Genomic DNA, 57,211 nt, shown 5'->3' with positions numbered 1-57,211 from the left:
GGCGACCATTGGAGGGTGAACCAACGGCAAAAGGAAGACCTTTCTCTCTGTCTCTCTCTCACTGTCCACTCTGCCTGTCAAAAATAAAAAAATAAAAAAAAAAAGAAAGTGGAATAATTAGCGCCCATATGGGATGCTGGTGCCACAGGGGGTGGCTTTACCCGCTACACCACAATGCCAGCCCCCAAGTTTTTTCTTTAACATTACTAAATTTATTGAAAACACATAATATTCTCCTTCTTACTTGTATTCACCAGAAAATTGACTCCAGGCCATCAGCAAACAAGGAGACAATAAATAGTTCCACATGGAATAGGACTTACAATATGGAAAGTTTGTCTACAACCTAAGTCCAATTTCTGTTCCTATTACACAATACCTGATACTGGGTAATTTGTAACAAAAGGAGGCTAGTTGGCTCCCGGTTCTGGAGGCTGAAGTCCAAGATTAGCAGTGCATCTTGGGAGGGCCTTGTGCTGTGTCCAAATAGGGCAGATGGCATCACACGGCACAAGTACATGCAAGAGTGCCGAGCAAGCATTTTTAGAAGACAAGCAGATGTATCAGAGAGAGGGGAGGTGCCAGGTTTACTGTGAAACAAGCCAGTTGTCTCAGTAACCAATTCAGCCAGCAAGAGGAGGAAGTTACTATTGTGATAACAGCGTTCATCCTATTTACTCACTCTTAGAGGTCCCCATACCTCTCAACACAGTTGCATCGAGTACCAAGTCTCAACATGAGCTTTAGTGGAGACAAACCATACTTAAACCACAGGAACCAGTAATATTAAAAGTAGGCCAATCACTTACTCTTTTTTTAAAATTTATTTTGAATTTATTTGAAAGGCAGAGTTAGAGAGAGAGAGGAGAGAGGTCTTCCATCTGCTGGTTCACTCTCCAAATGGCCACAAGGGCCGTGACTGGGCCAGGCTGAAGCCAGGAGCCTGGAACCCAATTCAGGTTTTCCATGTGGATGATAGGGGCCCAAGGACTTGGGCCATCTTCTCCTGCCTTCCCAGGTGCATTTGCTGGGAGCTGGATCAGAAATGGAGCAGCCAGGACTGGAATCTGTGCTCATATAGGATGCTGGCATCACAGGCAGTGGTTTAACCTGATCCACACCACCAGACCCAGCTAATCACTTATTTTTAAAAGCATATATATTTGGAAATAATCTTAGACCTACATTAGAGTTGTTAGCAGATATGGTAAGTCTCCCTCTTGGCATCACCAAACATCAGCTTCCAGTTAAGTTGATCGGCAGAAAGCTTACTGTGACAAGTAAGGGAGATGGTGGGACGGTGAACCTCTTAAAAGGAAACTGCCTCGGGCTGGCGCCGCAGCCCAATAGGCTAATCCTCCACCTGCAGCGCCAGCACCCCAGGTTCTAGTCCTGCTCGGGGTGCCGGATTCTGTCCCAGTTGTTCCTCTTCCAGTCCAGCTCTCTGGTGTGGCCCTGGAGTGCAGTGGAAGATGGCCCAAGTGCTTGGGCCCTGCACACACATGGGAGACCAGGAGGAAGCACCTGGCTCCTGGCTTCAGATCGGCGTGGTGCACCAGCCGCAGCGGCCATTGGGGAGTGAACCAACGGAAAAAGGAAGACCTTTCTCTCTGTTTCTCTCTCTCACTGTCCACTCTGCCTGTCAAAAAAAAAAAAAAAAAAGGAGGCCGGCGCCGCGGCTCACTGGGCTAATCCTCCGCCTTGCGGCACCGGCACTCCGGGTTCTAGTCCCGGTAGGAGCGCCGGATTCTGTCCTGGTTGCCCCTCTTCCAGGCCAGCTCTCTGCTGTGGCCCGGGAGTGCAATGGAGGATGGCCCAAGTGCTTGGGCCCTGCACCCACATGGGAGACCAGGAGAAGCACCTGGCTCCTGCCATCGGATCAGCACGGTGCGCCGGCCGCAGCGGCCATTGGAGGGTGAACCAACGGCAAAGGAAGACCTTTCTGTCTCTCTCTCTCTCACTGTCCACTCTGCCTGTCAAAAAAAAAAAAAAAAAAAAAAAAAAAGGAAACTGCCTCTCGAGAAGAGGTTTGCTAAGCCTTTTACAGCGAGGCTTTGGGGCTTGTCCAGGATGTAGAAAGGGGAGACAAGAGGGCCCTGCGTGCTTGCAGTGTGCATCTTTGTATGTTGTATGTTCAAAATTCTGACTCCAAGTAGTTTCTGAAGCTTGTGTGTGTGTGATGGTCTGATGCTTCATGAGAACAGTGTTGAAAAGTAAGCTTTTCCTGGAACATCTTTTGAAAAACAAGCTCAAGCTTGTTGATTGATTCTCTCTGCTCCTGCTCCTGTGCTTCCACACTCCCCCTGCCTAAATCCTACATCTTGGTCACATGGTAAAGGTATTACAGAGTTTCTGATTACCTCTCACTCAGCTCCCCCTAATGTGAATGTGTTACATAAATGTGGTGTAAAGATGAAACCTGAGAAATTAACATCGGTCCATTACTATTAACTAAATTACAGACTTTATTCAGGCTTCACTGGCTTATTCTGTTAATGTTCCTTTTCTGGTCCAGGTCTCAATCCAGGATACCACATAGCATTTACTTGACATTTTTTAATCTTCTCCTACCTATGAAGCTTTCTTGATTTTTCTTTTCTTTTTTATTCACAAATGATTTTATAACATATTTATTCATTTGAAGGCAGAGACAGAGAGAAAGAGAGAGAGCGAGCGAGCTCCCATTGGCTGGTTCACTCCCCATGTGCCCTCAAGTGGAGAAGCCAGGAGCCAGGCACGCTGATACGGAATATGGAATTGTGTCTTACCTGGTGTCTAACTGACCTTCCACTTTTTCTTGTTGACACCTGACCAACATTTTGAAAAGTATTGGTCAGCTGTTCCATAGGATTGGGGTGGAGTTATGGCTTTTTTTCATAAAGATTTATTTTATTTATTTGAAAGACAGAGTTAGAGAGAGAGGTAGAGACAGAGAGGGATCTTCCATCTGCTGGTTCATTCCCCAAATGAGCTGAGCAGATCCGAAGTCAGGAGCTTCTTCCAGGTCTCCCACACAAGTGCAGACTTAGGCCGTCTTCTACTGCTTTCCCAGGCCATAGCAGAGAGCTGGATCTGAAGTGGAGCAGCTGGGACTCGAACCAGTGCCCATATGGGATGCCAGCGCTGCAGGCCGGGGCTTTAATCCTCTGCGCCACAGCGCTGGCCCCTGGAGTTATGGCTTTTTAGGAAGAGTATCCCAGAGGTGGAATGAGCTTCTCCTCGCATCATATCAAAGGGCAGTCGCTGGTGATGTTAACTTGATCCCTTGGTTCAGGTGGAGGAACGACTGTCAAGTTTCTCCACTGTCAACTTGTGGTGGGGTTGCTGGGTCAAGATGTCATCCGATGGCTGGATCCAGGTTTTGTTCTCCTTCACAACAAGGAATTCAAGGATGAGACTTTGGCAAAGGTTAGCAGAGAAACAATGTTTATTTGTATGCAAAGCGTAAGTACCCATTCCAGAGAAAGTATGGGCATGCTAGAGGGTAAGCTCTACTCAAAAATGTTCCAGGTCGTCTCCGTGTAAGATCTGTAGATATTGGGGGTGCTGTCGGGGCTGAGTTTAATTGCATATTCATAGGAGCCAGGGTTTGGGGATGGAATGTGAGTATCACCTATTTCTTTGCCCGCCCCCTTTTGCCAATCTCAGAAGCATCATGGTATCAGGTGCATTATGGGAGTAGGAGTGTCAGCTATGGTAATTTTATCATAATGATATTGTTATTAACTAAAGGTCATCTCAGGGATGCAGTCAGCAGCCATGCTGGTTATTTTTGGCTGTTGCTGGTTCTGAGTGATGGTTTTTCCAAAACTGTGATTTTATGCTGCATGCCAGGGGAGGGAGGAATGAAGTCGAGTTGGGGATGGGGAGGGGAGAATTTGAGTAGCACAAGTGGGGCTTCAAGGAGGGTGTGGGGACCTCAGCTCCTCCTTGCTGACTACCTCCTTGTCTACACCAAAGTCACCATTTCTCCCTTTCCACACTCTATTCTTCGGGGTCATTCAGTGCAGGGTGAGGATGGACAGAACATGAAAGGGCTGGTCATGTGTTAAAACCACCACAGCAATTAAGAGATGTTTATAGCTTTGCAAATAATCCACGGTTTCAACATTCACCAACAATTATAGCATCCATCAGTGGATCTTGCCTTCAGCCATTGTGACTGTGAGGTTCAAGTGGTTTTCTATTTCTTTTTTTTTTTAAGATTTATTTTATTTATTTGAAAGACAGAGTTACAGAGAGAGGTAGAGACAGAGAGAGGTCTTCCATCCGCTGGTTCACTCCCCAGATGGCCGCAATGGCCGGAGCTATGCTGATCCGAAGCTAGGAGCCAGGAGCTTTTTCCAGGTCTCCCACATGGGTGCAGGGGCCCAAGGACTTGGGCCATCTTCTTCTGCTATCCCAGGCCATAGCAGAGAGTTGGATGAGAAGAGGAGCAGCGGGGACTAGAACCGGCACCCATATGGGATGCCGGCGCTTCATGCCAGGGTTTTAACCCGTTACGCCACAGCTCCAGCCCCGATTTTCTATTTCTTTCATTTCTTCTACATTTAATTGTTGGTACTCTTGGGGCTGGCATTGTATCATAGCGGGTTAAGCCACTGCCTGCAACATCTGTATCCCATATGGGTGCTGGTTCGAGTCTTGGCTGCTTCACTTCTAATCCAGCTCCCCATTAATATGCCTGAGAAAGCAGCTGAGGATGGTCCAGGTTCTTGGGCCTCAGCACCCATATGGGAGACCCTGTTGAATCTCTTGGCTCCTGGCTTTGGCCTGGTCCAGCCCTGGCTTTTGCAACCATCTGAGAAGGAAGATCTCTCTCTCTCTCTCTCTCTCTCTCTCTCCCTTTCTCTGTAATTCTGCCTTTCAAATAAATAATAAATCTTTTTAAAAAGATAATTGGAATTATTATGAAAGGAGAATTATCCTTTCTTCTCATTTATTTACTTACTCAGTCTGTTATTTATATCAGTGTGGAATCAGGGACATTTTACCTATCATAGGACATTGGTCTAAGTCTGTATACCCTACCTCCATATGGCATTATTATTACTATTATTATTAAGTTGGGTGCTTTGTGGATAATATAGAGTGGGAACAACTACGAAAATATATACACTTCTATGTGTGATTAAATTCATATTGATGAGGGGATATCTAGTGGTTTTTTTTGTTTTTTGTTTTTTGTTTTTTTTTTTGACAGGCAGAGTGGATAGTGAGAGAGACAGACAGAGAGAAAGGTCTTCCTTTTTGCCGTTGGTTCACCCTCCAATGGCCGCTGCATCTCGCTGATCCAAAGCCAGGAGCCAGGTGCTTCTCCTGGTCTCCCATGGGGTGCAGGGCCCAAGGACTTGGGCCATCCTCCACTGCCTTCCCGGGCCATAGCAGAGAGCTGGCCTGGAAGAGGGGCAACCGGGATAGAATCCGGCGCCCCAACCGGGACTAGAACCCGGTGTGCTGGCGCCGCAAGGCGGAGGATTAGCCTGTTAAGCCACGGCGCCGGCCAATATCTAGTGTTTAAAGAAAATCTGTATAGACAAATTAAATTGAATATTTCATTGGAGCAAAGAATGATGCAAAGCTGAGAAGCACTCCTCACCGAGAAAGTTCACAAAGCTCCTCCACAAAGTGGGCACTGAGTATTTATAGACAGAACAGGGAAGTTAAATACAGAAACAGCTTGGCTGACAATAGGTGGTGTCTACCTGATTTAGAGATGGGCTCATCAGTGGAACATCTGTGGTTGGCTGAAGTCTGCCTCCTTGTAATTGACACCTGGCTCTTTTAGGAAAAAGAGACTCCTAAGTTAAAATTCAGTTTTTTCATACACTAAGTTAGATTGCAGCTCATTTTGCAAGAACTGAACATACTGAGACAATCTCAGGCCAATAGCTCCTGCTTGTTTAATTTAACCCTAAATATTGATTAGAACAGTTGAACCAAGAAACAATGGAGCAAGTAAATTATTTAAAGCAGCTAAAGGACTCAACAGAGGAACTCAACATGACAGGATTGGAGGAGGGAGAGAAAGAGTGGTGAATGTAAGCCAAATATGAGCCAGTCATATCATCTGCATGTGAAACCTCAACAAGTAGAAATTTAATCATGCAACTTGGAGTTAATGATTGACAAGTGATTAAATAAATGATCACTTAGAACTCATTTAAAAATGAATTGCATTTTGGGGCTGACATGGTGGCACAGTGGCTTAAGCCGTCATCTACAACACTTGCATCCCATATGAGCTCCAGTTAGAGTCCTGGCTCCTCTGCTTCCAATCCAGCTCCCCGCTAACGTGCCTGGGAAAGCAGCAGAAGATGGCCCAAGTGCTTGGGCCCCTGCCACCCATGTGGGAAAACACAAAGGGAGGTCCAGGTTTTGCCTGGCCCAGCCCTGCCTTGTGGCCATTGGGGAGTGATCTCCCTCTCTCTCTCTCTCTCTCTCTCTCTCTGTGCCTCTAACGATGTGTGACTCTGCCTTTCAAACAAACAAGTCTTTAAAAATGAATTGCATTTCAAACCAGTACGGGATGGTATTGAGAGAACTGGGAGATTCCAACAAAATGTAGTTGGACCCATACCTTAGATTTTGCATTTGGAACAACTTTAAATGGGCCAAATATTCAAATGTTCTTAAAAAGAAACCAGTAAAGTACTTGAGGGACTTATGGAAAAACTGTAAATCTAGGAGTACAGACGTTCCTGCTACCTGTAATACCAATTAGAAAAACTTTAAGAGAGCGATACTATTAGGAAAAGAGTGTAGATTGGTGCCTCCTCGCACAGGGCACCAAAATGTTAGGGAAAAGAGTGCAGAACAGAGAGGAGACAGAATGCAAACTCGCAGCCAGACCAAATTTATTCAGAGAAAGTAAATCCACAGAGGTTGACCAACTGCCATCATACTCACAGACCAAACACATGGCAGAGGCCTCGACCCCAGCAGGCTGGGCCCTTTTATATCTTAGGTGGGCTGGAGTACAGGTCGGGGGCAGTAGGAAGAGATGAGCTTCTCCGTAATGGTTCTTTATTATTTTTTAAAGATTTATTTTATTTATTTGGAATACAGAGTTACAGAGAGAGGTAGAGACGTCTGGTTCACTCCCCAGATGGCTGCAATGGCCGGAGCTGCGCCAATCTGGGCCAGGAACCAGGGACTTCTCCAGGTCTCCCACGAGGGTGCAGGGGCCCAAGCCCTTAGGCCATCTTCTACTGATTTCCCAGGCCACAGCAGAGAGCTGGACAGGAAGTGGAGCAGCCGGGACTAGAAGTGGTGCCCATATGGGATGCTGGCGCTTCAGGCCAGGGCTTTAACCCACTGTGCCACAGTGCCGGGCCCCATAATGGTTCTTCAGGTTTGGCCCACAGGCTTCCAAACCTGGGGAAGAATACAGGAGGTGGGGTGGGGAACAACACAGGGTGTGAGATGGAACTGATCTCTTGAAAGAAGGCAGAGGTAGGGGCTGGCGCTGTGGCACAGCGGGTTAAAGCCCTGGTGAAGCGCCAGCATTCCCTATGGGCGCTGGTTCGAGATTGGCGCGGCTCTGGCCGATAACAAGAAACCTTAACTACAATAAAGAAATTGATAGTTAAAATTACACTGTGGGTCTTTTTTTTTTTTTTTCTGTCTGTTACCATGGCAAAGATCAAAAATTTCGATGACTCAGCATTGGCAGAGAATCTTGGTAAGTCATTCTCTTAGATAATCAATGGGAGTGTATATTGATACAACCTCCAGAGAGGGCAGTTTAGTGACATCTTTGTTTTGCAGACGCACAAACCATTTGACTCAGCATTTTAAAGAATTTATACTGTGGAGTACTGTACTTCTCAACTGTAAAAAAAAAATGAAATGTGTCTTTTGCAACAAACTAGACACAACTGAAAACCATTATACTTACTAAAATAAGTCAGTCCCCAAATACAGATACCATAAGTGTCCCCTGATCTAACTAATTGAATACCTAAAATGTAATGTATTGGAGTAAAGTGGACATTTTGAAATTCAATGATTGCTTACAGCCCTAGTATCTTCCTCCATTGAGAAACAGTGTTTTTTTCTTCATACTATTTGTTGAACTCTTTTACTTAGTGTAGGGTTAATTATACGATCATTAAGTGAACTGAAAGTAGATCTTTGTAAAAATTAAGAGTGGGAATGGGAGAGGGAAGAGGAAGAAGGATTGGAGCGTGGGTGGGAGGGAGTGTAGGGTGGGAAGTATCACTACATTCATAAACCTGCATATATGAAATACATGAAATTTGTATAACCTAAATAAAATTTTAAAAATTAAAAAAAAATTTATAGTATAAATATGGCTCCTTATAAGTAATGTGATATACTATGGAGATATATTCAAACATTTGTGTATATATTCCTTATTTTTAATTGACAAATCATAATTACATATATTTATGGGATACAGTGTGATGCTTGGCATATGTATGCAATGTGGCATGATTACGCCAACCTAACTAACTTATCACCTTATTTACTTATCAATTTCAGTAATGAGACCTGAAATTTTTTCTCTTAGCAATTTTAAAATATAGAGTATTATTCACTGTCGTCATCACACTGTGCAATAGTTGTCAAATACTGATTCATCATATCTACCTGAATTTCTGTATAGATTTTACAATATCCCTTATTGCTGCCCCCACCCCATTCAGCCTCTGGTACCCACCATACTATGGCTATGAGTTTGACTTTTTTGGATTCCAAATATAAATTTGATAATGAGGTATTTGTCTTTCTGTGCCTGGTTTATTACAGTTAGTATCATGCTCTCCAGGATTATCCATGTTGTTGCAAATGACAGAATTTCCTTCTTTTTAAAGGATGAATAGTATTCATTGTACATATGTACTACAACTGCTTTATCCATCCATCCACATTGAGAAATTAAGTTTCGAGGTGACTTTTGCTGGGGACAACACATAGCAGAACTTTTTTGTGCATAGCCATGTTGCTATGAACACACTTAATGAAATTTACTAATTCTTTTAGCTCATGCAAAATTTCCCTTGCTGTCTCCTTTTATGATCCAGCTCCCCACTAATATGCCTGAGAAGCAGTGGATGACAGCCCAAGTTCTTGGGCTTCTGTTATCCAAGTGGGACACCCTGATGGGGTTTCTGGCTCCTGGCTTCTTGCCTGATCTAGCCCAGGCTATTGTGCTCACTTGGGGAGTGAACCTGTGGATGGAAAGTTGTCTCTCTCCCCCAACTTTACCTTTTAAATCAATCTGTCAATCAATCAAACACAGTAAGCTGTCACTACACATTCATTATAATCCCTAAAATAGAAAATAAGAACACCAAATGCTGGTGAGGATGAAGAGAAGATGGGTCTCTCTCTCTCTCTCCCTCTCAAGATTTATTTATTTATTTGAATGGCAGACCCATAGAGAGGCAGAGACAGAGAGAGAGGTCTTCCATCTGCTGGGCCGATCTGAAGCCAGGAGCCAAGTGCTTCCTCCTGGTCTCCCACATGGATGCAGGTGCCCAAGGACTTGGGCCACCTTCCACGGCCTTCCCAGGCCACAGCAGAGAGCTGGAGGGGAAGTGGAGCAGCCAGGTCTCCAATCAGCATCCATATGGGATACCAGCACTGCAGGCTTTGGCACAATGCCCATCTCAATATGGCATTTTTAAAATGACATTTTATGAAGAGCAGATTAGTGAGTGCCAACGGTAGGGAGGAGGGGAGGGCGGGACAGAGGTGTCTGTCACTATAACAAGGTAACATGAAGGATCCTTATGCTGGAAATGTGTTTTGTCTTTTTATGTATTGATTGATTTGATTTGATTAGCAGAGAAATAGAGAGAGATTGTCCATCCACCTGTTCACTCCCTAGATGCCTGTCAGAGCCAGGGCTGGGTCAGACAGGAGCCCAAAACTCAGTTCAGTTCTTTACCATGGGTCATGGGGACTTAAGTACTAGAGCCAACACCTGATACCTCCCTGGGTGTACATTAGTAGCAAACTGGAATTGGAAGTGGAGCAAGGACACTTACCCAGACTGGAATCTCAAAGAGTATTTTAACCACTGTACCAATGCCTGCCTTGAAATGTGCTACATCTTAGCTGTGTGGTGGTTACAGCACACTACATGTAATAAAGTTACATAGAACTAGATATAAACACACCAGTTAATGCATGTAAAATGGGAAATCTGACTAATGTTAAGGAATTCTAGCAATGTCAATTTGCTGCCTGTGTTATTGAACTACAGTTTTGCAGTAGGCAACCATTGGGGGAACTTGGATGAAGAGAGTATGTGGAACCTGTAGCATGTCTTATAAAGGATACATAAAAATCTAGAGTAGGCATGGCAGTGATAAGGGAGGACTCTACTTTTCGCTTGATATCTTGATTTCATTGTTATGTTTTTATCACATGCATTACTATTTTTTTTTAATTACTACTTGTGTTTGACCTTGTTAAAAGAAATCACCTCCAGGAATTTTAATTGAGAAATACATATATAAAAGCTTGCTTTGGAAGCATAGAACAAGTTAGTAAACTTGGAATTTGTATTGCAATGCAAGAATGGTTCAGTATTGAATCCTGAGCATTGATATAATTATAAATGTCATACAGAATGAATATCACTTATACTCATTGCTTTGGATTTTAGATTTTAGAGTATTTTCTCACTTGTGTTTCATATCTATCTTCTAAGCACATCTTGAAAGTAATTTTATGCAGTATTTTCAGTGTGTCTATGTTTTGACTGTGATCTTTCATGTGAAGTCATTGTGGCATTTTCCACTTGTGTCATGTCACCACTCAAATCATAAAATGTTTTTAAATAAATGAAATAAAATCCAACCTTTCCTGCTCCCTTACCACCTACTTTTCCCTGCAAGTTTCAGATTTTGGATTAGTGATGGTCAACCAGCATCACACTGTAACTACTGTTGAGATGGTGAGGTGGGAAGAGACCAAGAACAAGTGTGAAATTCTTTGGATTAGAAGAGAGTGTTCCTTTATTAACAAAAGTACAGCTATATTTGGGGGCTTTCTCCTTTGTTGTTTCAATTCTATTTGGAAGGAGGAATTCAGAAATTACAATCTGGATCATGAGTGTAATGATTAATCAAAGAATTGTCTAGTTTCTCCAATGAAGGTTAAGTTGGCCATGCAGTTAGGAAAAGGGGATGCTAAAGCTTTTGAAGGAAGACTGGATTTAGCTGGGACATATGCATGTACCATAGAGATTAAACTTGGGAGAACAAGGATGAAGTTAAGCAATTGATACTTTTAGAGAAAATGGGAAAGTGGCACAATTATATTCGAATGTCAATCTATAATTTTTTTCATTAAATATCTATTTTTGCTCACCATAATGTGATCATTAAAAAAGCAAAAATTTACAAGTAAAAATGGAAAGTATATAGATAAAATGTAAAGATTTCGATACATTTTAAGAATGCATCAATTCTCTTTGTAATAATTTTTATACATTAAGACATACTGAGATCACACTATATAGTTTCATCTTTCCCCAGTAATTTTACATCTTAATAATTTCCAATACTCTTAAAAATTCTTCACAGATATAATTCCTGATGTTTATGTAACATTACCACCTTGATGTACCATAATTTATTCAAGCAGACCACTATTAGATGTTTAAGTTGTTCGCAATTTTGGATATCAGCTAGGAACATCTTTCCTCATACACTTGTCTCTACTTATGCTTTGGGCAGCTTTGATCTATGAGAAGCTATATATATACATATTCATTTATTTATTTTTATTATTTTATTTATTTGAAAGACCAAGTTATGGAAAGAAGTAAAGATGGAGAGAGAGAAGTCTTCCATCTGCTTATTCACTCCCCAGATGGCCGCAATGACCGGAGCTGAGCTGATCTAAAGACAGGAGCCAGGAGCTTCTTCCGGGTCTCCCACATGGGTGCAGGGGCCCAAGGACTTGGGCCATTTCTACTGCTTTCCCAGGCCATAGCAGAGAGCTGGATCGGAAGAGGAGCAGCTGGGACTAGAACCGGCATCCAAATGGGATACTGGTGCTGCAGGCCAGGGCTTTAACCCGCTGTGCCACAGCGCCAACCCCTATATTTTGTTTTAATTTGCCTTTTTTGTTTTTTGAAGACTAGACAACTTCCCATATTTTTATTTATATTAGCAATACAGGCGACTTCAACATGCTGTTGCACCAAAAGAAACTTCTCTTTATTTCCATTTTCCACAGACTTTTTGTACTACCTTCATACATGTCACAAAACTTTGAATAAAGGGAAGTTTTGGCAGGTAAAGGTGATTCAACATCGTGGAAGATGCTGAAATCATGGAAAAGGGGAGTACAGATGAAGACAGGCAGTCATGGGGGACTAAGGGGAAAACGGGGCATGAGATGAGAAAAGCCAAGGAAAAGGAGCAAGGGAAGAGGCCAGCCACTCCTCAGCTTCACAGCAAACCAAGGCTCTGCACCTGCCTCCCAACAGGTGTCCAGGTGCGGTTTCAGTTTCTGATCAAGGAGTATTCCCAAAGTGTCCTGAAACTCTGGGGGTTCTTATTGCTGCACAGTGGACACGGACGGAGGCAGTGACTTGGGACAAAGAACTGAGGGAATGGGAAGGCTATAGTTATTTGAAAGGAGAGGCAGGTTATACCAGGCCAGGGAGAGAAGCACTGGGCTTTTATTCCCAGGAGGTGAGTTGTGGGTCAGGGGAGGAAACTCTGAAAGGGTAAGCAGCTCCCCCAGGTCAAGGCACAGCCTTGCTCTCGTTCTGCTGGTCCGCGTGGCTGGACCCGTGTTAAACATCTGAGCACACGCCTGATCATACTGTGGTTCTGCTATCCCCTCTCGCTGAACCTCCGGGTCCCTGCCCACCTCTATCCGAGAGACAATAAATGGCAACCTGTTCAGTTACAAAGTACACTGGACTTGGTCTCCTGTCCTTGAACAGAGACCAAGGGAGCTCATGGGTGAGAGAAAGGGCTGTTTCCTGCTCCCTCCCACAGGCTGTTCAAGACAGGCAGGGGTTGGGCTGTCTGGGAGAACAGAAAGAGCTTTTCTCTCTCACCCTTAGAGCGGCCAGGACATCATGCAAGAGGAAGAACACTCCAACAACACGGAGGCACACATGGACTTGGCAATGGTTTTCCTAACAGCATAGGTTTATTCTGAGGCGAAACAGAATCTGGGGCTCTCCAAAAGGCACTTGTGAGGCACAGAAGGCAGCCACAGGACGAACGGTAGACAACTTCTCTGGCATCCCCGGGGTGGCGAGAAGACAAAGCCCAGAGGGCCACAGGGGCTACCTCTATTAGACAGAGAAGCCACGGCGGAAGAGTGGTCAGCCGAGGGCCTGCTCCTCTGAACAGTGAGCTTCCCCAGAGCAGTCTCAAAGTCTGGCACTCAGGACTGGAGGCACAGGGCCCATCCACTTCTCTCCTGGATGAAGAAATTCACAGACGATCACACACTGTTCTCAGGTGAGCTGGGTTTTCTAGAAGCCCTGTTTGGCATCAAGGACCAGAAGGGCTCCTTTGTTTCACAGGGACTTGAGGGCTATGGTTGGTGGGGAGGGCACTCCTCCCCATTCAGCTTTTATTAAAAAATGGATCTATTATTACACACACACACATACACACACACATATATATATTTCTCTCTCTGATTTTATTTATTTATTTGAAAGGCAGAGTTATACAGAGAGAAACGGAGAGAGAGAGAGAAAAACAGATCCTCCATCCATTGGTTCATTCCTCAAATGGCTACAAAGACCAGGGTTGGACCTAGCCAAAGCCAGGAGCCAGGAACTTCCTTTGGCTCTCCCACATAGCTGCAGGGTCCCAAGGACCTGAGCCATGCTCTGCTGCTTCCCGGGTGCATCAGCTGGAGTTGGATCAGAAGTGGAGCAGTTGGGACTTGAACTTGCGCCCATATGGGATGCTGGCACTGCAGATGGTGGCTTAGCCTGCTGCACCACAGCACCAGAAACCCAATTCAGCTTTGAGCAGCATGCCTGAACAAGGTCATGTTGTTGGAATAGCCAAAGACACTTTTTTTTTTTTTTGCTCTGAACCTCTTCTTCTGATCACATGGAATAGCAGGGGTGGGACTGGGATCACAGTTAGTTAGGTGTGGAACTTTTAACTTACCCAGCAGGTGTGCCAGTAACTCCATGCGGTCAGAGCCAAATAACATGTGGGTCTGGCCATCCACGTGAGCCACGGTGGTAGGTAGCCCAAAGGCCTGGAGAAAACAGTTACAGTGCAGGGAGGAAGATGATGGAGCAGGTGCTATAGGATTGGGGCTGAAGCCTTCCAGACAAGTATTGTCTGGGCTCCCAGAAGCAAAGCAGCCAGAGGTGACAGATAAAGAGGCTCCATGGCCGCAGGTGCAACTTCTGTGTCTAAGTCTCAGGTGCTTTATGCCTTCCCTCACCATCTATCCCTTTCCCTTCCTCCCTCTAGGCTCAGGCAGAAGATGAGGAAGGGGAGGGGTGTCTGGGGACACAGGGAGACACAGGCTGGGAAGGGGCCTTTTGGACAGCAAAGCGGGACACAGCCACGAGAGTCTGTCTCTATCTTCAGGGTGCGGGTTGGGAACACACACAGCTGCTCACCCCGTATCTGCAGGCTGCCTCCGTGGTCTCCCTGAGCTGGTTCTTCACCTGCGGTGTGGATATCTTCTCTAGCAGTGCTCGGGCGTCTTCTGCAGACAGACCAGCCCTCTCTGCAGCCTGAGGGGAGGCAGCGGGAAGACAGCTATGTCAGCGTTTGGGGCCTGGGAGCTCTGGAGAAAACTCTGGGGTTCCCATCTCCAAACTAAAGTATTTCTGGCATTGCCTTCATCTGCCACAAGGGTGGATCTCTTCCTTCAGCCCAAACCTTCAATGAGTGGATGTAGCAGAGGGTAGAGTCACTCACAGAAACTGGATGTGGGGTCTTGGGGAACAGCTAGCCTGACTGCTTCCTTTCACAAATGACTACAGTGGGAGGGGACACATTTCTTGTTCAGAGGTACAGAGCCTGTCTTTAGCAGAGCCCATGCTAGAAGCCAGGTTCCTAGAATTCAAGTCCAGGGCACTTTCTTTCCTATTTTAGAATTCTGTAGTCCCTCATGCTGTTCTGAACCAAGGGCCGGGCCCTAATCCCAGGAAATATCCTGGGGCCTCACAAGGATCCACAAGGCTGCAGCCACCTGCCTGGCTTCCAGGGAATGACAAGGCTTCAGTTAGGGCTTGTTGCTAACTCGGGGCTCAATGGTTCTCCGCCTTGGCTGGCCATGAGGATCTCCTGGGGCAATTTGGAAATCCCGCCATGCATTCTTCCCTAGCATTTCTGCATCAGATTTTATGAGGGGGTGATGCTAACACACAGCCTCTGCAACCTGACATCCTAGACCTGCAGGGGGATGCACACAGCCATGCAGTCCATGCCAGTGAGGCTACATGACCCGGCTAAATGAGGATCGTGTCCCAGACCACGTGTTCAACAATGGATAAAGGGATTGGTCAGGGACACAAAAAGAAGGCCAGAATGAAAGGCCGTGCAGAATGGAGAACTATACCTTCAAAGAATGAAAAGTGGCATGGCAAATGATTATTATGTAAAAAGCAGATTAAAATTTACATATACAGTCAATGCAGGAAATGACACTGGAAGATGTATCAGCCAGTTTTTGTACATGTAACTTTCATGTGATATGACATTTTATATATTGAAATTGAATGTGTGCCACTGTTTTTTATAAACTGGAGGAAGAATATTGTAATGCATTGCCTGACTTAATCCCAAAGAAAAACTCAGTTTTTATGCTTCTGTCTTTGGCTGGTGGACAGTCAGTGTTCAGAGCTCATTCCAAGTGTTCTCACTCAGCTTCTGCACTGTTCTCTCATGGTCAGTTATCTGTTTTGGTTTTAGCCTATTTTTAGTCTCCTGCTTTCTTTTTGCCTGTGTTAGTGATGTTTTTGTTGGAGGGCTTGGACACTCGTGAATCCATCTCTTCCCATCTGGGGCTTCTATAATCATGTCTCTCACTGACTTCTTGTATAAAATAAATGCAACTCCTATATTCCCCCCTTTTTTCTACCTCCCTTTCCAACCGTGAACTAGTCTTTTGAGAATTCTCTTCGTTCCAAATTTTCAGTAATTTCTAAATTAAACAGAGATATGCTTTCTTCCCAAATAACTGTGACCTCTGCCATGACACATTAAATATATTTGAGGGTTTCCTTTCCCCCAAACAACTCTGTATAGCAGCATTGGTTTATGGACAAGACACTCACCGCCAGGATGCTCTGGGGCTCCGTGATGTCTTCATCCTGGGAAGAAGAGAACAGTCAGCAGGAAAGGGGTGGAGCAGAAGGCTGAGAACAGGGGAGGGAGGGTCATGATTTTCAGAAATGGTCTGGCGAGGGTCAGGGATTCCCCAGTCTCCCTCCCCCAGGTGGATCCCAGAGCCCGGCCCTCACCCGTGACCAGACGCGCATCCACAGCTCTCTGGACACCTTCTCCAGCATCTCTGGGCGTTGCATGCTCAAGGCAGTGAGGAATCGCATGGCAGACACACTTCCTGTGGGCAGAGACACCCCAGGAGTGCTGATGGGGGAACACCTCCCTTGTCTTCATGTCCCCCCAGGCTCAGCTGCCAAGGCCTCTCACCCAGGCTTATCAGGATTGCTTTGTCCTGCTGCTCCTCCCTGCTGCGTCCCTACAACCTGCATCTCCCCCAGCTGAGCTGTCCCGACCACGCTCCATCTAACGTAGTCTCCCAGGCCCCCGCTTCCTCCCTTCTCCCAGTGCTCTGCCTTCGACTCGATTCCCGCGTGCATCCCGCCCTCTTCACCTTTTTCAAGAATCACAGAGAAGAAATCCTTTGGGAATCGGACGGGGACTTGGAAATGCTCTCCCTGGAGCCTCAGGTCACTTCTCAAGTATTTTCCTTTTCGAGGCACCATCGCTGGAGGCTTGTTTCCTGCCATTGGAGTTAAGACAGCTTGGTGAGAAGACCTGAGCGCCCCGGGCGCCGAGGAACCCCCCCCTGGGTCTCAGGCAGGGGACACCCAGCTAGCCGCAGGCCAGCCGAGGACGGCTCCCTGGGCCACTGGGCCACTGCCCCCAGCCCCGCTGCCCAGAGGCCTCTTCCTACCGCTGTCTCTCATGATCCCTGCAATGAGGGCGGGCCGCAGCTGCAGCTGCACGTTCCAGAGCTTCTGATACCGGCACAGCACCTGCGGGCAGGGAGGGCCAGTGTGTCGGACAGGCCGGCGGGGGCAGCCGATCCGCTCAGGCCCCGCGCGGAGCCCGCTTCCCGGGGCGCCCTGCAACCCTCCTCCCACTCCTGGAGACGCACTCCAGGACCCAGGCGCGGGGGGCGCTTCCCACTGCTCCTGACCCCAACGTTGACGGGGGACAGGGGCTGGCGTGGCCTCTCCATCCGCTGGAGCTGCACGTGGGGAGCTACATCCTCTCAGGATGTAAAGGCTCATCTTGGCACCGGGCTGTACCCTGCACGACAGCGCACTGCGACCGGGACCCTCCCTGTGCCCTCGCCCCCGCGGGTCACCTCGAAGCCCAGCCAGGAGTAGGGGGACAGCACATCGTAGAAGAGCTCCACGGTGCGCGGCGGGGGCCCCATGCTGCAGCTCCAGGCCGGTCAAGGCCAGAGCCAAGACCACGGTGACGCGATTACAGGTCGGAAAGATGGACCGTGAGTCCAGTCTTTGGAGCCTGGCGGGCCCCGCCCCGCTTCCCGGCCTGCCCGGGCGCACCGCCCCCGGCGCTGGCTGCGCAGCCGCAGTCGCGAGAAACTGCCCAGGGCCCAGCCTGGAGGCGGGGCGGGGGCCGAGGGTGAACTGGGCGTGAGGCGGGTCCCGAGGGTGGGTGGGCCGTGAAGTGGGGCCCTAGGGTGGGCGGGGCGTGAGGTGGGCCGAGGGCGGGGCCGAGCGGGAGGTGGGGCCGGGGACGGGGCCGGGGGCGGGGCGAGCCGCAGGTGTCCCGCCGGGGCGCGGAAGGAGCTCACCCGGCCCTGGAGCAGGTGTGGCTAGCGGGACTCCAGGCACCTGGCTGGCCGCCCTGTTCTGGGGTGGATGCAGGGTCGCAGACGGGGTCTGAGCGTCGTGCAGCGCAGCCCAGGTCGCTGTGCCCCTTGGGCAGGCCCCTGGCCCCCTGTGCACCTCATAGCGTCCATCTGGCCTGCACATGGGGCTGCACACCACCCAGGTCAGGTGCAGTTCTGAGGATCAGAGGGGCTGCAGTAACCGTCGCCTACTAGGACTGCGCCTTGGTAGCTGCGTGAAGGGCTTGGGAGGGGCAGAGTAAGACGTTCCCAAGTTACAGATTTCTTGGGGTTCCTGTCTCAGAGCTTGGCGCAGTGCCGGTGACGATACAGTTGTCCCCACTTAACCCGGGGTTTGCATTCTGAGGCCACAGGACAGACCTGAAATCCCAGAGTCCTAACCGTGTATGAGTACAAAATACCTTTTCTCCTAAAGGTCCGTGCCTTTAGGAGAGATCACCAACAATAACTAGTAGAGTACTTAAAACAGTATACCAGGGCCCGGTGCTGTGGTGTAGCGGGTAAAGTTGCCGCCTGCAGTGCCAGCATCCCATATGGGCACTGGTTCAAGTCCCGGCTGCTCACTTCTGATCCAGCTCTCTGCTATGGTGTGGGAAAGCAGTGGAAGATGGCCCAAGTCCTTGGGCCTCTGCACCCGTGTAGGAGACCCAGAAGAAGCTCCTGGCTGCAGATTGGCCCAGCTCCTGGCCGTTGAGGCCATTTAGGGAGTGAACCAGAAGATGAAAGACCTCTCTGTCTTTCTCTCTCTGCTCTTTGTAACTTTGTCTTTCAAATAAATAAATATATCCTTAAAAAAATAGTTTCAGAAGCTCCAGACATTACAAGGCATAGACAAATCAATTTTTTGAATTTTCATTTTTTGCTGCTCATTTAATGCACATGCCAATGATATCATTAGAGACATTGCTTGACAGAGCAGGTTGCAGCACTGGAACATATTTTTTAAGCTTGCTGTGGATTTCTGGAAGCTCCACCTCTGTATCTTTCTTCTTCAGCTCAGTCTAGGAGGATTGACTGGGTCTATACTAGTGCCCATTGCTTACAGTTTTAATATCCACTTTCACTACCCTGTGAGCTATTGGGGCCTGAAAATATTAATAAATGAAAAGCCTAACAGCTCATAGGCCTTAAATGATGAGCCACTGTGAGCAGCATCCTTCTGGGATGTGAATCACCCTTTGTCCAGATATCCAGACTCTATACCCTGGACACCACTAGTCATTCACAATCTGTAGCAACTACCAGGACCACAGAAGAGCTCGAGTTCAAGTAACTCCTATCTTACTGGCTTCAAAATTCAACCTTTCAGTATACTTAAAAAATATGTATTTATTTATAAATAAATAACTCTGAAAGGCAGAGTTACAGAGAGAAAGAGAGAGGTCTTCCATCCTCTGGTTCATTCCCCTGATGACCAGAGCTAAGCTGATCTGAAGCCAGGAGCCAGGAGCTTCCTACAGGTCTCCCACATGGGTGCAGGAGCCCAAGGATTTGGGCCATCTTCTACTGCTATCCCACGCCATAGCAGAGAGCTGGATTGGAAGAGGAGCAGCCAGGACTAGAACCAGCGCCCATATGGGATTCCAGCGTCACAGGCAGAGGCTTAACCCACTACGCCACAGCGCCGGCCCTCTTGTTGATACTTGACCTTGAAACTTTGAACAGTATTGGTCAGCTAGTTTGTGTCTCATCTTCAGAATTAGATTGGAGTCATGGATGTTCAGGAAGAATATGATAAAAGTACAATGCTCTTCTCCCAGCATCATATCGAGGGTCAGTGGTATCAAACTGGCTCATCACTGGAACTGTTAACCATGATCCCTTGGTTCAGGTGGAGGAGCAACTGCCGAGTCACCATTGGCCCTTTTCCATACTCTATTCTTTGGTAGGGAATCACCCAGTACAGTCTACACTGGGTGAGGATGGGAGTTGCGGAGATGAAATCCACCTTCTGGGGGGAAGCATATGAAAGAATTTATAGATGTGTAAAAACCACCTAGTAATGAAGAAATACCTGGGGAGGTGAGACTTTGAGGTTATGCAAGTATTCCACGGCTCCTTCAATTTTCATTACCAGTGTTACCATGCCTCAGTGGATCCTGCCTGGTTCAAATGGTGATTTTCCATTTCCTTTGTTTCTTCTAATTTAATAAATGGAACCCTTCTGAAAGGAGAATTGTTCTATAGAGAAGCACAGGCAGAGAGAGAGAGAGCAAGAGCGAGAGAGAGAGAGAAAGAGAGAGATCTTCCACCCTCTGATTCACTCCCTAAATGGCCACAATAGCCAGAGCTGGGCCAATCCAAAGCCAGGAGCCAGGAGCTTCTTCTGGGTCTCCCACATGGGTGCAGGGGCCATCCTCCACTGCTTTCACAGGCTCATTAGTAGGGAGTTGGATTGGAAGTGAAGCAGTTGGGACACGAACCTAGTGCCCATAAGGGATGCTGGCAATGCGGACAGTGGCTTTACCCACTACACCACATATCCAGCTCCTTTATTTAATTTTTAATCAATTTTTATATTAGTATTAAATCATATTTAAGTATCCTGAAATTGTAGAGTACTGATTTGAGTCTATATAAGCTGGCTCCATATTCTATTATTGCTCTCATTAATTATCATTATTATGGGCACTATTTTGCATAATATGGAGTAGGAAGAACAGCAACATTAAAATATACACACCTCTATGTGGTATTGTCATTGTGTTGCTGCGGGGGTAGCCAGTGTTTAAAGATAAGCTGTAGCAAAATTAAGTTTAACAGAATTTAGTGGACGAAGAATGGCATTAATCAGGCAGTACTTAGACTAGAAAAGATTTGGAGAATTCTCTTCTGAAACATGGGCAGTGAGTATTTATAGACTGAACAGGGGAGTTAAGCATAGAAATAGCTTGATAGGCTAGAGCCAGGTGTGTGCCCTTATCTGGACATGATCTAATCAGTTAACTGCCTCTGATTGGCTGAAGCTTGGCTGCTTGTGATTGACTGAGACCCAACACTCTGTTAGGAAAATGAGACTCCTAAATAAAGTTTCAGTTTGTTTATGTACTAGGTTAGGCCACCATCCTTTTCATAGGAACTCAAAGTACAAAGACTGCTTTAGGCCAATGGCCTCCTGGTCATTTAACTTAATCCTAGATACTCAGTAGAGCTGTTGAAATAAGAAATAGTGTCGTAAGCAAGTTATTTAAAGTAACAACAGAACCCAGTAGAGGAGCTAAACATGACAAAATTATCACACATTGAAGGAGGGGCAAAGAGGTGGTGAATGCAAACCAAATCCTCACCTTCAAGATGAGCCAGCGATGTCATCTGCACGTGACACTGAAGTGACACCTTGACAGTAGGGACTCCATTTTGGGAAGGTGACCCCCCCACACCATGAGACTCTGGTCTGAAACTGTTACCGGAGAAATTGCAGGGTTCTTGTCTTCGCGCAAGAAAGAATTCAGGGGTGAGACAGAGAGTAGTGGGAGGTAAAAGTAGCAAAGTTTATTAGGGTAGGGACATCCGTAAAAAAACGGATGGGCACCTCTCCAGACAGGACCTGAGAGAGAGTGCCCAGTCTACATTTAGGCTGGGGTTTTTAAAGAAGTAGGTCTTTGTCTTTACATGCTCCCATCTGGAAAGAAAGACTTAATGGATGTAAATATTAAGTAAGAAGCTTCTTCCTGTGGAAGGTCTGAAACAAAGGACTTTATGGATGCAAATGTTGTCGGACAGGAGAAAGGTAGCAGGGTGTTTGAGATGCAGATACTGGGCTGCACCTGGGAGATCGTGGAAGATTTGTCAGGCAGGAAGCAGGAGGGGTGAGGGCCTCCACCTGGCAGGTTATCAGGTAGAAGGGGGCAGGGCAGGCAGGATGTGAAATCTGGGCTTCCCCTGAAACATTGTTAGGATGACTTTGAGATGCAGATGCATATAGATGTCTTCTCTTTAGGCCTGTCACACACACATAAGCTCATAACTGACTTCCTACCTAACAAAACTATGCTCTAAAACAGTTGGACAATAGCAGTCTACTACATCACACTTGGCAGAGCGTAGAAACCCCCTAGAATGATCACTCAAGCTTGGCAGTGGATAGGCTGCACCTGGGTTAATGATAAAAATGTAATTTGTCTATGTCCTACATATGATTAAAACCAATACCTGGATTAATGAAAAGATTATAATTGGAATTGTTAAGATTGTAACTGGTATTGTCAAGATTATAATTGATACTAGTTTCACATAGGTTTTAGGTCAGCTTGACCCCAGTAACCATGTATTCCCCCTTGATCCTAGCAACCATGTATTCCCTTCCCGATTTTGCAGTTTTTGCCTTTATAAACCCTGTTGCTTTGGGCTTCAGGGTCGAGAGTTCTTTAGGGCATGAGCCCACTCTCCATCACCGGCAGTAAAGGACCATTAAATTTTATCAATGTGTGCTGCTCCTTTGTTTACACTCGCTCAGGTACAACAAAACCTCAATAAGCAGAGCTTTAATCATGTAACTTGGAATTAAATAATCGATCCTGGAAATGCTTTAAGTAAGTTTACTTTTTAAATGAGTATAAGGTGGTTTATTCAGGGGCTGGCACTATGGCATACTAGGCTAAGCCTCCATCTGTGGCGCCAGCATCCCATATGGGTGTTGGTTCATGTCCCGGCTGCTCCACTTCCAATCCAGCTCTCTGCCTATGGCCTGGGAAAGCAGTAGAAGATGGCCCAAGTGGTTAGGCCCCTGTACCCACGTGGGAGACCCAGAAGAAACTTCTGGCTCCTGGCTTTGGGTCGGCCCAGCTCCGGCCATTGTGGCCATCTGGGGAGTGAACCAGAGGATGGAAGACCTTTCTCTCTGACTCTCCCTCTCTCTGTCTCTAACTCTGACTCTCAAATAAGTAAATAAAATCTAAAAAATAAGGTGGTTTATTCAATAAATGGTATTGGAACAACTGGGAAATTTTAATGAAATGTAGTTCTTATATCTCAGACTTTACATGTGTGGGATTTCTTTTTTTAGAAAAAGATTTATTTTATTTATTTGAAAGGTGGGAGGGGGGGGTCTTCCATCCACTGGTTCACTTCCCAAATGACCACAACAGCCAGGGTTGGGCCAGGCTGAAAGCAGGAGCAAGAAGGAGCTTCTTCCAGGTCTCCCAGGTGCCCTGCAAAGGTCCAAGCACTTGGGCCATCTTCCACTGCTTCCCCAGGTGCATAAGCAGGGAGCTGGATCAGAAGTGGAGCAGCTGGGACTCGAACTGGTGCCCATATGGGGTTCTTGAGCTGCAAGCAGCAGCTTAACCCACTATGCCACTGAGCTGGCCCCCACATGAGGGATTTCTAAGTGGATCAAATATTTAATTGATAAACTAAGGAAAACCAATAAATTACCCAATGGACTTACAGAAAAAAAATTCTTCATAGTAATTCTAAACACAATCAATGCATTGAATTATGTAAAATATAAATCTGCTTGTTGAAATTGAAAAAAACTGGGAAAAATATCTACATTCATTTCACAATGAAAAAAAAAGCACACTAAGTATTCTAATGTGAAAATAGCAAAAAAAAAAAAAAAAAAAACCACATCAATGTATTAAAGGAACAGATGCCTATTGGAAAAATGGGCAAACAAACTGAACAGAATATTCACAGAAATGAACAATTAGATGACTCAAATATTTAAAACTGTTTTTATGTACTTGTGGAATTTGCCAGCTAAGACTACACTGTGATATGTTTTTGTCTATCATGTTGACAAAAATTAAAAAGTTTGATGACTCAGTGTTGGCCAAGATTCAAAGAGAGTTGTTCTCTTATGTAACTAGTGGGAATATAAATTTGTGTAACCTCTACAAAGGTGGTTTAGTAATATCTTTCTGTTTTATAAGTGCACATACCGTTTGACCCAGCATTTAAAAAAATTTATACTATAAATATGGTTGGATGCATGCATGTGATGTCCTATGAGGTTTTTTATTTTTGACAAGTAGTTATATATATTCATGGGCTACAATGTAATGTTTAAAGCATATATTAATTATGGAGTGATTAAATCAAACTAGTTAACATATCCGTTATGTCACTTATTTTCTGTGGTGAGACATTTGAAATGTACTCTCTTAGTTGTGTTGAAATATGTGATGCTCTATTTTATCTGCAGTTACCATGCTAGGTAATCAGTGTCAAAAATTTATTTTTCCTATGTTTCTACCTTTTAAAAAGCCCTTTATTTTTATTTTATTTGAAAATGAGATAGAGAGAAGAGAGAGAGAGAGAGAGAGCTCATTCTTCCATCTCACTCTTCTATCTGGTGACTCACTCCCCAAATGCCTGCAACATCCAGGTTTGGACTAGGCTGAAGCCAGGAGCTGGAATTCAATCCAGTTCTCCCACATGGTGGAAGTCACCCACAAACTTGAGCCATCACCTGCTTCTCAAGGAGTGTATTAGCAGGAAACAGGTTGGAAGCAAAGCCAGGACACGAGTCCAAGTGCTCTGACATAGGATGTGGGTATCGAAGGGGCTTCTTAACCACTGAACCAAATGCTCACCCATGTAACTCTGTTCTCCACTAGCATCTACTCATTGCTGCCCCCTCCCTGCCTCGCCCCAGCCTCTGGTTAACAACATTACTCTCCTTACTGCTGTGAGTTTGACTTTTTTAGATTTCACTTGTAAACGAGATCATGCGATATTTGTCTTTCTGTGCCTTGCTTATGTCACTTAGCATAATGTCCTCCAGGTTTATCCATGTTATAGAAAATGAAAGAATTTCTGTTCTATGGCTGAGTTCTAGTCCATTGGATATATTATGTTTTTCATCGTTTATGTTTTTATTTCATAATCATAACTTTTAACTCTGCAATTCCGCTAGACTTGGAGGGGAAGTAAGGAAAACATGGAACCAAAGACCTGCAGGGAGAGCACAATTCAGGGCGTCACGAGCAGATGGGGCGGAGGGCGCTCTCCTGAGCTAGAGGAATGCTCAGGTGGGCGAGATAAAACTCAGATGCATTAGAGTTGTTCACAGTTGGCAATGGTGATCTTCTTGCTGGTCTTGCTGTTCTCAGACCCAAAGTGCTCCATGGCTTCCACAATGCTCATGCCCTCTTTCACTCTGCCAAAGACCACATGCTTGCCATCCAACCATTCAGTCTTGGCAGTGCAGATGAAGAACCGGGAGCCGTTTGTGTTGGGCCCAGCGTTTGCCATGGACAAGATGCCAGGACCTGTGTGCTTCAGCAGGAAGTTCTCATCCTCGAACTTCTCTCCGTAGATGGACTTGCCGCCGGTGCCATTGTGGTGTGTGAAGTCACCACCCTGGCACATAAACCCTGGAATAATCCTGTGAAAGCAGGAACCCTTATAACCGAATCCTTTCTCTCCGGTGCTCAGAGCACGGAAGTTTTCTGCTGTCTTTGGAACTTTGTCTGCAAATAGCTCGAAGGAGACGCGGCCCAAAGGCTCCCGTCGACGGCGATGTCGAAGAACACGGTGGGGTTGACCATGGCTGACGGAGAGCAGCTGCGGGCGACAACGGCGTCTGCAAAGCTGGATATATTATTTTGATTCCTTTATCCACTCATCCTTTGCTGGACACTTAGGCTGATTCCATATACTGGCTATTGCGAATCATGCTGTAATGAACATGAGAGTGAACATATTGATTTATGTCCTTAGATTGTTTACCCAGAAATGGCATTGCTGGATCGTACACTAGTTCTATTTTTGTTTTTTTTTTGAGGAACATCCATAATGGTTGTACTAGTCACATTCCCACCTACAATATACAAGGGTTGGTGTTGTTTTCATATCCTTATCAACATTTAGCTTTCATGTTTTTCACAGTAGACATTGTAACAGGAGTGAAATGATACCTGATTTTGTTTTTAAAGTGCATTTTCCTAATGATTAATGATGCTGAGTATTTTTTAATACATCTGTTGATTATTTGTATGTCCTCCTTTGAGAAATATCTATTCTTTTGCCCATTTTTGAATTGTTTATGTTATTGCTGTTAGTTGCTTGATTTCATTTTTCTATTTTAAAGATTGTCTTTATTAGATGTGTGGTTTGCAAGTATTTTTCTCCCACTCTGTGTGCTGTCTTTTCACTCAGTTTATTGTTTCCTTTGCTGTGCAGAAGCTTTCTGGTTTGATCAAATTGCATATTTTTCTGATAATCCTGTGCATATCAATGTCACAGAGATTTCCCTCTATATTTTCTTACTGTAGTTTTACAACTATAGGTCTATAATATAGATCTTTAACCTCTTTTTAGTTGCTTTTTGTATATAATGTGAGATATGAATCTAATTTCTTTCTTCTGTGTGTGGATATCTAATTTACCAACACAAATTTTGACAAAACCGTCTTTTCTCCATTGTGTGTTCTTGATGTACTTGTTAAAAATTAAATTGTCCATAAATACACAGTTTTGTTTCTGGGCTCTCTGTCTTATTGCATTGATTGATGTATTTGCTTTTATGCAAATACCATACTGTTTTACTAGTATAATTTTTTTTGTGTATTTTGATGTCATGTACAGTGAAGCTTTCAGCTTTTTTTTTCCTTTTTTGTCCAATTCTTTGGTTTATTTTGGATCTATTATGGTTCTATAAGAAGTTAAAGATTTTTTCCCAATTTCTGTGAAAAATAATATTGGAATTGTGATCGACATTGCATTGAATTTATAAATTGCTTTGGCAAGTATGGACATTTTAATATCAGTTCTTCCAATCTTTGAATGTGGGACAACATTTCATTTATTTGTGTCTTCTTCAATAATAAAACACCACTTGTATTATGCAAACCTTAATTGCCTTGACAATATCCTGTAATTCTCATAGGCTTTCTTCATTCTTTTTTTTTTTTTATCTTTTTGCTGTTCTGACTGGATAATTTTTTTTTTTCAAAAGGTCTCACATATTTATTACTGAACCAGCCCACTGGTCACAGCCCTAATCAAACATGTCCAGCTGTCCAGATGATGGTGACATCTTCAGCTTGATGTGATGATAGTGACATTAAGACAGAAGAAATGTGCGCGCCATTCAAGTGCAATTCCTTATAGACCCAGCTTGGTTCTTCTCCAATGTCTCCTCTTGGAGTTATACCTGATTTTATTATCAGCTTTCATACGAATCCATTGTGGAATGGGGCTGTTTTGTTTTTGTTTTTTGGCCAGGAACCTCTTGATTCTGAAGGTCTTGTGAGACGACATGGCGAGGGGGAGTCAGGGACACCCACCACGATGGCGGAGGAAAGGAGAAAGGAAGGCTGCTGACTGGATAATTTTTTTAAAAAGATTTATTTTATTTATTTGGAAGACAAAGTTACAGAGAGAGAGAGAGAGAGAGAGAGAGTCTTCCATTGCTGGTTCACTCCCCAAATGGCTGCAACAGCCGGAGCTGAGCCGATCCGAAGCCAAGAGCCAGGAGCTTCCTATGAGTCTCCCACGTGGGTGCAGGGGCTAAGGACCTGGGCCATCTTCCACTGCTTTCCCAGATGCTTTAGTAGGGAGTGGGGTTGGAAGTGGAGCAGCCAGGAGTTGAACCAGCGCCCACATGGGATGCCAGCGCTGCAGGCCAGGGCTTTAACCCTCTGTGCCAAGCACCAGCCCCTGACTGGACAATTTGAAGTATCTTGTCCTGATGTCTTCTGTTTGAGTCAGCTATTGAAGTATTCTACTGATTTTTTCACTTCAGTTACTATATTCTTCATGTCCAAGGTTTTTAACTTTTTAAAATGTATCATTTTGATTTGTTTGTGTACTGTTTTCCAAATTTTATTTTCTTGTAATTTTTTGAATTTTTAAAGAAGACTATTTTGAATTCCTTGTCAGCAATTTTTCAGTAATCATTTTTTTTTTTAAAAAGGTCCATTATTGGAGATTTTTAAGTTTCTTCTGGGGGTGTCATAATTCAGTGACCCATTGTAATCCTATGACCTTACATTGCTATCTGCACATTTTGTAGCTTTTCTGGCCTTTAAAGGTCTTCTTTGTTGGAGATAGACCTTCATTACATAGTATCACCTAGGATTACAGATGGGTCAGCTGATGGTGACCATGGTGTTGATTTCTCCAGCTGGACACAGCTTCCTGTGCTCTGAGGTTAGGTGGGGCTTCTCTGCTTCCGGGTCTGCTGAGACCACTGGCTGAATTCCGTAGTCAAGAGGAGCTGTGGCTTGGCTCTGCAATCTCCTCTGATTGGGTGAAGCTGTGTTCCCCAGATGGTTAACATTGCTGTTTTGAATCGGTAGTGAACAGGGCTGCAGGCTGGGCTCCGAGGTTGGGTGAGAACTCTGGAGTTGCAGTTTGATGGCTCAGGGGTGACAATACCAGAGGCTATGCTCTGCAGATTTGCACAGATGTGGGCTTGTTTCCCTGCCCAGGCACAGGGTGGAAATTCAGGCTGGACTCCACAGTGCGGCAGGATCACCTCGTGACCACCAGGGTCACGTGGGGCCAGATTCTTTACCCTGTAGATATGTGGGGACACAGGCTTGTCTCCAGTGAGATAACTTAATACAGTATCTGTAATAGATTGGAAACTGCCTAACTGTTCCTCTTTTTGGGACAAATTAAATGTATCAATATTTAAAGTATTTAACAACTTTGAAAATAATTTAAAAGCTCCTTTTATATTAATATTGGATGATATCACATATATTGATTATATGTTATATACATCATATATGAGGGGACTCAAAAGTTTGTGAAAAATGTAATTAAAAGTAAGCTTATTTTGGTGCAGAGAAACTTGAAATTCTTGATATACATTTTCCACAAGCTTTTTGAAGATCCACATCTATTAATTAGTGAAGAATCAAGATATAAAAGCGTTAATCATTATTAAGGGTTAAAAGAGACCGTAAGCATTTGAGTACACATGTACGAATCTATGCGTACTGATATTGTTGAATGGAGTGGAGAGGCCAAGACCTGAACACGTGGCTTACTTTGAGAAGGGAAGCTAGGTATTGACAGGGTAGGAGGGAGAGTTTTCTTTGTATGTATTATTTCCCTTTTTTTTTTTTTTTTGACCCATGAGAATAAATTATTCACCCAGAAAGAAAGACAGATATGAGGGAAGGAAGGAGGGAGGAATGGGGGTAGGAAAGGATGGTGAGAGAAAGAAGGAAGAAAAAGTAATAAAGGAAGGAAGAAAGCTGACCTTTGGGGGTCTGGTGGTACAGTGCAGCAAGTGACGCCACCGCCTAGGCATCCAGCATCCCACATGGGCACCGGTGCCTGGTAAAGAAACAGGATGGTCCAAGTGCTTTGGCCCCTGCCATGCATGTAGGAGACATGGGTGGAGTTCCAGGCTCCTAGCTTTGGCCTGTTGGGACCATTTGGGGAATGAACAAACCGATGGAAGATATCTCTCTCTGTCTCTGCCTCTCTTTCTGTAATTCAGTCTTTTAAATAAATTAAAAAAAAAATAAAGAAGTTGACTTTAGGAACTCTTACTGGCAGAAGAGAGAGGGGTTTTGAAGGAGACTTATGATTTATTATAATTTTTTAAAACATTTACTTATTTATTTGAAAGTCAGAGCTACACACAGAGAGAAGGAGAGGCAGAGAGAAAGAGAGAGATAGAGGGAGAGGTCTTCCATCCGCTGGTTTACTCCCCAGTTGGCCACAACAGCCAGAGCTGCACTGATCTGAAGTCAGGAGCCAGGAGCTTCTTCTGGGTCTCCCACACAGGTGCAGGGGCCCAAGGACCTAGGCCATCTTCTACTGCTTTTCCAGGCTATAGGAAAGAGCTGGATTGGAAGTAGAGCAGCCAGGACTTGAACTGGAGCCCATAGGGGATGCCAGCACTGCAGGCAGTGACTTTACCTGCTGTGCCACAGCCCTGGCCCAGATTTATTATCATTTGAACATTTTGATCTTTAAAAAATGTCAATCATGAAAGCAATGTAGCCATATGTGTGCATACTGTTAATATGTAATATTTGCCAAGACACAATTGAGTGTTTACATCACTGGTTCTCAAAACTTGACATTTCCTTAGGGATTTACCAAGGTTATGCGAGATTCCTTAAGAAACCATACCAGGATGTAGGAAAGTGAAGTTGTCTTTATTGTAGTTCTAACCTTGGATATGTTCAATTAGAAGAGATAAACTTTGACAAACCAGAGTACTTTTAATATGATTAATAACAAATTTACCTGGAACATCTCACCGTTCATCAGGAAATACTGGTGTGACAACATTGAAACTGGATACAGCTGGTATATGCTATAATTACTTCCTTATAAAGTATGCATGCATGGACAAAAACAAAAGCAAATGAAAAAAGAAAATTGCTGTCTTAGGGATCATGCCTAAATTGTCTTAATCACTCTCTTTAAGTCCTTGATAATGCTCATATATATATTTTTCTTTTTTTCTAAAACAGCTTTTCTGGCTGGTAACTGACACACTATAAACTGTGCATATGTAAAGTGTATCCCTTGATAAGTTTTGAGATGTGTATACTATGAAACAGTCACTCTAATCAAGATAGGGAACATTAATATCACTCCCACAAGTTTCCACATGGGATTTCTCCTCTTCCACCCCTTCCTGACCTCCATCTGAAAACGCCCAGTGATCTACTAAGCTTGTAGATAATGGTTTTTTGTATGTTAAAAATCTTCATGTTCCAAGACCAGTTTTACAAGGCAGAATGTTTCACCCTGTCACCCGCTGGGAGGTCGATGCCTGGAGGCTGGAGTGGAGTTTTATTGGGGTTGATTTTATGATCGCCAGCTGTGGACAAGAAGGAATGAGAAGGAACAGGAGGGGACAGGACCAAGCTGAGGAAGAAACTGGGCCCACAAGGAAGCCGGGTTGGTTCTTCAGAGTCGGATGGGTTGGCTGGCTCTCTCCTCTCCCTCTCAGGATCCGTTCACAGGATATGAGCTGGGACAGGGACCTGACCTTGGCTGAGGTGCTGGGGACTGTCTCCTGGGTGGGCTGATAGCAGGAGAGCCTGTGTAGAACATCACAGTGCTCCTTGTTGTGATAATCCTAGTATTTCTCCCCTCCCCCAAAGTTCCATGAAAGTAATATTGTTAGGGAAACAAAGTTCAAATATGGGAAAGCAAAGGATGGAGAAGTGTCTTTAGAGATTGTTTTAGAATTTGAAATGCTAATGAGGATAATGCTTAAATTGACATCCATAAAGGATTCCTCTGTCGTTAATTCACACTTCCCTTTATTTCAACTAGTGCAGGATTTCTTGGCCTCAGGACCATTAACACTTTTTTTTTTTAAAGATGTATTTATTTATTTGAAAGACAAATTTATAGAGAGGCAGAGGCAAAGAGAGATAGATCTTCCATCCACTGGTTCACTCCCTAAATGGCTGCAACACCAGGAGCTGTGCTGAACCGAAGCCAGGAGCCAGGATCTTCTTCTGGGTTTCCTACGTGGGTATAGGGGCCCAAGAACTTGGGCCATCTTCTACTGTTTTCCTAGGCCATAGCAGAGAGCTGGATTAGAAGTGGGCAGCCGGGACTTGAACCAGTGCCCATATGGGCACCTGCAGTGCCGGCTTTACCCGCTATGCCACAGCACCAGCCCTATTAACACATTTTTATTAAAAAAGATTTATTTATTTATTTGTTTTAAAAGCAGAGTTACAGAGAGGGAGAGGCAGAGGCAGAGAGAGAAAGGTGGGTGGGGGAGAGAAAGAGAGAGAGAGAGAAAGAATCTTCCATCTGCTGGTTCACTACCCAAAAGGCTACAACAGCCAGGGCTTCATCTGGGTCTCCCACATGGATGTAGGGGCCCAGTTACTTGGGCCATCTTCCGCTGGTTTTCCCAGGCTATTAGAAGGGAGCTGGATCGGAAGTGGAAAAACTGGGACACAAGCTGGTGCCCGTATGGATGCCAGCACTGCAGGCAGCAGCTTTACTCACTATGCCATAGCACCGGCTCCGACCATTATCATATTGGATTAATTCTTTTTTTTTTTTTTTTTGACAGGCAGAGTGGACAGTGAGAGAGAGAGACAGAGAGAAAGGTCTTCCTTTTGCCATTGGTTCACCCTCCAATGGCCACCGCGGTAGCGCGCTGCTGCCGGCGCACCGCGCTGTTCCGATGGCAGGAGCCAGGTGCTTATCCTGGTCTCCCCTGGGGTGCAGAGCCCAAACACTTGGGCCATCCTCCACTGCACTCCCTGGCCACAGCAGAGAGCTGGCCTGGAAGAGGGGCAACCGGGACAGGATCGGTGCCCCGACTGGGACTAGAACCCGGTGTGCCGGCGCCGCAAGGCGGAGGATTAGCCTGTTGAGCCACGGCGCCGGCCGGATTAATTCTTGGTTGCAGATACCTCTAGATGCCTATAGCACCCCTCAGTACCCTAAACTGGCTGGCAGATCCAGTAGAACATGTTAAGTGTGTGTGTGTGTATGTGTGTGTGCACGTGCGTTTGGGGGGGTTAGGTGGTAGCTTTGGGATCCGCAGGAGAGAAGGCCCACACTTCCAGGAATGCAGAGTCCCTACCCACACTGCCGGGAACGAAAAGTCCTTGCCAAGGTCCCCAAGGGTGCCTAAATGTCAACCAGCGAGGGTCAGACATGCCTCAATCTTTTTTTTAGAATTAAATTTTTTTTATGACAGGTAGAGTTATAGACAGTGAGAGAGAGAGACAGAGAGAAAGATCTTCCTCTTTCTGTTGGTTCACTCCCTAAATGGCCACTGCGGCCGGCGCTGCGCCGATCCGAAGCCAGGAGCCAGGTGCTTCCTCCTGGTCTCCCATGCGGGTGCAGGGCCCAAGCATTTGGGGCATCCTCCACTGCCCTCCCGGGCCACAGCAGAGAACTGGACTGGAAGAGGAGCAACCCGGACAGAATCTGGCACCCCAATGGGGACTAGAACCTGGGGTGCCAGCACCGCAGGTGGGGGATTAGCTAAGTGAGCCATGGTGCCAGCCCCATAGACACACCTCAATCTTTAACCCCCACGCCCTGTATCTACAAAAGGAACCCTCCCAACCTCTGACATGGTATTTGCCACCACCACCCGCCCCGTTGGGACCGGTGAACCTCGCCCAGGAGTGGACTCCCAATAAAAGCTTGTAAATTAATTGATTCATCTGGCTGGGAAGATTTGTTACGCACTGGACACTTTGTATTAGGGACAGTAAGAAAGATTCAGGAAGAGCTTTTCAAGCAAGGTGATTCCAAACAGCCTTGAAGGGCAGGTAGGAACTAGACCGCTGAGTGTGCCCTAGACTGGGTGTCTTATAAAGCACACAGACTTACTGCTTGCCATTCTGGAGGTAGAGAATTCTGAGATCAAGGTGCCAGCAGGGTTGGTGTCTGGGGAGGACCCACCTCCTGGCTCCCAGACAGCTACTTTTTCCTGTGTCCTCACAAAGTGGAAGGGACTAAGCTTCTCTGTGGGCCTTTTTGTCTCCCTCCAAATATTTATTTATGTATTTGTAAGGAATACTGACCGAGAGATAGAGAGCGATAGTGATAGAGATTGAGTTGGAGAGAGTTTTCATCTGTTGGTTTACTCCCCAAATGGCCATAACCAGCCCTGGTTGACCAGGAGGCTAGAACACCAACCAGGCCTCCCACATAGGTGGCTGGGGCCCAAGCACTTGGGTCACCTTCTGTTGCTTTTCCAGGAACATTAGCAGGGAGCTGGATCAGAAGAAGCATCACTCAGAAATGGGACGATGATGTTGTAAATGGGGGCTTATCCTACTGTACTGCAATACCACGGGGCATCTTTCAAAAAGTCACTGATTTCTCATTTATAAGGATGCTGCCCTCATAACCTAATCGTTGTGTAAAGGTTTCACCTCCCATTGTCATCAGAATGGGGATTGGAATTTCAACATATGAGTGTGTGTGTGTGTGTGTGTGGAGGGACATAGCATTCAGTTTACAGCATAGAGGGAGGGCAGGTGTGTGTTCCACACAAAGCCAGCGGTGTTTGCAGAAGCCGGTATCTGGAGTCTTAAGCTGAGAGAGGTTCTCTTTGGCTTACAGGTATTGAGGAGGACAACAGCAAGAGATCAGGCTGGAGCTGGAGAAGACAGAGGTCTGGTCATGTGGCAAGTTTCAGTCTCCACTGGAGTGTGATTTTATAAGCGTGTTTTATAGATGAGAAGTCATGTTATTTCTTAAATACTCAGAAGTGCTCCCTGTGGTATAGAATAACACAGGAACATAGGAACTGTATTAATTTAGAAAATATTATTTTCTAAAAACCATATTTTCTAAAAAATATAAAACCTATTTTTATTATTTAGAAAGTTCACATAGTGCTAACTACATGTCAGTTACGGTCCTGTGTGTTTTGTAGATAGTAACTATTTCAATCCTCATAATTACCCCACAAAGTAGGTACTGTTTTTTTTTCAGCAGCTTCATTTACATACCATAATGTTCACTCACTGTGGGTGTACCATTAGACGATTTCCAGCACATTTGCACAGTTGTGTAGTCATCACCTCAATCCACTCTTTTTTTATTTTTTATTTTTGACAGGCAGAGTGGACAGTGGGGAGAAAGGTCTTCCTTTACCGTTGGTTCACCCTCCAATGGCCGCTGTGGTCCAATGGCCGCTGCGGCCAGTGCACCGCACTGATCCGAAGCCAGGAGCCAGGTGCTTCTGGTCTCCCATGCGGGTGCAGGGCCCAAGCACTTGGGCCATCCTCCACTGTACTCCCAGGCCACAGCAGAGAGCTGGACTGGAAGAGGGGCAACCAGGACAGAATCCGGCGCCCTGACCGGGACTAGAACCTGGTGTGCCGGCACCGCAGGCGGAGGAATAACCTAGTGAGCCGCGGCGCCGGCCACCTCAATCCACTCTTAGAACACTTCCGTCATCTCAAAAATTTCTCTTGAACCAGTTTTCAGTCAGTCCTACTCCCAGCCCCAGCCCCAGGAACCCACTGATGGCTTTCATTCTATGTAGATTTGTCTTTTCTGGACATTTCCTGAAAATGGAATCACGCAATAGTCTTTTGTATCTTGTTTCTTTCACACAGCTATCGTGTTTTTGATGGTCACTGTGTTGTAGCATCGTTTTTACTTTCTTTTGCAGAAAAAGGTTCCACTGCATGAATGCACATTTTGTTTATTCATTTGCTAGTTGACGGGCATTTGGGTTGGTTCTAGTTGTTCATAAACAACAGTGCTGCACACATGTCTTGGCATAGGCACACTTTTATTTCTTTTGGGTAGATGATTAGGAGTGGATTTACTATCCTAATGGTTAGTTTGTTTGACTTTTTAAGAAATTGAAAACTCATCCTCCATAGTGCCTGTTAGGCATGTACTATGACCATTGTCTCCAATTTTTGATGGGAAAATGTCCCAAGTCACAGAGCCTGTTGGTGGTCAAGGTGGACTCAGATCTGTGCAGTCCTAAATGGACATCTGCAGACTTAACACTAACCTCGGGTGGCTACTTCCTTTGTTCTCAATTTCAATGAATGAATCTTACTTACTTTCTCTTACCTGATATTGGTTTCAGAATTGTTGGAAATATGTCGCTCAGTTCTTTTCACGGATTTCTCCCTGCAGGAATTTCTGTGATGTTCTTTTCCTTCTTGGCTGCTGAGATCATTCCCTAAGCAAATTTCAGGCCACTCAAGGATTTTTATTTTCATTTTCCTTCCATGAGAAAAACGAACAAACATAATGAATATTTTTCAAATGGGACTGTACACTCCCCAGTGACCAAGTTCCCTTTCTTGGACCAAGAATTATCTTCTTAGGAAAAATTAACGTTGCAGCTACTGATCTAGCCTGGCGCCAGGTGGATTTCTTCCTGGTACGGCAGCTGGTAGTCTACAGATGGTACACAAGCCAGTGACGGCGTGTGGGCTGGCTGTGAGGCGCTTATGAGCCGGTTGCTGAAAGTGCCCTTTGCCTCGTCTGGTTATGACTTCCTTCTGCTGATTTTAAAGGTCGCTGCAGTCATCCCTCCTTCTGATTTCAAGATATGATATGATCACCACCTCCACTTTCCCGAGGGAGACAGCAGAGCGAGGACTGCTGCACGCTCTCCAGCATGTTTTGAGCGAACCAGTCCAGGTACATTTGTAGGCCTTCAGGGTCACAGATGTGTGGTTGGTAGCATGCAGATGCAATTGTGCTTGGAGAGGCCGGAACTACTTTGAGGGAAGGCTCAAGCATGGTTAAGGTTGTGGTGAGATTCCTCTATGGGCTTTGGGTGCTAGTAATGTATTGTTAGGGCCTGGATATTTTCTAGGCTCTGTTGCTCTGGGAATCTGACCAACATCATTTAGGCTCATGAGAGGTATAACTGACCCTAAGCCAGGTCCCCAGTCTTAAGCCCTGAGTCATATTGCTTCCCTGAAGCCTCGCTCTCCAGGCCCTTTGTGACCCTCCAGGCTGGGATGGGTTACTGTCTTGTGTTCTCATGCTCCCTGTACATTGTCTCACCATAGACATTGCATACGTCCTTAAAGTTATCAGATACCTCACCATACGGTAGCTTCTGCAGGAAGGACGATGCATGCTTTTTAAGTGTTTCTTTTTAATGTTTCCTTTTTATTTATTTTCATCTTTTTAAAGGTAGAGCGAGAGCGGAGATTTTCAGTCTGGTGGTTCATTCCCCAAATGCCTGTAACAGTCATGGCTAGGCCAAGCTGAAGCCAGGAGCCAAGAACCCCATCTGGGTTTTCCACGTGGAGCAGGGGCCCAAGCAGCAGTCATCATCCACTAGGAAGTTGGACCGGAAGTAGTGGCTTATTCAGCCGTGCCTTGACTATGCCCCTACGCAGGCATTTTCAGCCTCTGGTAGAGACAGAGTTGAGTTAATCATTTCCTCTAATGCATAGACTGCTATTATCATATCTGCTATTCCCGCCTGTGTTTTTAATCTTGCTTTTCTCTTCACCTTGACCTCTTACTCATAATATGACAACAGTAACAGCAACAACGCTTAGCAAGCACTTATAGCCGGGCATTATTTAAACTCTTTAAAAATTCAGTTAATCCTCACAACAGTTCCAGAGAGTAGTTACTGGTATCTCCCATTACCCAGACCAAGAAAGAAAAAGAAAAAAGCTGACTTACGGGGAAGTTAACAGACTTGCCCCAAATGATGGAGCCAGGAAGCGGCAGAGCCAGGATTTGGACCCAAGTGGAAGCACACCCTCACTGCTGTGTTGTGCATCTCTCAGACACATGTGCTGTTCTGGTTGATGAGGACTTGGACATGAATGATAATCATCATAATAATTTTGGGGGTAAGGTGCTTTCATGTACATAAATGCCGCTGGGCTGTAGGTTCTGGGCTCCTCATCTTTTTCAGTTGACATTCTCTCCATGTTGCTGTTGGCACTTTTTTACGACTTGTGACTGTGGCGTCCTATTTTGTCCTGGCCGCCAACCACACTTCTCTGACCCATTCTCTTTGTTGGGGTGACTTCAACTCACTACCTCCACAGGCGTGTCTTTATGCTCTTCCCGGAAATCTATGCCAGAGCTTCTCTTGGGGGTGCACCGGGAGTGGATCTACGAATATTTTCTTCCACAGGTGCTGCTGCTTTGCTGTCCAAAGTGACAGTGCTAGTTGACACTCCCACAGTGGCACCAAGGTTCTCCTTTCTTCCCATCCTCCCCGCACCTGGCAATTTCCAGCTAAAATGCCAGCTTATTGTTGTTCTAAATTACATATTTCTAGTTATAAGTGAACGTGAGCCCCTTTTCTGTTTGCTGGACATTTGCGTTTCCTCTGCCTATTTGAGGGTTTTTTTTTTAGATTGATTTATTTATTTGAAAGGCAGAGTTACAGAAGGAGGGAGATTTGCAACAAGCTGAGGCTGGGCCAGCCAAACCAGGAGCCTCAAACTCCATCTGGGTCTCCCGTGTGGGGGCAGAAGCCCAAGCACTTGGGCCATGTTCCACTACCTTCCCAGGTGCATCCTGCATTTGTGAGACCCTGTAACTGTGTGATCCTGTATCTTATACGTACAGTTGCTAAATCAATATAGAACTGAGCTATTGTGGAACTGATTTATGGTCACCTTTCAGAGACCAGGCAAGTGACGTGAAACTGGAAGTCAGATTTGAAGCTGCTGTGTCTTTTCTCGAGTGAGCAGAGGCAGAGAGGAGAGAGTAAGTTCCAGGGAGTTGGCCGCTTCTGCAACAGGGACAGCGATGACTTTAATTCTTATAACTCACCAAGATGAGCATCTTTCGAGTGAGAATAGCTTCTGTATAGGACTTAGTGGTTGCTAAACACAAGGATCAGGAGCTGCATTCTCAGTGGAATTTCAAAGGAAAATATAAAAATTTTCACGAGGAAAATTTTAAGGAGGGGAAAATGTTGCCAGTGGTGGTTTGTCGGTGCTGTTTTAAATACCTCTGCGGACAAGGTTTGTGCTTACAGAAGTGAGGAGGCTGCCATCTGGTGGCCTTGAATAGGAATGCCGCCCTGGCCCTTCAGTCCGGAGTGGACGTACTTTGCTGTGTGCTGGGCACTACTATGAGCCTCTGCAGGCTACAGCAGTAACCCACCGACATGTAGGTTATTGTTTCACCTGTCTTAAAGATGAGGAAGTTGAGGCTTAGAGGAGTTCAGGCATTTGCCAAGGTCACAGAGCTACTGTGGTCTGGAAATCCAGACTTCGTGACCAAAACTGATGCTCGAGGTTTTTGCTATTGTGCCTGAAAGGAAGAGAGTGGTGTGTTGGAATTGCCTCAACCAGATGGGGAGTGTGGGTGTCGTGCGTTTTCTCTCAAGTACCCATTTATTATTTTAAAAAATACTTACTGGGGTCAGCGCTGTGGCGCAGCAGGTTAAACATCAAATATGGGCACCATTTCGAGGCCTAGCTGCTCTACTTCTGATCCAGCTCCCTGCTAATGCACCTGGGAAAGCAGGGGACGATGGCACAGATCACTGGACCCTTGCCACCCACATGGGAGACCTGGAATATGCTCCTGGCCCCTGGCTCCTGGCTTTAGCCTGGCCCAGCCCTGGCCATTGCAGTCATTTGGGGAGTGAACCAGCAAATGAAAGATCTCTCTCTTACTGTCTTGCTCACTCTCTCTGTCTCTTCTTCCTTCTCTCTGTCAGTCTACCTTTCAAATAAATAAATAAATAAATAAATCTTTAAAAGCCAAAGCCAGGTATGGAAATGCAGTGTTTGGTCTCTCATGTGGGTAGCAGGTACCCAAGTGCCGGAGCCATCATCTGCTGTCTCTCGGTGTGTCTGTTATCAGGAAGCTAGAGAGGAAACTAATGAACACTAGAACCAAGCACTCCAAAAATGGGTCGCAGCGGTCCCAAGAGGAGTATTGACTGCTGACCAAACGCCTGCCTCATGGGATTCTTTTCTTTTTTCCAGAGTGTGTTTGCTAACACACCCGGGGGGCAAACACTAAGAATTAATTAAGAGGCATAACCGTAAGTTTCCTTTAGGGAAACTTGAAAGGAGATTCAGAAAGTTCTGACAATCTGGATTTATTTTTTAAAGATTTATTTATTTATTTGAAAGTCAGAGTTACAGAGAGAGAGAGAGATGTAGGGACAGCAAGAGCAAGAGAGAGGGAGAGAGATATCTTCCACCAGCTAGTCCACTCCCAAAATGGCCACGACAGCTGGGGCTGGGCCAGGCCAAGGCCAGGAGCCAGGAGCCTCCTCTGGATCTCCCACACGGGTGCAGGTGCCCAAGCACTTGGGCCATCCTCCGCTGCTTTTCCAGGTGCCTTCGCAGGGTGCTGGGTCAGAAGCAGGGCAGCCGGGACAGGAACTGGCACCCATGTGGGATGCCAGTGTATCAGCTTAACCTGCTATGCCATAACGCTGGCCCTGAAAACCTGGATTTTGTAAAAGGAAAAGCATGAACAGATCCGTCCTATGCTGATTTTGTGCAGGGGGTTAAGCTGCTGCTTGCTATGCTGGTGTCCCACACTGGAGTGCCAGTTCCAGTCCTGGCTGCTCTGCTTCTGCTCCAGTTCCCAGAGCACCTGGGAGACAGCCGGAGATGCTCCAAATACTTGGGCCCCAACTACCCACGTGGAAGGCCCAAATGGAGCTCCTGGCCATTGGCTTCAGCCTGTTCCAGCCCCATCCATTGTCGTCGTCATTTGGAGAGTGAACCTGCAGATGGAAGACCTCTCTCTGCCTCAATTCTCTCTCTCTCTCTCTGTCACACTGCATTTAAAAAAAAAAAAAAAACAAAATGAATCCTTAAAAAGGAGATCTTTCCTAGTCCATTTTGTATTGCTTTAACAAAATTTGAGGGAACTTCAAAAAATTAATGGGAAAATGGAATTAAAAGATAAGTTTGTTTTGGTTCAGGAACTCTTGAAGTCCATGCGTAGTTTCTTCAGAACATGCCTTTTCTGTGATGATTTCGAAGACACCAGTGCCTGATGCTAGGTCACGCATAAAGAAAAGGGGTTTATTTGGTTCACTGTTCTGGTGGCTGGAAGTCCAAGCCGCAGGGTGCTGGAGTCTGAGGAGGACCCCCTGGCTGTGTCACATGGCACGAGTGCTTGCGAGAGCATCGAGCGGTACCTGGCACATAGGGAAGGGTCCCGTGTACGAGACAGGGACTGAGGAGGTGCTAGGCTTGATAGCAACTCACTTTAGCAGTAACCAATCCCCTTCAGAGAAGGAGAACTCACCCGCATGGAGACCAGGAGAAGCACCTGGCTCCTGGCTTCGGATCAGCAAGACGCGCCAGCCGCAGCGGCCATTGGAGAGTGAACCAACGGCAAAAAGGAAGACCTTTCTCTCTGTCTCTCTCTCTCTCACTATCTACTCTGCCTGTCCAAAAAAAAAAAAAAAAAAAAAAAAAAGAACTCACTCTCTGAAGAAAAGAGAGGGCACCAAGGCCCACCTCCCAACACTGCTGCCATGGCAACCAAGTCTCCCGCACACACGCCTTTGTGGCACAGGCTGTACTCAAACCACAGCAAGGGCATGTGGTGTTTCTTCCTGGGGCCAGGTTAAGCTGCCACCTACAACACCAGCATCCCATAGGAGAGCCGGTTCAAGCTCCGGCTGCTCCACTTCTGATCTGCCTCCCTGCTCATGGGCCTGGGAAGGCAGCAGAAGGTGACTCAGTGCTTCCATTCACATGGAAGACCCAGTTGGAGTTCCAGGCTCCAGGCTTCAGCCTGCCCATCCTGGGCTATTGGCACCATATGGGGAGTGAATCAGCAGAGGGAAGATTCCTCTCTCTCTGTCTCTGTCCATCTGTCTCTCTCTCTCACTTTGCAACTCTGCCTTTCAATTAAATAAAAGATTAAAAAGAATTATTTTTTTCCTTGATTTTTTTTGTGTATTATAAAACAAAAGCAGGTAGTTTCCTTTTTTTAAGATTTGTTTATTTATTTGAAAGCCAGAGTTACAAAGAGAGAGAAAGAAAGGCAGAGAGAGAGAGACAGAGAGAGAGAGAGAGAGAGAGAGAGAGAGAGAGGCAGAGAGAGAGAAAGAGAGAGGTCTTCCATCCGCTGGCTCACTCCCAAATTGGCTGCAATGGCCAGAGCTGCGCTGATCTGAAGCCAGGAGCCAGAACCTTCTTTAGGGTCTCCCACCTGGGTGCAGGGGCCCAAGGACTTGGGCCATCTTCTTCTGCTTTCCCAGGTCACAGCAGAGAGCTGGACAGGAAGTGGAGCAGCCAAGGCTCAAAACAGCACCCATAAGGGATGCCGACACTGAAGGCAGTGACTTTACCCACTACACCACAGCGCCAGTCCCGAAGCAGGTAGTTTCTGACTAATTTATAGGAACTCTTTTTTGTTTTTTAAGATTCTATTTATTTATTTATTTATTTGAGAGGTATAGTTAGAGACAGTGAGAGAGAGACACACACACACACATACACACAGAGAAAGGTCTTCCATCCGCTGGCTCACTCCCAAATTGGCTACAATGGCCAGAGCTGTGCTGATCTGAAGCCAGGAGTCAGGAGTTTTTTTGGGTCTCCCAAGTGGGTGAAGGGATCCACGCACTTAGGCCATCTTCCACTGATTTCCCAGGCCATAGCGGAGAGCTGGATGGGAAGAGGAGCAGCCAGAACCTACTGTGCCACAGCGCTGGCCCCAGGAACTCTTTAAAGTGAAGAAAAACTTATTGAAGAATAATGTGAGATTGCTCAACTACTTTATGAGAAAAGATAACAAAACAATTGCAGGATCTATATTACAAAGCATACATTAAAGATGGCCAAAAAAACAGATGAATAAGAAAAAACAAACAGAACCATTTAAATTTATTTATTTGAAAGGTGTGTGTGTGTGTGTGGAGAGAGAGAGAGAGAGAGAGAGAGAGAGAGAGAGAGAGATTGCCCATATACTTGTTCATACCCCAAATGACCCAGATTATGGCAAGAGCTTTGATTGAGCCAAACCAAAGGGAGCCAGGAGCCAGTTACCAATAACTCAATCCAAGTCTCCCATATAGGTGGCAGGGATCCAAGTACTAGGGTCATCACCTGTTACTTCCCAGGGAACACATTAAGCAGAAACTGGAATTGAGAGTGTTGCCAGAACTGGAACCCAGGCACTGTGACTAGGATGCAGGCATCCTGACTTTGTGACCAAGTGCCTTCTCTTATTTAAACCAGTTCTTATTTACTGGTTTACTTCCTAAATCTTTGCAATGGTGAGGGTTGATCCAGGCAAAAGCCAGAAGCCAGGAATTCAATCCAGGTCTCCCATATAGGTGCCCAGGAACCCAGCTCCCTGAGTTACCAAAATCAGATTCTGGATAATCAGAAAGCTGGAGTTGTGAGCAGAAACCTGGGCACCCTGGTCTGGGACATGGGCATCTCTCTCCTGAGAATTTAAAGACACAGAAAGCATAATTGTTGCACATTGAAGCTTCGCAATGGTTTAGAGCTGGGACCATGACAGTTTTAAACTAAAGGCAACCTGGAATTATACAGGATCGTGAGACTAATGAACCTCCAGGAAGAGGAGCCCAGAACACTTGTGCAGAGGGACTGCAGAGGTAAAAGAGCTGTTAGTGAGAGAGGAGGGAGGAGGAGAAATAACTTCCCACTTCATATTTGATCCTTTGGATTGATTTCTGTTTCTTGCATCCAAATGATTCATGCCTAAAATATCATCAAAGTTGAATCAAAGGAGGTACTTGTGTAAATATGCCTCTAGCAGAATGATACATATTTCAGCAAGTGTGTGCTTCAAAGATAGATCTTGGAGACTAATTAATTTTAATATGAACTAAAATTTATCAAATATTTTTTGAATCAAAGGACCTATAAAATATTTTGGCTAAAGCTACCATAAATATTTGTAATTCTGATCTCTGATCATAGGTATTAGTCTTCCATGAAAGCATGCAATAGTCACTACTGGCAACACACTGATGGTTGCTGAGATACACAGGGGATCAGTGCACCATTTCTCTGCTTTTCTTAGGTTTGAAATTAAACAAAATAAAAATATAAAAGCAAACCAAGGCATCAGGGCCCTTTTAAGTGATTATTTTCAGTAGATCGCATAAAAAGCCTTTCTAATCATTTAACAATTTGATTAGCCAACAAAAAGATTAATGCCATCTCTTGCATTATTGGGAGATACTTTTTTAAAGAAAACTTTTATTTAATAAATATGTATTTTGAAAGTACAACTTTTGGATCATAGCGGTCCCCCCCCCCCACAACCACCCTCCCACCTGTAAACCATCCCATCTCCTACTCCTCCCACCCCATTCTTCATTAAGATTCGTTTTTAATTACCTTTATATACAGAAGATCAACTTAGTATATACTAAGTAAAGATTTCAACAGTCTGCACCCACACAGACACACAAAGTATAAAGTACTGTTTGAAGACTATTTTTACTGCTGATTCTCATAGTACAACACATTAAGCACAGAGATCCTACATGAGGAGTAAGTGCACAGCAACTCCTGTTGTTGATTTAACAATTGACACTCTTATTTTTTTTAACTTTTATTTAATGAATATAAATTTCCAAAGTACAGCTTATGGATTACAATGGCTTCCCCCCTCCCCCTATAACTTCCCTCCCACCCGCAACCCTCCCCTTTCCTGCTCCCTCTCCCCTTCCATTCACATCAAGATTCATTTTCAATTGTCTTTATATACAGAAGATCAGTTTAGTATATATTAAGTAAAGATTTTAACAGTTTGCACCCACATAGAAACACAAAGTGAAAAATACTGTTTGAGTACTAGTTATAGCATTAAATCACAATGTACAGCACATTAAGGACAGAGATCCCACATGAGGAGCAAGTGCACAGTGGCTCCTGTTGTTGACTTAACAAATTGACACTCCTGTTTATGGCGTCAGTAATCACCCTAGGCTCTTGTCATGAGTTGCCAAGGCTATGGAAGCCTTTTGAGTTCCCCGACTCTGATCATATTTAGACAAGGTCCTAGTCAAAGTGGAAGTTCTCTCCTCCCTTCAGAGAAAGGTACCTCCTTCTTTGATGGCCCTGTTCTTTCCACTGGGATCTCACTCATGGAGACCTTTCATTTAGGTCATTTTTTTTTTTTTTGACAGAGACACTCTTATTTTTGACATCAGTGATCACCCCAGGCTCTTGTCATGAGCTGCCAAGGCTATGGAAGCCTTTTCAGTTCACAAACTCTGACTTTACTTAGACAAGGCCATAATCAAAGTGGAAGTTCTCTCCTCCCTTCAGAGAAAGGTATCTCCTTCTTTGATGGCCCGTTCTTTCTGCTGGGATCTCACTCACAGAGTTTTTTCATTTAGGTCATTTTTTTTTTTTTTGTCACAGTGCCTTGGCTTTCCATGCCTGAGATACTCTCATGGGCTTTTTAACCAGATCCGAATGTCTTAAGGGCTGATTCTGAGGCCAGAATGCTGTTTAGGGCATTTGCCATTCTATGAGTCTGCTGAGTATCCCACTTCCTATGTTGGATCATTCTCTCCTTTTTAATTCTATCTATTATTATTAGCAGACACTGGTCTCATTTATGTGATCCCTTTGACACTTAATCCTATCTTTATGGTCAATTATGAACTAAAACTGATCACTTCAACTAGTGAGATGGCATTGGTACCTGCCAACTTAATGGGATTTGGAGTCCCATGGCATGTTTCTAGCTTTACGCTTAGGGGTAAGTCCTAGTGAGCATGTGCCGAACTGTACAGGGAGATACTTATTTTTATTATATCGAGATACATCACACATAAAGTTGAACACATCTCAGCCAAATACATAAATAGAAAACATACACATAAAGTTAATATTTTCCAGGGCAAATGCCTTTAGCCGACACGCTCATCTTGCCAATCGTAATGAACACATTCATTCTGTTATACTACACCATGAATGAGGTGCTGGGTGGAGAGCCGTGGCAAATAGCAAGATGAATGAGATGGTTGTCAAGTGGCAACATATAATTTTCTTTTGTCACAGGTGGCACCAGCCAGCTGAGAGAGCAGAGTCTGGGCTGTACATCTGCTGTGGTTGGCAGCATGGACTTTGGGGTTTACTTATCATGATTGTGTAGACACTGATTGGCAGGAGGGTTGCCCTGATGGCTCCCACTCCCCAGTCAGAGATCTGCAGAGTCACTGGCCTCTTGACACTAGTCCCTGAGTCACTTCACGGCAGGTGCTCACTTTGACTTCGTCTATTTCCTGTTGCACTCTCCACACGTTCACTGCAGAGAAAATGCTGCCTCATGTCTGCTCCCCAAGGCCACTGCCTGTTGAGGCCTGTTCAGATGGAAGGGGCAGTCTTGCCGGTTCGCTGCAGGTACAGGCAGGGCACAGTGGGAGGAGCCAGCCTCTCTTGCCTCCAACCTCAGGAAAGGACACAGAGTCCAGCCTCCCTCACCCTCACAGAACGTGTCTGACAGATATTCCATTGTTCCTGGGACAGCCAGGTCTTGGCTGTGAGCACTCGTGGGAGGGTGGCTGCAGGTCCCTGCCGAGACAGATGCTCAAGTGTGTAGTCCGACTTTCCCGAGGCGTTCCTGGGTGTGTGAACCCAAAGGCAAGCCCGCGTACTGCACTGCATGTTTGCGTACAGTGTCAGGGGCCGTTCCCCGAGAAGTGCCATGAGAGGAGACTGGGCCTCTGGGGTCTTTGGGCTTTGCTGGGAGTTGCTTTGCCATTGTCACTCTTGCCGTGCTGTTTCTTTCCCTGCCGGCGCCAGCTGCACTCAGGACAGTCATGAGCTGTGATCCTGCAACTGGTTTGAATAAACCTGGGATTTATTTGCAGTCTCCACAGCTGCTGGCAGGAGATGCAAATGGCCACTTTCCCTAGGGAGGGCGGGAGGTAATGGGACCTCCTCTGCTTTGCATCCTCCAAGTTCCCAAAGGACCTCTGAGGATAAGCACCTGGCTCCTGGCTTCGGAACAGCGCGGTGCGCCGGCCGCAGCGCGCCTACCGCGGCGGCCATTTGAGGGTGAACCAACGGCAAAAGGAAGACCTTTCTCTCTGTCTCTCTCTCTCTATCCACTCTGCCTGTCAAAAAAAAAAAAAAATGAATTTAGAGCTCTGTGTCTGTCCTTCAGAGTGGGATTCAGGGGACTGGGGCATTAGAGTTCTCTCTCTCTCTCTCTCTGACAAAGAATCAAAGGACTGTGTTTTAAGTGTTGTAAAGGGGTGGAGAGAAGCTGGAGAAACTGACAGCAGTGAACACAGTAGGAAGTCATGTTGTTCAAAGTGAATCTCAGATTTACAGCGAAGAGTAACTGAGGTTCCCGGGTGCTCTCTGCCTCCTTGCTGGCCCCTCACCTTGATTCGGTTGCAGCATGAATCAGGTGAGGGGCCAGCAAACTGCAGGCCGGGGCACATTGAACTTACTTTTTTTTTTTTCTCTGTGTGGCCCACGAGGTCAGTATGCTTTTTTGCATTCATAAGTGGTTGAAAACATTCAAAAGATTAGTATTTCATGACATACAAAAATTGCATGAAGTTCAAATTTTGGTATCCATAAATAAAATTTTGTCAGAGGACTGCCATTCTCATTATTTTATATGTTGTCTCTGGCCACTTCTGTGCCGTAGCAGAGGAGGTGAGGACACTTGACGGGCACTGTGTGGGACCCACAAACCCCCATATTTACTAACTAGCTCATGCCAGCAACAGTTTGCTGACCCCTGACCTAGTGCTCTGCTCTGTTCAGGTTGGCACTCAAATCATTGCCAGGCAGTAAAACCGTGGAATCCTAGATGTCTTTTCTTTCTGATGTTGGCAGGAGCAGGTGCAGGGGCTAGAATACTCCAGGCATCACCTACGCTGCACCTGCCGACAATGTAAGTGAATTGCCGTTGACACTGTGGCCACATTCTGCCTCCAGGTCTACAGCACCATGAGGGTCTACCCCTCCGCGTGCCTCCTGCCTGATCTTGGCTCCCCACTTTGCACCTCTGCTTTGAATATCCTGACTCTACTCAGTCTCATTTCCTTTCCCTTTAGAATGCCAACTCTAAATTTACCGACAGCTTACTCTGGGCCAGGCACTGTGGCAAGCATTTTATTTTATTCATCTCATGTGATGAGATAAACCTGGTGATGTTATTATTATTTTTCCCATTTTACAGATGCACAAACTGAGGTTCAGGGAGATGCAATAACATACCCTTGGTGCACACCTACAGTAAGTAGCAGAGCCAGAATCCAGCCCCGAGACTCCTGACTCTGGTTACTGTGTATGGGTTGAGGGTGAGGACTGGGGGGATGCAGCTGCCTGAGGGAGCATTTTCCTCTAGTTTTCCTTGTATTCCCTTCTTGCTGCTGCTACACCAAAGTCCAGGGGGGTGCTGGTTCTTTGCACTGTCTTTAAAATCACCTGTATTTTCTCCTAATGCAAACAAGAGAGAACATTCATAGGACACTATGCCAAAAATAAAGACAGAAGGGAAACCAAATGACAGACAAAGTAGAGAATGTTGTAAGTCGACTTTTGCGCCATGGAGGTTGGTCGACAGGCTGGCTTCCTGACACAGAGCACCTTTGCCATGCCACACTCTGAACTGGGAAGGGTCCCACCTAGAAGCGTTCTTCTTGAGAGCTCTTGGAAGACCTGTTGTTTTTGCTGTATGTAAGAATAACGCACAGAGGCCAGCGGGAGCTGTCAGCAGAGAACTCCCAGAAAGACTGGCCAGGGTGCCTCCGCACTCAACACCTCCACGCTTTGGCTCTCATGGTTTCTTCTACTCTGCCCTTCACCCTTCACCCCACCCAAAAGGCTGCCTGTTGCTGATTTCTGTCCAGACCTGCCCTTTCTGGGACACAGCCCAAGATCCAAGATTCTTCCTTGGAACAAAAGGTCTGACAATGTAACGTGATACCTCCCCCCAAAGCATACCTGAGTTGGGAACTTGTCCGAAATTTTGGTCTCTCTCATGTTAGGAGCCTCCTCCCCAGTGTAGAGAAGATGTGTAGAGCGCCCCCAACCCTCAGTTATGGAGGACTGGCTCCTCGGATTCTGTCCTCCTCCCTGCTCCCAGAAACCAACCTTTCTGAATATGGAAGAAGTTTTTTCTCTCACTTCCTCCCGAAAGATTTTGGAGATGGGAAAACAGGAGTCAGATGGGAGGGCTTCCTCTCTCAGGGTCTCTTTCTTCCTTTCCTTATGTGGTTGTTTCTGACTTCTGTTCCCTTCTTCCAATGCAACACTAGTTTTACCTGGATTGAACTTACAGTTTATTTATTTTCCCCTTTTAAACCAAATTGATTCTGCACTAGGAGCTCAAAGTACAGGACACTAGGGAGAATAACAAAGTGATTTCCTGCAGAATAAATCCACAGAAAAGCCAGGACCATAGCGGACTGCTAGTTGGCAATGAGATAGTTGGAAGGGTGAGATGGTGACGGGTGGAGGGACAGTCTGATGCCCCTCAAGTCAGAGCTATTGGACTGGCCCTGGATGCCAGCCTCATCTTCAATTGTGAGAACTCCTCCGAACATGAGGACAGAAGGCAGACACCCTGCCTGTGTCCTGGGCCTCCCAGATTGGAATCCTTCCGTAAGCAAAATGCCCTTAGCTGCTCTACGTGATTTAAGAGTATGCAGGGTGACTTTGTGGGTAAAGGAATCCTTCGCTCTATAGCTTTCAGCCTCCCTGGGGGTGGAAAGACGGAGATTGTATGGAATTTTCCAGGTGGGTTTCAGAAAAGATACTGGGACAACAGCGAGTTTGGATTTTCATTTGGTTTAAGACTTTAATTCCAACAGAATCTGATTGCTGTGTTCATTCAGGACTTGTGACTTCTGTCTGAAGACAGTCAATCTGAACACTGAGTATTCTGGGCCTTCCCTCATGCTTAGTTGAGAATTAAGGGAAGAAAATGAGCTGGAGGGAGCTTCCCCTGGTTGAAGCCGGACAGTGTCCGCCATTGAGGACATCATCTGCCTTGAAGCCCTGTTAGCTCCAGGGTTGCCGCCCTCAGCTCTTGGGAACAATGAGATGCCATTTCTGCAGAACAGACTTGGAAGCAAAGGATCCATTTGTTTGTTTGTTTGTTTGTTTGTTTGTTTTTTACCGGCAGAGTGGACAGTAGAGGGAGACAGAGAGAAAGGTCTTCCTTTTTGCCGTTGGTTCACCCTCCAATGGCCGCCGCAGTAGGCGCACTGCGGCCGGCGCACCGCGCTGTTCCGATGGCAGGAGCCAGGTGCTTCTCCTGGTCTCCCATGGGGTGCAGGGCCCAAGCACTTGGGCCCTCCTCCACTGCACTCCCTGGCCACAGCAGAGAGCTGGCCTGGAAGAGGGGCAACCGGGACAGGATCGGTGCCCCGACCGGGACTAGAACCTGGTGTGCCGGCGCCGCAAGGCGGAGGATTAGCCTACTGAGCCGCGGCGCCGGCTTCATTTGTTATCTTAATGTGGTTCATGTTGACATATTGGTGACCTTAAACCAGTGTTCTGTTTCTCTCTGTGACACTTTAAAGCACCCTTATTGAGTAGGTAGGACTTTTTTTTTTTTTATAAAGATTTATTTATTTATTTGAAAGCCAGAGTTACACAGAGACAGAAGGAGAGGCAAAGAGAAAGAGAGAGAGAGAGAGAGAGAGAGAGAGAGAGAGAGGAAGAGAGAGAGAGAGAGAGGTCTTCCACCCTCTGGTTCACTTTCCAATTGGCCACAACAGCCAGAGCTGTGCTGATCCAAAGCCAGGAGCCAGGAGTCTCCTCCAGGTCTTCCCATGCAGGTGCAGGGGCTCAAGGACTTGGGCCATCTTCTACTGCTTTCCCAGGCCATAGCAAAGAGCTGGATTGGAAGTGGAGCAGCCGGGTCTTGCACCGGCACCCATATGGGATGTTGGCATTGCAGACGGCAGCTTTACCTGCTACGCCACAGTGCTAGCCCCCAGGTAGGCCGTTTTACCAGCATGTATTATTTGGGAAGAAATTATCTTTCTCTAGTCTTTGAGAATTGGGATGAAATTTCAAAATCTAATTCTCCTTGCCATAACAACTATACTCACCTTAAATAGTCACAAAAATACATATCATTTAAGAAAACTGTAACAATTGTGAGTTTTCACAAATATTTTGTTTTCCAGGTAAGTGAGCCCCAGGCCATCCGAGCCAGAAAGCGGCTATGTGGGAGGGAAGTGATTTTGTTTTTTTCACTCTGTGGGCTGGAGGAACTGGCTCTGAAATACCCGCTTGAGATCTCAGGAACTCAGAATCCAGACTTTGCTGTCGCGTTGACATTTTCACTGGGAAGCTCCCTGAGGTTGCTATGATCAGGAACACTCCTTCCACATTTCTGTCACTAGTTGCGATTGTAACAGTATCAGATGAAAGAAAAACTCTAATTTCTAGATTCTAAAAATTCGACAGCATCTGAGGGGTGGGTGTCATTTGAACCCCCGCCCCTAGGTAGTGCTGACAGTGCCATTCTGAAGAGCGACAGTGAGCAGCAAAGCTTCTTTCTTCTGCAGCAGCTACTCCCAGGCAACCTGCCCTTGCCCCACTGCTTACTCCAGCATAGTCCAGAACCGGTCAATCCAGAGACACAGGGGCCACTCGCATTGCTAGAGTCGGGAGCTAGGCAAGGTCAACACTTACTCTGGCCTCTTTCTTTCCTTTCTGTTTTCTGCTCACTTCTCCCTGTTCCCCTTTCGGAAATAGAAACTACTCAGCAGACCATCCGCACACTCACCTGCCTACCCGTATGTCACTGTTACCTTCAAACAGCTTTCCCATGGTCCTGGTCTTTATCAGCACCCACCCCCAGTATTTTCATCACCTGCTCTGGAAATTCCCAGGATCTGGGTGCCACCTAGTTACCCCACCAAGGCCTTCCTTTCAGTCGTTCCAAAACCTTTGTCTTCATGCTTCACTGTCCGTAGAACCTCTGCAGTACTTGGTAACTGGCCAGCCTTTCTCTCCTGGATCTCCTCTCTCTAGACGTCCTGGCTTCCCTTCTGCCTCTTGGACTGCACCTGCACTCTTCACTTGGCTCTCTTTTCCTAGTTGTGGGTTACTGGGGTCTCTTCAGTAGGGTGGTCATATAATTTTTCATCCAGATCAGGGTATCCTTGAGAATTAAAGGGTACACACGTGGCCACAGCTAACGAAGATGGTCCCAGAAAAACTGAGGCATCTGTTCACTCTCTCCTAAGACCCAGGGAGAGGAGAAGGTGGAGAAAAGCTCAGGGAAGGATATTTATGAGCCTACAGTAAGGAGCATTCACTAACCCATCTTTGAATTGCTTGGCTCCTTTTGCTTAGGATATCTGGTTAAGAATGCAATGTTGCAATCATGAAAGGATCTAGTTATCTGAGAAGTGTCAGAGGTTTGAGAGAGGAAAAGATGAGTAAGGAGAGAGGTCCATGGGAGTATTGCCATCCGGGTGTCAGTTACTGGGCTTGCTTTTCACCGCACAGATGAACTTGGTGCTGAAATCTCTCCCAGGCTCTTCTTAGGCCAGCGTTGCTCAAGATCAGTTGCACCGAGTGACAAGCAGGGTAGGCAGCCATGATAAATTTGCAGAAAACACTTCCGAAACCATAAACGCCAAAGGTGTTGGCCATGTTAAGAAACAGAGCAATTGCATTGAAAATGTAGAGAATAAGGAAGTAGCTGGTGGCTTTGATAGCCCCCACATGAGCCTCCATGCTGGGGTCCCTGGAACCAGTGGCACTGTTTTTCATGTGCAAAGTGTGTCTCCTGAGAGAGACAATCAGTAGAGTGGCTGCCAGGATGAACAGCGTCAAAACCACGAAGATTCCCATGTTATAGGCTATAAGCAGATTGACCACGTTGGCCTCAAAGAAGAACTTCTTTTCAGTGGAGTTGTAGGAAGGGACAGGTATAGAAATATTCATGTACCCATTGAAGATGTCTCTAGAGAAGATTAAGCTGAAACAGAAAGAAACCAGCAATGACAGCTTCACAAGCCAAGGCATCAGCACTGTGATTTTCCTCTTTATCAGGAGGAATAACGGGTGAGTAAAGTTTGCAATTCTAACACAATAGAAGACATTGAGCCAGGCACCAAGCCAGAGGTTGCCATAGTTCAGAAACATGATGATGACTTTGAAGACGCTGTAGAGTGTAACTTGGTTATAGATGCCGTGGAATAGTAGACTGAAGATATTCTCCAGCATCATCCAGATCTGTAGCAAGAGCCTGAAGAAGCTTAGCAACAGCATAATGTGGTCACTGGTGGGGAGTCTGTTGCCTCTGGCCCACTCAGCCCCATAGATGGCTGTGATGAAGCCGTTTCCTAAGATGCCAATGATGGTCAGCATCCCAGAGACCACCAAAATGAAGATGATTCTGAATGCAAAAGTGTCTTTATTGGTGGCATCCCCGTGTACCGCTGCCATTCTCTTTGACCCTGACTTTCAGATTCTGTGCCTGCTCTGCAGTCCTTTGACCTCTGTTTAATGTTATTGTGGTTTTCTCCCCTTTAGCTAATGGTTATTTCCAGTTTGTCTTCATTTGCTTGTCACATGGCCACAAGTTGGAGGTTTGACATGCAAATGGCATGAGGATCTGGTTACTGGTGGTGAAATCATTTTTCATAAAGACCTATTTTTGGGGGGCTTTTAGGAGCTCATTGGAAAGACTCTGAGACAAGTTTCCAGACAACATTTTCCTTCCTTATTGGCTTTAAATACATATTCACCAGACATGATAAAAAACCCAGGTTAGAATCTTAGTATCCCAAGGCCTCTTTACTTCTTTCACAAGACTTCTGCTACCTGCTAAATCATCAGTAAGAACCCATATACACAACTTCCAAATTTTTTTTGCAAAATAAATTTATATTTAAATTCCACTTCCCCTGAAATGTCAGAAGTACCCTACTATCAGTCTTCTCTTGCTTCCTTTCTTGTCTCTGGTTTTGGGAGAGGTAGGCTTTTTTATTCCTACGGCTGCTATGTGAATAAGAAATTCCTATCAGCGCACATATGAAGCTTTTTAAACTTAGAATCAGGTTTCAGGGCTGGCATTGTGGCACAGTGGGTAAAGCTGCTAACTGCAATGCAGGCATCCCATATGGGTGCCAGATTGTGTCCCTTCTGTTGCGCTTCCAACCCAGCTCCCTACTAGTGGCCTGGGAAAAGCAGCGGAAGATGGCCCAAGTGTGTGGGCCCCTGCTACCAACGTGGGACACCTGAAAGTTCTTGGCTTCAGTGTGGCTTAGCTCTGGCTGTTGTGGCCATCTGGGGAGTAAACCGATGGATGGAAAATCTCTCTCTCTAACTCTGACTTTCAAATAAATAAGCATTTTTTTTTTAAAGAATCAGGTTTCTTCCAGACAGGCCAGTTTCTATAACCTCCTCAAATGGTACACTGAAAAGCCAAAATTGAATGCCATTTGGCTTAATTAGAGACAGGAATCTAGTTTTCACTGTGTGTGTGTGTGTGTGTATCACCAGTTATAGCTCACTGAGATCCACATGACTCTTCAAGTTCAGAATCAGGTAGAATTGCTCTGGGAAGGCTATGGAGTGCTCTGAGCATGGTGTTGAGTTTGGGGAATGTGACAAAACACTGTAATTTGAAATTTAATTTCCTTCTTTTTAACTCTGGATGTGAGTTGGAAAGAACCCTGGTATTTTAGACCATATATGTAATATATATCACACACACACATACACACACACCCAGGATTCATTGTAAATCTATTACATCAGAATCTGGAATAGGACTCAGGTGTGGCATATTTTTAAAAAGCTCAACTATCATGTTGTTTATAGGTAGGACTGAGAACTGAGGTGTTAGCTGGAAACCAATGAGCCTTGGGTTAAATTTGGCCTGCAGTGTGTCTTACCTTTCGTTGTCTAATGCTAGATAGCATCAGTTCATCAGTGCTTAATTTTGTTTTTGTTCTGTTTTATTGGACAGCATTAACATTTAGGAGATTGTGTGCATGCACACACACACGAATCTATCTCCTCTTGAAAAATTAGCAGATTTGGCAGTATGGGGTCCACTTAGTTAATTGGCTGAACCTGAGTAGTGTATGGCCATTTTAAGGAAGGCATGTGCTTTCCAGTCTGTTAACACTGTCCACCATTCCTAATGTTCTTGCTACCCAGGCATAGTGCCCACTACCAATTGCTGGTACAATTGCCCTATTAGATTCATTATAACAAAAATGGAGAGGTGAAAAAAAAGGATTCCCCATTCCCAAAGTAATTTTATTCAGAATAAAGAAGTCAGAGAGGTATTATTATTATGAAATTGTCTTGTGTTACTAGATATTTATATAAAAATAACACCAGGAAAAAGCAGTATATTTCAAAATTAAGAAGTAATTGTTCAGAGAAATAAAAAACTCACGTCAGCACAAAAACATTACAGGAATTCTCATAACAGCTTTACTCATAATAGCCAGAAACTTGAAACAAGATTAGTTGACAAGCTGCATTTCTTGTAAGGAACTCATTAGCTCCTATAACTTCTCCTTGTGGAGGGGCTTACTATTTGTCATCAGCTTTTATATCCCAAAGTTTCAAGCTTATCTTTTTGTTTATTTTATCCCAATGCACGGAAACTTGTAATAAATAATATCTCCCTAAATCTCTTACACATGATAACTAATTTCCATTGTTGCGGTATCATTTCTGATGGTTTTCATTTATGATTTTCTCTGATTTTAAGTGATGGGAGCAGAGGGAGATGGTGTGCAAGGTTTGCCTGCAGCCTCTGAGGTGTGGACAAGAGGGGGATGGTGGAGAGGAGTCGGTGGGAGTGTTGGGTTGGATGCTGACAGGCTGCAAGGTCTGTCAGACTATCTGTCTCCACTGAGCCACTCACAGTGTTACAGTGGTAGCAATATGGGTCCAGTTAACTTTATACTTGCTCATCTGGGGAGCTTGAATGTGTCTTCCAAAATTCACTTACTCTCCAGTTCAACAGACTTGAGAGGTAGAGCCTTGCAGAGGAGACCAGTCAGGATCGCTCTGCACTTAAAGGTGGATTAATGCTGGTGTGGCCGGGAATGGATTTGCTATAAAAGTGTGGTTCATTCTTGCACATTCAAACCCTCTCTCTCTCTCTCTTATGTTTTCTTGCCCTACTGCCTTCTTTCATGAGATGGTGCAGCAAGAAGACCCCCCACCAAATGCAAGCCCCTTGGCTTTGGACTTTCCAGCCTCCATAACTGTAAGAAATAGATCTCTATTCTTTACAAATGACCCAATCAGTACTACACTGTTACAGCAGCATAAAACAGACTAAGATGGGAGGTATCTCTACTTTAGAGATGCACTCTTGGGGGAGCCAAAGAACAACAGCTTCAGTCTTGAGTATTCAGTTCAAATCCTTTGGTAGCAGAGAATAGATTTAGAGGAATTAGTGATTAGGAGAATTATTTTTTCCTTCCAGACCTCTCCACTACCACACAGGTTAGGAAACACTTTTCTAAGTTGGAGAGGAAGGAGCAAGGGTAAGGAAGGGAAGAGTTAGACAGGGTGAAGTTCTCTTTGAAGGGCTCCTGCATTTGACTCGCTATTCGTGGCTGCAGGGGACGTCGAAGACAGGTCTGTGATAGAACTCTTGGGTCTCCCACAGCCCCTCTGCACTGGGGAGAGCTGCTAAAGCCTCATCATGCCCACAAAAAGAGTTTTGAACCTGCCAAGGTAGCTGGTGGATTCCCAAGGGATCTGTTCAGTTGTCATGTCAAGGAGATGTTCCAAGTTGGGTTACGATGAAGAGTGGACGCTTCCGTTGAAGCAAAGATAAGGAGATAAGGACAGAGCAATGATCAGGGGTAGACCCCAGCCCTAGCCCCATGCCAAGCATCCCTATGACCCTCAAGGAGCACAGTTATCACTTTGGGGAGTGTGGGGAGGAGAAGCCCTGAGAATTGTAGTAGCAGCTGTGTTTAAGCCTGGTGTGACGGAATCACCGGTAAGGCAGAATGGGTTTATGAAGCACCATCCGCTCCATGCACTGTGTTCTCCAGGCCTAGTGCTCAGCTCTTTGCTGCCAAGTCTCCCTTTCCTTTCTGCTGGTGATGTCTTGAGAGGGCTTCACATTGTCTGGTCCTTTCTGGTTCTTAATACTCAGTACAGTTTAGATTCATGTTGAGCTCAAGACTTACCTTCCCTCTTGCCCCACACACAGTTGAGCTGAGGCCTCATCTGGTTAGATTGTCTAGGGACACTTGTTTCTTCTTCTGCCAGCCCTTGCTGTATGCGAGAGAGGGTTGGTGAATGAGCTTTTTCTTTACTGGTTGCTACTGTAAACTCACTCCTTTGTGGTTGCTGCTGCTTTGGCCAACACCACCCCTCTATTCATGCCTTCTGGGTGCCAGGCACACGTGTGCCGGCTGCCGTCTTGTGAGAGTAATGTGTGAGTTCTTTTTTTAAAAGAATGTATTTATTTATGAGGCACACACACACACACACGCAGCTCTCATCTGCTGGTTCACTCTCCAAACACCTTGCAATGACTGGGGCTAGGCCAGGATCCTAAATAGGCTTCTCATGTAAGTGGTAAGCCAAATTACTTGAGCCATCACATGCTGCCTTTCGGAGTATGACTGGCAGGAAGCTGGAATCGAGAGCAGAACTGGGACTCAAATAAAATCACCCTGGAACGGGATGTGGGTGTCCCAAACAATATCACGACTGCTAGACCAATCACCTGTCCAGTGGGAGACTTCTTCAGGGGGCCAGGCAACAGCTCTCCTTTCTCTTGCCACAGGTGGAGGGCTGCTACTGGTATCATGGCTGGTTGTGGTAGTTCTCCTGCCTCTTGGTAA

At 45.6% G+C, this 57,211-nt stretch overlaps 3 protein-coding genes and 1 pseudogene across 3 annotated transcripts; all 4 read right to left on the bottom strand.

Annotated features, from left to right (window-relative positions):
• Positions 1–13,130: 13,130 nt before the first annotated feature.
• On the bottom strand, positions 13,131–17,732 carry GSTK1 (glutathione S-transferase kappa 1). Its single transcript, XM_062188359.1, has 8 exons — positions 17,551–17,732; positions 17,134–17,215; positions 16,831–16,959; positions 16,457–16,557; positions 16,271–16,306; positions 14,606–14,722; positions 14,139–14,232; positions 13,131–13,428 (listed from the first exon to the last, which is right to left on the bottom strand). The coding sequence occupies exons 1-8, from the start codon at positions 17,620–17,622 to the stop codon at positions 13,379–13,381; spliced, it is 681 nt and encodes a 226-aa protein (XP_062044343.1). The 5' UTR covers positions 17,623–17,732; the 3' UTR covers positions 13,131–13,378.
• Positions 17,733–25,062: 7,330 nt separating this feature from the next.
• LOC133764124 (peptidyl-prolyl cis-trans isomerase A-like) lies at positions 25,063–25,597 on the bottom strand (annotated as a pseudogene).
• A 1,451-nt stretch (positions 25,598–27,048) lies between these two features.
• LOC133764121 (large ribosomal subunit protein eL39-like) lies at positions 27,049–27,273 on the bottom strand. The gene has a single exon (XM_062197784.1). The coding sequence runs from the start codon at positions 27,271–27,273 to the stop codon at positions 27,118–27,120; it is 156 nt and encodes a 51-aa protein (XP_062053768.1). The 3' UTR covers positions 27,049–27,117.
• A 24,572-nt stretch (positions 27,274–51,845) lies between these two features.
• TAS2R40 (taste 2 receptor member 40) lies at positions 51,846–52,817 on the bottom strand. Its single transcript, XM_062194816.1, has one exon. The coding sequence runs from the start codon at positions 52,815–52,817 to the stop codon at positions 51,846–51,848; it is 972 nt and encodes a 323-aa protein (XP_062050800.1).
• Positions 52,818–57,211: the final 4,394 nt, after the last annotated feature.

The sequence above is a fragment of the Lepus europaeus genome, chromosome 1 (assembly GCF_033115175.1).
Source record: "Lepus europaeus isolate LE1 chromosome 1, mLepTim1.pri, whole genome shotgun sequence".
In the NCBI taxonomy this organism is placed as follows: Eukaryota; Metazoa; Chordata; class Mammalia; order Lagomorpha; family Leporidae; genus Lepus; species Lepus europaeus.
This window is presented reverse-complemented; position numbering and strand designations above follow the sequence as displayed.

Bases quoted from the DNA above. Each gene is read 5' to 3' on its own strand.
- GSTK1 (XM_062188359.1), bottom strand. From the start codon at position 17,622: ATGGGGCCCCCGCCGCGCACCGTGGAGCTCTTCTACGATGTGCTGTCC. The intron at 16,558-16,830 runs GTGAAGAGGGCG...CTCTGCCCACAG, and splicing joins CTCTGTGATTCTTGAAAAAG to GAAGTGTGTCTGCCATGCGA. The intron at 14,233-14,605 runs GTGAGCAGCTGT...TGTTTTCTCCAG, and splicing joins AGGCAGCCTGCAGATACGGG to GCCTTTGGGCTACCTACCAC.
- LOC133764121 (XM_062197784.1), bottom strand. From the start codon at position 27,273: ATGTCGTCTCACAAGACCTTCAGAATCAAGAGGTTCCTGGCCAAAAAA.
- TAS2R40 (XM_062194816.1), bottom strand. From the start codon at position 52,817: ATGGCAGCGGTACACGGGGATGCCACCAATAAAGACACTTTTGCATTC.